Here is a 71756-nt window from a genome sequence, read left to right on the forward strand (position 1 = left end):
GGGGTACTTTTGTTGGGAAGGGATATATGTATGAAGGGATGTTCAAACTTAATATCAATAAAGTGAATGTCTTTGCTTATGTTTTGGATTCTTCTTTATCTTTATGGCATAATCGTTTAGGACATGTAAATACTAGGAAAATGAATGATATGGTTAAGTTAACCTTAATTCCTAAATATGAAAATGACTTAGTAGATAGATGTAAAACATGCATGCAAACCAAGATAATTACTAAGTCATTTCCTAAAGTAGATAGAACTTCTAACTTGTTAGATTTAATTCATAGTGATGTATGTGACATTCATAGTGTTCCCACAAAGGGAGGTAAAAAGTACTTTGTTACATTTATTGATGATTATTCTAAGTACTGTTATGTTTATCTACTTAGTCATAAAGATGATGTTTTAGAAAAAATTTAAGATTTATAAAACTGAAGTAGAAAACCAATGTATAACAAGCATTAAATGTCTCAGATCAGATAGAGGTGGTGAATATCACTTTCCTCATTTCTGTGAATCAGTAGGCATAGTCCATGAAACTTCTGCCCCTTATACACCACAACAAAATGGTGTAGCAGAAAGGAAGAATAGGACACTTACTGAAATGATTAATGCTATGCTTGTTAATTCTGGTTTAAATAAAAGTTTTTGGGGTGAAGCCTTACTTACAGCTTGTCACATTTTGAATAGGGTACCAAGTAAGAAATCTGATATAACCCCTTATGAATTGTGGAAGAAAAGGAAACCAAACTTAAGTTACCTTAAAGTTTGGGGTTGTAGATCTATAGTTAAAGTCCCTAAACCTAAGTTAAGGAAATTAGGTGAAAAGGGTATTGAGTGTATCTTTTTGGGATATGCTAGTCACAGTAAGGCCTATAGGTTCTTAGTTATAGAACCCAATGATTTTATAGATGTCAATACCATAATTGAATCTAGAGATGCCTTTTTCTATGAAAATAGGTTCACTTCAATTCCTAAAGAAATTGAACCTACAACTTCTGTAGATCATCATTTAGAATCACAAACAGAAGTTGGTGAACCTAGTGTACAACCTAGTAAAATAAGAAGAAGCTCAAGAGATAGAAGGGATAGGAGTTTTGGCCCTGACTTTGTAACCTACCTGGTAGAAGGGACAAGGGAAAAACTCCAAGGTTCTATCTTGTTAAACTTTAGCATAGAAAGTGACCCTCAAACCTATGGAGAAGCCATAAAGTCACAAGATGCTGCTTTTTGGAAAGAAGCAATTAATGACGAAATGGATTCTATCATGGGTAATAAAACTTGGATTTTGGTTGATCTACCACCTGGGTCTAAACCTATAGGATGTAAATGGATCTTCAAGAAGAAGATCAAAGTAGATGGGACCATAGAAAAGTTTAAGGCAAGGTTAGTTGCCAAAGGGTTTACTCAAAAACCCGGTATTGATTTCTTTGACACATATGCACCTGTTGCTAGGATTTCTACCATTAGAGTGTTGATTGCCCTTGCTTCCATATACAAACTTCACATTCACCAGATGGATGTTAAAACCGCATTCTTAAATGGTGAACTTGATGAAGAAGTGTATATGGAACAACCTGAGGGATTTATTCTGCCAGGCCAAGAGCATAAAGTATGTAAGCTTATCAAATCTTTGTATGGGCTTAAGCAAGCCCCTAAACAATGGCATGAAAGATTTGATAAAGTCTTAGTGTCAAATGGTTATAAGATACATGAGTCAGATAAATGTATATACAGTAAATTTAAGGGTGGCAAAGGTGTTGTTATTTGTTTATATGTTGATGACATGTTAATTTTTAGTACCGATATTGAAAGCATTCAAAGTACTAAATCATATCTTTCTCAAAACTTTGATATGAAAGATATGGGTGAAGCTGATGTGATTTTGGGTATTAGAATCATAAGACAGAATAATGGTCTTATTCTAACACAATCACATTATATTGAGAAAGTTCTCAAAAAGTTTAACCATTTTGAATGTTCACCCATTTCAACACCTTTTGACCCAAATATAAAGTTGTATCTTAATACTGGTAGGACTATCTCTCAACTAGGGTATGCTAGTGTAATTGGTAGTCTTATGTATGCTATGACTTGTACTAGGCCAGACATAGCATATGCTGTAGGTAAACTTAGTAGGTTTACCAGTAATCCTAGTTTTTCTCATTGGAATGCAGTCTATAGAGTTTTAAAATATTTAAAGAAAACTATAGACTATGGTTTATGTTATAGTGGGTATCCAACTGTAATAGAAGGATACTCTGATGCTAGTTGGATAACTGAGCGTATAGACCATTTATCAACCAGTGGGTGGATTTTCACCCTTGGTGGGGGAGCAGTCTCCTGGGCCTCTAAGAAACAGACATGCATAACAACTTCAACTATGGAAGCAGAGTTTATAGCTCTGGCAGCATGCTGTAAAGAGGCGGAATGGCTTCGGAATTTGTTAATGGAAATTCCGTTATGGTCTAAACCAATGCCATCGATTTATGTCCATTGTGATAGTCAGGCCACACTATCAAGGGCATATAATCATGTTTATAATGGTAAGTCCAGACATATAGGACTTAGACATAGTGCTATAAGAGAGTTACTTACTAATGGAGTAGTAACTATTGATTTTGTGAGATCGAGCCAAAACTTGGCCGATCCATTCACTAAAGCTCTTGCAAGAGATCTGGTGTGTAAAACATCATTAGGGATGGGGTTAAAGCCATTAACCAATAGTCACCAATGATGGAACATCAACTCAACACTTGAATAAACATCAAGTCTTGAGTTCAATGAGTCCAAGTACATCATATGGAGTGACTGCAAGCACTATAATCTGTATTATTTGCCATCCCAAGGTAAAGTGCTTGGTACCTGTAATGTTTAAAAGGAGAAGGCTGAGTATTTAAACTCTTAATAGGCTTATAACATAGTGTTGGAGTGTTTTAGTTACAGGGGCACTCTTGATAAGCCTACCTATGTGAGTGTGGAAGTGGTGCCGCTTCCTATGAGACCTGGCTAGTCTCTAGAGCGCTCATGAAACCAAGATATAGACACAAGGCCAGTACATGTGTCGGTTTTAGAAATTGCCCAAAGAGGTGAAATCTTGTGTGTGAGACGTATCCGGTTAACCAAATAGAATAGCTAGTTCAAAGATACGTCTACTATGCAATTCTGGTTAACTTTGATATGTCCTCACTAAGTGAAGGTTCAAATCGAGAGATACCTTCATCTATGCATAAGATTTCCAAGCCTGATGAGAAAATTTTCTTTGATTTTGAAAATGGTGGGGGATTGTTAATGATTTTGCATTTTCAAAATCATGTATATTACATGTTTTAGTGTTTTGGAAAATGTTTTATCAAAAGCGTTTGGGAAAAAGAAAAAGTTTTCTTGGAAATATTTGCTTTTACAAAAGGATGTAGAAGTGTAGTTGAAAAAGATAGTTCCACATCGGATGAGAGAAAAGAAAGAGAAGGGCTTATAAAGCACTACCTTTTCTAACTCTTGTTGATTGCACATTGGGTTGAACCCATGGTTGGACCCGCGGAACGGTGCAACGCACCGTTCGCACACGCGCACGCGCACGCGCGGCGTGGGCAATGGGCTATAGGGCGCATAGTGGCGCTTTTTTAGGCGCACTTTGCACTTCGCACGTACGCAACGTCGCGATGAGCGATTGGAGCCTTTAATTTTTCCAGATTTGATCTGCACCGTTGGATCAAGATGAAGATGGACCGGTCGGATGGGTGGGTCAATTGGTTCGCAGGCCCATCAAGCCGAATGGTTCAGTTGGGTTGGGCTTCGGTTCGGGCCTAACGGTGGGCCCGTTTCGGTTCGGGCCTAACGGTCGGCCCAACGGGCCCATGACTCCAACGGTCAAAGGGTGTGATCAAATGGGTTGTGTCCCTTTCCCCAACGGTCATGTGCCAAGGGGGTGCGATCCACACCATAGATGATTGATCTAACGATGACTGGGTTGGAAAGAGGATTTTACTCAAGCCAACAGTCACATCTAGGATCGATCAGGACCGTTCAATATCAATGGGTGCGATCTAACGGTCAGATTTCAAACATTCTGGAAAGGTGCCCTGTAGAGGTGTTTTTCACACTGAAAAGACACCAGATGGTCTATAAAAATGTGCAAACTTCAGTCATTTCAAATAGAAATCGAATTGGCAATTCTGACTGACTTTACACTCTCTTCTACACTCCTACTAAAATTCCCAAGTATTTCTACATACTGTTTTTCTTTTGTTTACTGTTCTAGATACTGTTTTTCTGCAGAAACAGAATCTAGAGATTTCTCTAAGGCTTGAAATTTCGGAAGGGCATTTCGGGTTTGATTCCGCTAGTGCTACGCGTCATCAAACATTAGTAGGGCTTCCCTACTAGGCTTCATTGTATCTTGGAGGCAATTCGCGGATCCCCTTTGCACACTACTAGTGGGGGCGAATCTTGTCTTAAGGAAAGTGATATCACGCCTTGAAGCAACAAGTTTCTGTTTTCTATCATCAACAGTACCCTCAACAAATTTTCCAACAATAACCAAGAATCAGCTCGAGCCTCCTCCAAAATCAAAGATTAATCTTTTTTCTCTGATGATGTCACCACCCAAAAACGGAAAAAAATAAAGCCAGGCTTTTCCTCTTGTTGCAAGAGTATCTCCTGTTTTGAAACCATGTGATTGCTTTGCTTTCCCAATACGGAAGCCAAAAAAACACACATTGTGCTTTACCACTGTACCACCTTGAACTCACTTCAACACGTGCTCTTTTTATACGTTCTCTTTTGAAATTACACGTAACCAGTAAAAGATAAGTTCAACACGTTTTTACGCTTGAGGAACACGGCACTGCATGTTAATCCGAAAAACCAAACGTGTACTGGAATTACGCACCGAACAATTTACGTGGGCAATCTACGCACCGAACAATTTACGTCGGCTCGGCAAAAATTTTCTTCTCGTGGTCTGGTCTGGACAGAGAATTTGAGAAATACAACGAAGCGTGTGGCCACGAAACCGTCGAAACGATCCGGCCAGGAATATCCGAATCAACTCTCATTCAGCAAACCCGGACCAAAAAATTATTAATCCGAGAATCTTACTCTTTTCAGCCGATAAACTTTGCTCTGATACCGATGTTAAATTATTTTTTTTTAAAAAGGGGGGATTTTGCTGATTAGTCACTACATTGCAAAATAATGGCTTATTAGCTTAACAGTCGTACTTTTAGAACATATTTGCTAAAAGGTCTTTAAAACTCACCAACTTCAATTTTCTCCGTTAAAATTTTTTAAGTGGCGAATTTAGACCCCCAACCCATTTAATCAGTTTTAGCGTTTTTTTTCCTTCCAATATTTTTAGAAAAAAAACTAGGAAATAAGCAACAATATTATCTCTTCTAATATTCTCGTCAAAAAGCCTTCAACAAAAAAATCATTTTAGGAATTAAAAATCTCTCTAAAATAAATTAAATAGGGTCGTTTGAGTTATTTTTTCTTCATAGAGATAAATAAAGTAAGAAATTTTAGGAATATTTTTCATGTCTAACTTTTCTAAGAAATTCTTTACAGATCGGAGGGTTGATCCTAACCCTCCGATCTTTAGAGGGTTAGGATCAACCCTCTAACATTTAGATCGGAGGGTTAGGATCAACCTATGGAAATATTTTTTGGGGCACAACCTATTTAGGAATTGGCACATCTAATGGACAGTTTGGATCATCCTATGGTGCAGGCCATACCGTGCTTTTAATAAAGTGAGGAGTGCCATCATCAAAATACATTAGTGCGGATAACATTTCCCTTCTATAAATTAAATACGATAGGGTTTTAGTTTTGTTTTAGGAATAAGAACTAGGGTTTGGCTTCTAATATTAGGAGAAGAAGGGAGAATGTCAAACGGAAAGTCAATATTGGAAGAGATAATATCGTTGCTTATTTTCATTTCCTAGATTTTTTCCAAAAAATATTGGAAGGGAAATCGAAAAACGCTAAAACGGAAAAAATGGGTTTTTTTTTTTTTTTTTTTTGGGGGGGGGGGGGGGGGGTAAATTTGCCATTTTAAGATTTTTAACGGAGAAAAATGAAGTTCGTGAGTTTTAGGGACTTTTTAGCAAATATTTTCTAAAACTAGTACTATTCAGCTAATATGCTTTTCTTAGGGACTAATAAGCAATTATTTTGCCAAGTAGGGACTAATCAGCAAAAATCCCTAAAAAAAATAATTATGAAACGGGCGAGAAAAAATACCTCGATTCGTGCATAGCGGATAATGTGATCGCGGATTTGGATGTTTCGTATCGTCAACCGAATCGATCCACTCCCTGGTGCTCTCTTTTCCAATTCCAAATTCTAGAATTGTATATATTAGTGAAAAGTGCCAGGAAGTGGGATCTTTCTGGCTTTTATATACGTTCTCTAAAACCCTTGGTCTAGGGTTAGGTCTGGCATTTCCCAATTTGTGAGGGGTAAATTGGTCTTCCCTTTAAACAAGTGCCACAATTACCGATTTAACCATCATCCATCTGTAATTTCCACAAAGCCATGTGTGCACACCCTCAGACAGTTTCCCAATCGATTATACTTATTAAACCCCCTACTTTGAATCGAGTAAAATCAAGGGACATTTCTGTTTTTCCAATTTTTAGTATATTTCTGGATTTCCTCAATTCAAAGTGTTCCTCGATTTTGATAAGCCAAATTGTTAATCGTTTTATAAATTCTCGCAACATAGTTATTTCAAAATAATTTTGGAAAAATTACGTCGCTAATTTTTCATCAAAGACATTCCAATAAAATCAAATTTGGCTTGACCAAAGAATCAAGTATCATAAGGGTAATTATATCTAATTTTCTTGTATCTGTTGAGCGCTCTAAACACACTCAAATAAAATATAATTTAATTAGGAAATTCCACACTTAATTCCTCAACTTCGATTGGCACGTTGCAATGAGTCCCAGCATGGGCATTCGTCACTCTTTACAATATAGTGCCCTATGTCCCATGCCAAAGATTTCACCATAACGGCTTCTCTAGTTAAGTGTCATGCGTACACTCCGTCATATCAGTGCACGTAATTCAATGTATTCCGAAAAAATGTACATTAGCCTAATTTTGTCGAATTACTTTCTGGTCCTTCGCAAATGCGTGTATTTCCACATGTTGTGAATGAGTACTTTCCAGTGTGAGACACACTAACACACGATCCACGTGTTTCCTCAAACACATAGGGCCACCAGTCTTTAGGAGCTGATCCCTTCAGACAGACCCTAGCGGAACATTCCAAGTACCACGTTCAAGGGTTATATTCCATCGGCAGGTCCCATGGTCTATCACTACTGCACGATGTATTCTGTGGTCTTGTCCCGGCACTAAATGGGTCAGTACACATTCCTGACACCCCACTCACCGTGGAAATATAGGTCCTAACCGGTTAAGGGGATTTTCCATATTCCATCATACACATGATGTACACAAGAGTATTAAAGGAGGATAAATTAGATTAATGACTAGATAGTCTTGAAAGGCCACAATAAAAGTCATAAAATCCTAACAGTGTAGGCACTGTAAACAGAATTTTTCTCGACAAAAAAGAAAGAAAGAAAGAGTAAAAACTGTTTTCGACCCAACTGAGGCCCTGCTTGTCTGTTTGTTTTGGATTTTGAGAACTGATTGTGTTTCCAAAATTTTGGATTTTGAGAGCTGATTGTAGTTCCAAAACTTATTATTGGACTCAAAATTAGGCTTCTCAAAATCCAAAATGAACGGGCCTCAATTTTGAGTCCTATAACCAGTTTTGGACTCACATTCGGTTCGGGGCCTCTATTTTGAGTCCAATAATCAGTTTAGGACTCACAATCGGCCTGTGGATTTGAGATCCGATTGTGAGACTAAAACTGATTATTGGATTTTCTACTTTCCATTGAAAGCAAATTACAATTCTCAAAATGCTCTCAATATATCCAACCCATTGCATGCGTGTTGACAACATCCTCACGCACTAAGCATCCTCTAAAATCCTCCATGAATCATGCCCTTATCTCACGTTGATCTCTCCATTACCTCATATATATTTGTCTTTCTTTAAAATATCCCTCATACTACACATGCCATCACTCATTCTTCTCCACCTACATGATGATTTTAAAAAAAGCAGGAAAAAGATATCCGCACTCCCTGTTTTGATAGCGTAAGGTCCACTCCACACTTTATTAACCACTTGATCTGCTATTTAGAGCTTTTTGAGAATTGCAACAGCCTTTAAGGGCAAATTAAAAGTGTAAAGTAAGGATTGGAATGCCATTATTGAAACGAGGGAGTGCAGATTATCAATTCAGTAAAAAATTATGTTGATCCCAATGTTACCCCTTTCTGCCAATCATAGTTAGCAAAACGTGATTTGGCAAAAAAACGGGGCGGCAAAAATTCGTGTTTAATGCGATATTGGTTTGAAAAAAATGTAGTCAAAAAAACTGAAACACAAAAAAATGAGTTGAGAATTTTTTCATTTGCAAAATATGGTGGGGGTAAAATACGAAAGTCGGCCAAAAATATGTTTAAAACGTTTGCCTAAAAAAACGGAGTTTTATTCCTTGGAAAAGTTTTAAACGGCCCAACGAAAAAAACACCGTTTAAAATGGAGTTTTGCTAAGTATGCTGCCAATGCAATCCTTAACGCCTTACTTCTGCTGAAATATCCTTATCTAGTTCTAAGGCTTAATAAAATCATGTTAATGACAAGTTCTAGTTGAAGCTAATGTCCCATAAAGAGTAATGACCTCCTTCGTTGCATTAACTACCTTATCCAATGCTCCAAAACGATTGTCAACGATTATGCCCACCAATCTTGTCTCAGTAGTCAACCACTGAGAGATCCTAGCCAGCTCCAACTCGCTCACCACTAAGGCTTAATTTGGTTGCCTTCTATGGAGGGAGAAATGAAAAAGATGAGCAGAATTGTTCAAAATTTTCCAATAGACCATGAATGATACCTTCTTCCCCCATGATCCGTCCTGTCAATTTGATAAGGACAGACAATTGTGCCCAATCCCTTCTCACCTCGCTTTCCACCCAGCTAAAGAAAACGTATAGGATGGGTCATGGGGTTGATTTCATGTTTGCGTCTCTTTCGCAATTTTTTATCTAATGTGGGGCCCTTTCCTAACACTCCTTTAAATACCAACACATCCCTCCTTGCACACTAACTTTAGTTTTTTCATCACAATCTTAAGCACTTATAGCAATATTTAGACAACATGGGGAATTGTTTAGGTCTGCAAGAGAATGTTATCAAGATCATGAAGATAGATGGGAAGATCCTTGAATACAAAGCACCCATGCAAGTTGATCAGGTGTTGTCCGAATTTTCCGGCCACATGATCTCTGACAGGCTCCCGGTCTCTCAGTACCTTCGTCCGGAGACCAAAATGCTAACCGGGTGCCTGTATTATCTTCTCCCACCTGCGTTGCCACCAATTGGGGACAACGGCAAGGCGTCAGATGTGACAAATCCGGTGACGGATGCCGGAAAAGGAAGGGATGTTGTTAGAATGAGGGTGGTGGTCACTAAGCAGGAGTTGAAGGATATGTTAACAAAGGGAGAAGTCTCAGTTGATGATGTGATTTCTTACCTTCAAAAGAAAGGAACATTAAATGATGCTAGTGATGATGGGAATGGCAGTAGTGAAGGATATAGAGGGTGGAGGCCTATGTTACAAAGCATACCTGAAGGGACTGATTTCAACTGAAAATCCTTTTTCATTTTTTTTTGTTTCCTTAAGTCTTTAAGCACACTAGATTTCCAAATTGAATACATAAATAAAATAATAGGCTTATAGAAATCTTCTTTATAATTGTTATCCTTCTGTCTTTAATCTCTTCCTGAAATATACATCGATGGGCCTTGGTACAAATGGATGAAACAAATTGGAATTATTATCAGCCTCAAATGGCAATATGCTAGAGAAATTTTTAAGTATTGTTACATTCTTTGGGAAATCATAATCATTTATATGGCTATGGTAGTACCAGTGGCGGTGGTGAACAGGGGCGGAGGCACATATAGCATGAGGGGGCCATGGCCCCCATTGACTTGCAAAATCCCTTCAAAGGTGCATGGTTGTACATGCATGCTTAGGTAGTTTCGTGGCCATGGCCCCAATAACTAATGCACGCAAGTGTAAATTAGCCCCCCTCCCCCCGGGAGGAAAAGAAAGCAAAAGCGATTCCCGTAGTAGCGGCGAGCGAAATGGGAGCAGCCTAAACCGTGAAAACAGGGTTGTGGGAGAGCAATACAAGCGTCGTGGTTCTTCTACTTATTTATTATTTATTTACTTATTTATCTTCTTTGATTCTTTATTTCGATTTTCTTTCCCTCTCTTTTCTTTTTATTCCCTTCCATCATTCCTTAAGTCCCATAAGGTTGATCCTTTATCTTCTGGGTGGAATTGCCACAACATGAGCATTCTTCTTAGCAAGAATAATTCCAGTAGGATAATGGCTAGGAGGATTTGAAAGGCATTATGGCATTAAGAAGAAGAAGAACATGAAGCTCAGAATTATGGGTGTATTCAATACTTCCAAATAAAGGGGGAATTGATCCATAGTCGATTCCTTAACATATAAATAGGAATTGCTAGCTGTACCTCGTGAAAAAAAAAACCAATACTTTTGATGTTATTTGACGTACAATAATCTCTGTATGCCTATTATGGATTTGCACCCCCTGGGATCAATAAACCCTTTGGATCTTATTAACCAAAGAGATATGACTTTGCGCTAGTGATAGGTCCTATTCCTGGTCAGAAATATAGTGAAATCGTCTTTCCCATTCTTTCTCCTGACCCTGCTACTAAGAAAGACGTTAACTTCTTACATCACACCTCTCCAATTGATATTCTATTTATATCAATCAATTACGATTACGGTATTACGATTCATAATTTGAAAAAGAAAGAATTGTTATGTTATCTGTTTCTGACAATAAAAGAATTGGATTTGAAAAGAATTTCCATTTTGACCATTTATTTCTTTTCTTTTTCAATTTATCAATTCCTATTATCCTTTTAGGTTTCACAGTGGATAAAATACGATAAACGACAATATTATGAAGACAATAAACCCATAGTTACGTTTCCACATCAAAGTGAGATAGAGTACTTAATTTTTCTTTCATTTTATGCCTATTGGTGTTCCAAAAGTCGGAACATAAGATTGAGTTAAGTTGCGCAAGAGTCCACAGCTGCATTTTTTTTTCAACTTCTTCCTAAAGTCTTTCAAGCAAAGAAACAATTTTCTCAAAAAAAAAAAAAAGAAAAAAAAAAAGAAAAAAAGAAAAAAAAAGGAGAGTTTGAATTTGAGTCTTATCTTTTTCCGAAGCTATTCCTTTCTTCCCTATTCATTCACCTGCCCGATCTTCTGAATTGGGGTCAAAAGAATTGTAATGGGAATTCTTGATTGGTGCTGAGCTAACCATAGCGCAAAGTCGTGTCTCTTTGGTTAATAAGATCCAAAGGGTTTATCGATCCCACAGGGTGCAAATCCATAATAGGCATATAGAGATTATTGTACGTCAAATAACATCAAAAGTGTTGGTTTCAGAAGATGGAATGTCTAATGTTTTTTCACCCGGAGAACTAATAGGATTGTTGCGAGTGGAACGAACAGGGAGAGTCCGTTTTGAAGTCGTCCGCCCTGCACCCACCCCCCGAGTCTATGCTTCAACATGAATCACACAAGGGTAGATTGATACAATAGAAACCTCTGGTAAAATGCCCGCCATCACCCAGTAGATAAAGTATATTACATAGTCCGTTAACTTCTATTCAAGCAATTTATGTACCTGCTGACGATTTGACCGACCCTGCCCTGCTACGACATTTGCACATTTAGATGCTACTACTGTACTATCAAGAGGATTAGCTGCCAAAGGTATCTATCCAACAGTAGATCCTTTAGATTCCTGATTGGATCAGGAATCCCATTGAATTTATCCTATTTTTCCACTCTTTCTTTTCTATAATCTACCGTCTTCCTTGTACAATCATCTGATGAGGTATCACCCCATCGGTAGAAACAACTTCTGAAAGGAAGGGGACTAAACAGGAACAAGAGGGATCCACCGAAGAAGACCCTTCCTTTTGTTCGGAAGAAAAGGAGGATCCGGACAAACTACCATCATTTTCTAGATCCGATTATTTCATCTATTCACTTGAGATTTTTTTTTCTATCTGTCTCATATCAATAAAAAAAGATTTTTTCCGTTATCGTTATTTGATATGGGATTATAGAGGAGCAATAGTGAGACCAACATATTTCCCTGGAGAACCAGTAAATACTTCTGCTACGAAGAAGGGTTGTGATAAGAAACGCTCAATTTTTCGCGCTCTTGCTACGGTTAAACGATCTTCTTCGGATAATTCGTCCAACCCAAGAAGGTTCAAACGATTAGGTGACTTTTTAAACATTTCTTCCATGGGGATACAATTCGAGGTTCAAAATTTCAAGAGACTTATTTTCTTCAAAAGAGTAGATTCGGAATTAAGGAATGACAAATATGAAAATAAGGGCTTTTTTCCTCTTCCTCTACGCCTATCCCATAGGTACAATGTTTGAATCAATAGAGAACCTTTTCTTCTGTATGAATCAATATTATTACATTCCAATTCCTTCCCGATACCTCCCAAGGAAAATCCATGACTCCTTAGTCATAAGATCAGCTAAGCCTCATTTGGCCACCCCAGGGGCAACCGTTCATGGTCATTATGGAGAAATCCTTTACAAAGGGGATACATTAGTTACATTTATATATGAAAAATCGACCCATTTTTTGGAATCTTTATTTTCAATTTACAACGCTGATCGACTCTAGTTCGCCATTTTTTCGATACTAATCTAGACCATCTATTCTGAGATAAATTGTATTGATAATGACGCTTTAACCAGTTTACCAATGAGTCACGAATTGCTATGGTTCTACATGTGATTTCTTAATTTGTTCAGAAGTAATTCGTTGAGATCGTGCACCTTTCTTTCCTAGTAGTCGCGGTAAGACAGAGGATGCAAGCATTATCCGGAATGATTGGGCGTAAAGCGTCTGTAGGTGGCTTTTCAAGTCCGCTGTCAAATCCCAAGGCTCAACCCTGGACAATACTCGACGCAGTTACCACAAAATATACAGATTCCGAAATCAATACTATAATTAAGCAATCATTTCTTTCTAATATCTGTTTCCAATCTCCAATCAACTACGAAGAAGTTCCGGGAGTTACGAAGGAAGCTTTGGGCTCATATTGGTCATGGGTTGAGAACGGGAGTTGAACTCTATGAGATCTAATCTCCTGTTGTTTCTCAGTAGCTCAGTGGTAGAGCGGTTGGCTGTTAATTGACTGGTCGTCCTTTCTGGAGTTTTGATGGAAGGATTCCTCTAGCAATGTAGTCAACCCCATTCGTTAGAACAGCTTCCATTGAGTCTTTGCACCTATCCTTCTTTTGATTCTCGCTTTCTGAACCCTTTGCGGGCCTCCCACGGGGAGGCCCACTATGCCAAAAGCGAGAGAAAGCCCATCTACATAATTGGTTCTCATCCTTCAGAGACTACGAGTGTAATAGGAGCATCCGTCGACAAAAGGATAACCCTAAGATGATCATCTCATGGCTATTGAGAACGAATCAAATCAGATGGTTCTATTTCTCAATCTTTCTGACTTGCTCCTACGGAACCAAGGTCGAAACCTGTGATAATTTCTAAATGAAGGAAAAGAAGTGTTTTGTAAAACACTTCTTTTCTCATTCAAGTATTGGATCTCACCAAAGGAAAATGTCCCAATTAATAAATGATTGATCCCCATCTCGTAAATTATAAAAATCTAGTAGAATACCATTCTAGAATACTATAAGGAATGAAAATTGAAACCTTTATCTTCTATCTAATAACTTCTTTTTTCTTTTCTTTTTCAAACACAAAAGAATAGAAAAAGCTTTTATTGTGTCACTTAAGTTATAGAGGAATTCCTGAACCCAAGAATTCAAAATGAGAAGTTCTTCATTACCCAGAATAGAATAACCGCTTAGAATAGCGAAACAAATTATATTTGCCGAGAAATCCAAGGAAGAACAAAAAAAAATAACTCAACTTATAGTCTAATTGATGACTTTATGGATACATTTGTCACTATATGATATGCTTAGCATAAATTCAAACTCGAATCAGTACCTATCAGCTAAAGAGGAATCCTTCCAGTAGTATCGGCTATTTACCCCGCTTCCCCCCACATTTCATCAAGTGATCATGCTAGAGACATAAACAGTCATGGATAATTATGAGGATGATAATGAACCTCGTAATCGTAAGGAAGTCGGTTTTTTAACAATGGGCCTAGCAAAAGAAAATTTGGGATAGGTTCCTATAGGATCCCCCCCTTAAAAACTGGAATTGGAGTTCGATATATATGTACATATAAATAGATACATACGGTAAGATTGATCTATATCAAGCCCATATCTTTATACAATGTGGACCAGGAGATTGGATCTAAGCATAAGAAGAATGTTTGGTATAAATAACTCACTTCTTGGTCTTCGACCCCCTCAGTCACTACGAACGCCCCCGATCAGTGCAATGGGATGTGTCTATTTATCTAAGCTACTCACTTCTCTTTTTGTCCAAGTCACTTCTCTTTTTGTCTAAGTTACTTCATTTTTTCTTTGCGAGTACCGAGAATATCCCCATTCATAGGTCCGAGGGAACAAAGAGAAGATGTGTACGAACGAGATATCCAGCAACAAGAAGAAGAAAAAGGATTGAATAGAGGAACTCCCGAGCATTTGGTGATCTCAGATGTGTCCATATCAATGGAACGGGTGACTCATTATTTCGATGAATCATTTCTCAGAAATTTCACCTCTCCCATCAATAGGTTTAGCCAGAATATTTATAACAAGACCCAAATAAGCCTCGCTCACTGGTATCTGAGTAATTCTTCCTGTTGCTTTTACAGAACTTCCCTCTGATTCTTTATCGGATCGTAAAAACCCACTTTACGAATATTTCTTACTTCTCTTTGGGATCGAACATCATTCGCAATTATTCGATAGATGACTCATTGGGATCACAGACGAGATAAATATATAAAGCAACGGAACCATCATAGTATTTTTTGACTCCTCAGAAAGGAAAGATGGTAAATGGATCATTCAACGATCTTCCTAGCTCCGCCCCTGGTGGTGAAACAAGTCATGGAATGCTAGAAGTCAGCTTATGATACTCTCAACAAAGTGAGTCACTGAGTCGTCTTGGTGAAGTAACCAAACAAGAAATGAAATGGAAAAACAAAAATAGAAAAATAATTTTTAAGTTAATCTGGTTTCTAAATGAGATATTAAGGCCACTTTAGAAGCAACTAATTAAGATAGATATGAAACTCTTATAACAATTATTTGCATATATAGATTATATACAAATAATTTCTTTATGTATCTGAAGAGGCCCCAAGACTCTGCATAGTATTATTGGCCTACATTGAAATTCAGCCTAGAGATTTCATTTGATTCAGAAATTCTTCGATAACAATGTTTAATGGAGGTTTTATATTGATATCTGGCAATGAGAAACATAAAAACATCTTAGGTACCTAACTAATACGCCCAAAAGCTTCATAGCTGATGGAACGCGTCAGGGTAGCCCCTCTAAACTTGTCCCATGGCAGGCCGGGTCCCAGCTAGTCTCATACCCAGGCAAGTGATGAACACATTTATGTGTGAATTGTAGTGGTAGGAATCATGCATTTTTCATAATTAAAGCGGTGCTACTAAGGTATTTTGTGTTGTTTCTGTACTTCAGGGTTAGAATTGGGAATTCCGAGGAAAATATGCTAAGAAGATGAAAAATCAAGAAAAAACAATGCATTTCCAAGAAAATCCGAATTTTCAAGATACCTTGGTGGGCCGAATTCAAGAATGCTTGTTGTGATGAAATTGATAATGCCACTCCCTACTTTGCTTTGAAAGAAGAGAGCAATTCAAGCCTTAGATGAAGACAAAAGAAGAGGGATTGAGTTTTGCGGTTGAGATTGAATTTTCGACTAAGATTTGCCGTTCCCTATTTTTTAGTACCCATTCCTATTTTGTAGGATCTGAATCGTAACTGTGTGGTGGGGATTTCATCTTAATTTCTTGATCTTCTTTACTTAGGTGTTTTCAAGGGCTAAGATCACATCAAGGATTCCCAAAAGCAAAACCCAATTTGGCCCACCCTTCGGACGGTTCGGATTGCTCTATTGAAATGAATTAAGGGGAGGCACGGCCCATTTATTTTGCATCAATTAAATGGACAACTTGGATTACGCATAGAGGATTTACATCGTGGCTAGTCGATTCGACAGTTCAAATCATCCTATAGGGGTGCAATCAATGGACGGTTTAGATTTTCATATGCATTCGATTTCTATATCTCTTTCATGTTCATTAGAAGGGGTGGCAGTAAGAAAAAGAAATGACCGAATATATTATTCCTTATTAAGATGCATGGGTCCCACTTGGTGTTAATTTATGTTTGGCCCATCCATAATTTTTCGAGTATAGGGGGAAAATGTGCACCTACTTCGGCCACTATGGTGTGGGACCCACCAAGATCGTTTTCATTAGCATGTATAATCGGTGAATTTTGCATAAAAAGAATGCCATCTCTCTCAACCGACCTATTTTTAGATCCTCGGGCGGCGTTTCTGGCGTGAGAACTTTCTTCTTCATAAGAAGTTATAAAAAGCAATTTGGAAAAAGGAAAGTGTATCCGTATGGGAACTTTCTATTTCTTTGTCACAACAGGAACCGACGGCTATTTCCACTCTTCAAAATCGTTAATCAAGTGGGACCCATTTGGGATTTGTGTTATCTTAAAGAATAAGAATAAAGTTGCAATTTTGGGAACATAGTGGAAACGCCTATGCTTAATAAGGAAGTAGAAATAATAAAGAATAGAAAGAGATTGGATGAGATAAAAAGAAGAGTAGCATTGCCAACTTGGGGTTTTTTAATATAAGGAAAGGGTGTTGTTATCAAGTTGAGGAAGTGTTGCTCTTTTAGAAGGAAAATAATACTTTCTTCCTTTGCAAAAACGTTGAAATCAAGTGGGTCCCACTTGAAGTCAAAACAGCAGCCCACGTTTTTGGTTGGCATTTCCTAAGGGCGCTGATAGTGCCCCCCACGCTTGTAGGCTATCCTCCCCCCGCCCCGCCTACGGCTGGCTAACGTTTTCCCACCATTTGACCGCGCTCTCTCTCTCCACTAGACCTGGCAAACGGGTGGGTCGGGCCAGGTCAACCCGCAGGTGATGCGGGTGCGGGTCACACGGGTCGAGCCAGGAAATGACCCCCATTTAGGCCCCACCCATTCATTTGATGATCCAAACCATTCATTTGATGGGCCAACCCTTCTGGGGGCACAACCCATTTACGTTATGGCCCATCAAATGGACAGCTCGGATCATCCTATGGTCTGGACGGTACGCTTCATTTTCAAAAATATGGGTGTGGCCTAAATTGGGCCTTAATGTTACTGTACGAACCACACCATAGGATTATCCAAACCATGGACGGCTTGGATCATCCTATGTTGTGGACGGTACCCTTCAATTTGAAAAAATATCAGTGGGGCCTACGATTGGGCCTTAATGTTACTCTACGACCAACTCCATAGGATTATCCAAACCATGGACGGCTTGGATCGTCCTATGTTGTGGACGGGCCTTAATGTTACTTTACGACCAACTCCATAGAATGATCCAAACCATTCATTTGATGGGCTATAATGTAAATAGGTTGTGCCCCAAAAATCATTTCCATAGGATGATCACAACCCTACAATCTATAGAGGTTGCATAAGTTGTAGTTTCTATTTAGATCGGAGGGCTAGGATCAGCCTATGGAAATGATATTTTGGGACGCAACCCATTTACATTAATGGCCCATCAAATGGACGGTTTAGATCATCTTATGGTGTGGTATAAGTGGGGCCTATGTTGTTCAAAGATGGGCCCACCAACCGTTCGTGTTGTGTTTGTGGAGAGAGAGAGAGGTCAAATGGTGGGAAAGTGACATATACGTTGAATCCTAACGTTTAACGTCAGGGGGGGGGAGATCAGCGCCCTTTTCTAAAGCACATGTATTGCACATACTATACATATGTGGGACCCACTTGCACTTGTTACAAGTCATTCCTTATATATCTATGGTTTTCCAATATATGCATGCTCATATTTTTTTCGTCTTGTAGCAAAAAGCAGCTCATTCCCACGTTAGAAAAAATTAAAAAAGAAGATACCAAAGATAGGTACAAAGTTGTTGAAATTGAGAGAAAAGTGAATGTAAATTGAGAAAGTTACCAACAAATGGTAAAAGTTGCAAAATTGCCAACTACAGGCGGTATTACAAAAAATACAAGAGAATTTTCAAGTTTATGTCTTTTTTTGGATTTTGAAAATAGAAAGTGAAGAAGGCTATATATTGAATTGAAGGCTCTTTTCTCTACTCTCTACTCTCCCTACAATTTTCTCTTTTTCTCTACCACTCTCAAGCTCTATCTTTCTCTCTTGTTCCATCTTGTTTTCTTTTTCAAGTTCTTCTTGCTCTCTCTCTCAACTCTCAAATTCTCTTCTCTCACATCAAATTTTCAAGGCCATTCCAACTCCAATCAAGGGTGACACAAGAAAGGAGAAAGGCTTGTCTAAGGCTTAGAAGCCAAAAGAATAAGTTTTTGTTTTTGTTTTATTTAATTTTCAGATTTTATTTATGTAATTTGTCTTAAGTTTAATTAGTGAAAGCATCTCTCTTTACTTTTCTTTTTAATTTGTGATTGATGGTACTTCTTCCTCTCTCCTCCCTCTCTTCTATTTTATCTTTTTCTTCTTTTTCCATGAACAATTAAATCCTAGTTACTTAGGATTTAGTTGTAGCCATGGGGGAGGTGAAAAATATTCAATTAATTCCATTCAAACTTTTTGTAAGAATTATGTAGGGTTTTGTTTTTGTACAAATCACAATCATCCATGCCATTGGCTTTCCCATTTCGTATGGATGACTGTTGATTAACAAAGATTAAATTCTATATAATTAATATAAATTATCGTATGGATAATTCTTGATTAACAAAGATTAAATTCTATATAATTAATATAAATTATCGTATGGATGATTGTTGATTAACAAAGATTAAATTCTATATAATTAATATAAATTAGAGGATTAATTCAATTAAGATACTCATAAATAATGACATCTTTTAGATCTTATTATGTATTGACTGTTTAGTTGGATTTTCAACCTAATTCAAATGGTTGTTTTAATTGATCAATTTTATTCAAACCTACGGTGGATCCTAATCCTAAGTACTCTTTTATATTGAATTAAGGTTTTTACATTATTCCAAATTACTTTTGCAATTTTCCAATTTACTTAAGCCCTTAGAATTTGGTTTTCTAATTAGATTAGATAAGTAGTTAATAGAGATCATTAGAATTTTGGTACACTTTGCCTAAATTAAGATTTTCGAAAATCTCAATCTTATTTGTATTCGATTCTTAGATTGTTTAGAATACAAACTTATAGATATTGTTGGCTCCGAGGTACGTCCATGGAAATCCTGAGTAAATGCCAGGCAACATATATCAGAGTTTATATTCTAAGTGATACAAGAATAGGATTCACAAACAAGATTTCTCTTTCCTGAGTTTGACCCGTATTTACACGGTCCATGCACTTGCGGTTATTTAATATCACAACCAGCAAACCTCCATTCATGACCATACAAAGCCCATAAGGATGTTGACATGGACATCTATTTATTGTTTTATTTAGTAATCATCAATTAAATTGTATTATATTAGAAGTAATCCGTCCACTTGAGCTTTACATGGTAGTAGTCGACTGGTGCGCCAAAGCTCATCAAAGTCTTGGATTTGAATCTCATGGGTCACGCACTAATGATTGCTTTATCAAGTAATCATCCATAAAATCAAATTATATTAGAAGTAATCCGTCCACTTAAGCTTTAAATGATAGTGGTTGACTGGCACGCCAAAACTCATCAAAGTCTTGGATTCGAATCTCATGGGTCATCCATCCACTCATCTCTCTCTCTCTCTCTCTCTCTCTCTCTCTCTCTAACACACACACACACAAACAGCAATTGGCTCAGCAAAGCCATAAAAGATGGTTGATTTTACAATCTTGTTGTGAAGTACTTTGATAAGAATTTTAACCTGGTATCAACACAAGTTGTCTCTATTCATACCAGAGGTTTAGGATCCTATGGAGATTATTTTCTGGGCAACGCTTGGTTGAGTTGGGCCCAACAAACAGATGGTTTGGATCTTTGAACAAGGCGAGCCCAATGTATATTAAAAAAAAATTAAAAAAATACGCGCACCTATACGCGGACACCAAATAAAAATCATTTACTTCTGTTACTCATAAGAAATTTAAAAAACTAAGGAATGTGCTAAAAACAAAGGCAGTGTTATGCTCCTTCCTCAGAGACTACTTCTACCTCATGTAAATGATCAAATCCTTTGATCCAAAGGGCAACCATAAATCCGGCTAAGTTTCGTTGAGAATACCTTGATCGGGTGATCCTAGGCCGTTGATCTATCACACCACATTTAGGGTTCCTCCAATAGAAGCAAATCCATTAACTTTTCTAGTCCTCCACCTTACTCATGCGTTGTTCATTAAGGATGGGACCAAGACTAAGACTGCGTGGATCAGTGATCCTTCCGTAAGACCCAAAATTTGCCTCTTTACAATTGACGGTCAGATCGTTGTCAAAACAATATAGAAAATCTTCGCCATCCAAATATCATGTTAATGAAATGATATTTCGTGGGGCCCGAATAAGCATGACAAGCCCCATGACTGTTGTGAAGTTTTCAAGGTCCCACCACCTGATTTTAAAGGTGGAACGGTGGGCCCCATGTTAATTAGAAACCTCAAGATGACATTCATCAAACTCTGATCGTTCCTCTTTCAATATTTTTTTACTATGTTATTCTGATATAGAGAAATAATAGCAACATCTATCAGATCACAGACAACCATTGATTTGTCCAGCCATGGCCCATAATAATGAGAGTTTGTCAACAGTGAAATATGAAGGAACACAGATCATATTGCTATGACACAAACATACTTACATATCATATTTGAAGCCACATTTACAGTTCTACATAAGTTTGCATATCTGATTGAAACTGTAACCAGAAATCAAAGTTGGTTGATTTTACAAAATTACAATCTGCTTATATTCAGCATTTATTTCAATGTATTGTGAACACATTTGAGTAAGCATTTGGATATATGATCTCTAGGCATTATTTGGTCTTCCATTCGACTTCCAATGCTATTTCATTCCGACGGGTAAAGGGAAGTGTAAATGGGGGATTGTACTGCAATCACGTACCAAAGTAGATTTAAGTTTCAGAATGTTTTTTTCCTCTTGTATTATACTACCTGATAATCAAGTTATTTGAATCTTACCTGTGCAACTTCCACCAATGCGCTCTCTTTGACTTGAAATTGCATGTCGCTCTTTAGAGCATCACGTAATTTTGATTCCCTGTGCCTAACTTCCTCATCTGTCACAAAACCTGAATTGAAGTCGTAAAAGAAAATGTCATGTGTGATGTAAATGGACAGAAGTCACAACAATTGGATTGCATAGTTAACTGTTAAACAGAAAGGCGTCAAAAGCTGGCCGAGTAAGAATCAGACACGGTTTGTCACTTAAACCTCTCAAGAAGACCGTGACTCGGCTTAGTGTCAAAAGTTTCAATTGAAGGAGTACAGAGGCACCTTGACTTGGACTCAGTTAAAACTTGATTGGGTCAAAGTGATTTGATCCAAGATTTGAGAAAAAATCGAGTCGGGGGCAGACTAATCTCAACTTTCAATTGAATTGAGTCTAGCTCACCAAGACAAACCAAGTGGAGTCAAGTTTCCAAACCTTTTTCTTTCAAAAACAAAAAAAACAAAAAAGTTTCCAAACCTTTCCATAGGCATCTATTTGTTTTTAATTGTATTTCTAAATACCATAAGGCCACGTTTGGATACCCACAAGATTAAGATTTGGATTTAGTTCATACTTTGAACTGGATCTGATCCTTTAGATTTCCAAATCAGCTACGACAGTGCAAAACATTCCGATTTTGAAATCTGTTCTGCGAGACATTATTTGTGGCAACTTCCTTCACCGTCGCTGCTCCTCGACGATGCTCCGGCAGCAACGAGACATCCTCTCTCTCTCTCTCTCTCTCTCTCTCTCTCTCTCTCTCTCTCTCTCAAAACATGATCATGAAGATGATTGATGTAGTTTGTACCTAAAACTCAAATCCAAATTAAAATACAAATGCATGAGGTATCCAAACGGGCCCTAATATTAAAATAAATCTCCTATAATATTTACACACTTGTGGCATTTTAGTAAAAGTTTTTATTTAGTTATTGTGATCATAATTGCATTGCATAGTTGAAAATACAAAGAATAAATAATATAATTAGTCACAAAATTAAGGAGTAATGTATCATATAACTGATCGAGTTTGAGCTCAAATTGAAATCAGTCTAAACTCTAAAAGGGGCTGTTTGGAGATGCGAATTTTAGAATCTTGGATTTCCTCAAAATCATGGAGGGGAGACAAGAGTAAAAGGAGACCATCTTGAGATTTCTAAAACTTGGAAACATGGGATGATCTCGTACTCTCTTGCTAACGGAAAGAAGGGAAAGAAATCAGAAAACGACAGATTGTCTCCTCCTTCTCTCATCTCCCATCCAAGATTTTGAGGAAATCCAAGATTCTAAAATCCGTGTATCCAAACGGCCCCTAAAGAATTGTGCAAGAGAACTCCCTCGGGTCACCACCTTGCTTAGCCAAACATTTCACCAAGATAAACAAGGAAAATCGTATAGCTACCAGTTTTTAGAAAGACATAAGGCTAAAATAAGACACATCATGGTCTGCATATATACGTAGGTGTAGAAAGTATTTCATGTTAATGAAAATGTGGGAAATATAACCTCAATAATGATTACCTATTGCAGTACTGAAATACTATTTAAATTATGGAAGATAACAACTTCATCCGTGTCATAAATAAGCAATTGTCATGGTCTTTAAGTTAAGATTTGCGTTCTGAAATTGAGAGAAATAAGTATTTTCCTAAACTGCCTAGTCTCATGGGAAAGACAAACCTGAAAATACAGCAACTGCAACAATTTTTCGAGGAACTTCCTTTATTCTTACAGAAGGATCTTTCGGCAATGGCAGCTCAGAGCCATACTTGGAGGGCATGACAAATGACATCTGCCAGTTATCTTGATCTCTCGACTGAATAACAAAATAACGGAGTATGAAGTTAATAAGGACAATCTCATCATCGAGCAAGAGATAGGTGTGTATAATATTAATATATATGCACACACACATGAATGCACATACATAAGAAAGTTCTCAAATCATGTTCTAGAAATTGAATCAGATCGTAAAATCATATTATTTTTAAATATTATTATAGAATTAATACAAATAAACACCAAATCAATGATACACCAATATTCCCCATCAAATGGAAGCCAGTGTATAACATCCTATGACACTTCTTGTCAAATCCATGGAGATTTAAGGTATTACCTGCTTTGTAATCACAGGCGTTGTCATCTCCATCTTCTCTCCTTCTGATTGGACTTTTCGAGTAAGAACAGGAGTAGTCATGTCCATTTTCTCATTTGAAATATTCTGAAAACAACGCGAGAAGAATCAGCACTAAATGTGTCAAAAGAGTTCATGTGAATTATATTTCTCATTCTCTAAAAAGCATTTAATGTACCTTACCAAACAGGTATTCAGCCAAGACATTAAATCCTTGAGATGCGCCATTGAAATCAAACCCGTTCTTTCCGGGCATTGTTGTCTCTGCTATAAAGTAAGGCTGTTTTGCAATGATGCCTTCTTGTTAGATAGCATGCATAAAGGGTAGAACATAACATGAAACTCAATGAGCAGCTGCTGAAAATGGTTTTATTATTCAACACAATGCTTGAGCTCTTACAGAAATGAATAGACATATCTAATGATATTTTAACTGTTTACTCACAGTAGAAAAGCGGATAGCACAAAAAGAAAAGAAAAGAAAAGTGATCACATCATAAGAAAAAATAACACACATTAAAGAGATTATTCGAAAATTTTAAACAAAGAGGCCCCACTACAGATCTTGCAATAAGAAAAAAACAATATGGGTGCCATTCAAAAAACAAAAACAAAATACAAAAGAAGAAAACAATATGGGCAAGACTAAAAAGGTATGCATAGGTTTATCATCCCCATGCAGAATGTAGAAAATTTCCCAGTGGCTTGAGCTACTGCAGAAAAATGAGTAAATAGAATCGAACACCATGATAGGGCTAACTCCCTCAATGACGTTGAGGCAATAGTTTTTATGTTTGGGATTAACCTGGTCTGTCTTTTCACATTTTAAAGGCATCAAGTTTTTCAGTCTTCTGAACATCAGGGAGATAAACATGGTTTTCTTCGCTCCACATTGATAGAAAAGGATGCAGAAAATGTTTCATCAAATGTGAATTTTCTTTTCTTTCTTTCTTTTCTTTTTTTTTTTTGATAAAATCACATTTGAAAATTCTCTCTGCAGCAAATGTTTCTTTGGTCCAGAACAAGGTTAAATACCAATCAATTTATTCACAGTATATACGTTCACAGTGTATGTATGTGAGAAGATCAAAGCCACTGTTTATGAACCCGGACTTGTCGAGAACTCGACCAAGGCAATGCGGTCAATTTTTTCATTAACGCAGGTGAGTGAAAGGCGTTTTTGCTGATTAGGTAGGGCAAAACTCAGACTCCACAAGAACTTGAACTCGGCCAATGTACAACCAGTCCACTCGGGCAAGTTGATTACAAACTTGAGGTGTTTCTAAACCATAGTTACTAGGTCGGGAAACGGATACGTGAAACGGAAACATGAAACGCATGAAAAAGTTCAAGGGGAAACGAGAAACGGAAAATGATAGAGAAATGTCTTAGGAAACGCATTGTGAAACGTCATGGGAAATGTTTGTGAAACGCGAGGGAAATGCGAGTGAAAGATTCATGCATTTGATTGTAGCGAGGAAGGTGGAAAAACACAGGGGAAACAAGAGTGAAACATTTCCCGTGCGTTTCCCACGCATTTCACGAACGTTTTCGGTGCATTTCCCATGTGTTTCAGAAAAGTTTCCCGCGCGTTTCCCACACGTTTCCCGCGCGTTTCCCAAACGTTTCCCCTGTTTTTAATAGGCGTTTCGTTTCCGTTTCGGAAATGCGTTCACGGAAACGTGTTTCCCACCTTCCTAGACGTTTCCGGCTTCTATATTCTAAATAGTGATAAAAAATCAAAACCACCAGAGCAGACTCCTTATCCTTTACATGTATAAGATTGCAAGAGTGAATGAAGTTCCTTATCAAAGGGAAGACTCTTCCCATCAAAGGAGAATATTCTGAATGCTATGAAACAGGGAATCGAGAAAACAGCATAAATAAAATGTGTAGTATGTTATAATCTAGGCCTCATGAGAGTAAATTGACAAGAAATATTTAAAGAAGAAGAGGAAGAATATAGAGAAATGATACCAGCACAACCATATCTTGATATTTTCACTAACCCATCTTGTCTTTTAGTTTTTAAAAAAGGTGTCAAAAGGTTATTACATTTCCATCTCAGGAGCCAATTAAAGAAGAAAAGACAGCTGAATTTATTAGGGGTGTCCATGGATCCAGACGGTCCGATGGATCGTCTGAATCCGGACGTTAATGAATGGGATCTAAACATATGAATAGGATCCATGGGCATATTTCGGATCATCATATCTGGGATCCGAAAAATTTTGGATTGTGTGTGAACACGCCACAGATGCCCATTGGATAGTCACGATCCGAAATGGTTTACAAAAATACCCTCCAAATTTTGTTAATGCTAACCGTTCTATTAAGGGTATCTTGGTCAAAACCTCTCTTATCACTTAATGAATTAGATGGGAATGCGATTTCACTCATTTCAGACGTTTCATTTCGTACTTTCACGAGGGAAAAGAGAGAGGGGTTTTGTTCTTTATGCATCATATTCTTTGATAATAGTTATAGATTATATTTGTGCATGTAATTTTGATTAGTTTTATTGTTTACAAGCATTATTATACACATAGATTAAACATTGATAAATTTTTAATTTAGTTGAAGAAAGTGGACTGCCATTCTATCTCTTTTTTTAAAAATTAATTGTTTACTTAGCTTAGTGGGACATAATAGGACACTCCGATGGACGGTCCGAATTAAAATGGATCGTGATCATGACGTGGAAAGTAGGATCCGAAGAACAATCCGACTCCGACCCGACCGATAAGGAATTTGAATGGATCGTGACTGTGACATAGGTGGATCCGACCCGAAGTGGATCCGTTGACACCCCTAGAATTTATGCCAATATCAAAAGAAAAGAACAATTCTTAGAAACATAAGAAAAAAAAAACAAAATCACATTACCTCTACTTCTCTGATCTCGTATTGTTCCTTCCCTCTCAATACCTTAAATTTCACAGTTTCAAGATCCGGAACTTCAAGGATCAAAAGAAAAATAAAAAAACGAATAAAATCAACAGATTACTTTAAAAAAAAAAAAAAAAAATGGAAAACTCGAAATTTCAAAAGTCTAACAACAGTCACCTAACATCAAAGCTTCTTCCAAATTCTTGCTTTCGAATCTCCGAGGTAACACGTATTTTGCAGTTTCTGAGGCCAAATCCATGAAAGCTGCAAGGGGGCAAAAAAAAACATGGAAATCAATCAGGACATAGTTCTACGCCTACTTAGCTGGAAATTAAATGCGAATTTTTCCGTTTTGAATGGGGAATTTTCTCACATCGTTGGGAAACGGAAGAGGATTGAGAAGCTAGGGCTAAAACGAGAGAGAGTCGAGTCTCCAAAGCTGATCTTTGGATCCTCTTAGGAAAAGAGGTTCTCTCCGTGGATGTTGCCCTAGACATAGATAGGGTTTTTCTAGGGTTTTGGAAAACAGAAAAGGGGGTTTTGCAGAGAGATTGGGAGATTGGAGAAGGTTTACAGAGAAACATTTTTTTTTTTTTTTAAATAATTATTTTCAGCTTTAGTTTATTTATTTATGGTTTTTATTTGCTTCCTTCAGCCGAGACTCTTCACAGTCTTTTGCAGCTACATTGTTTTGATAAAATAATTTTGTGGTCCTCATTTGACATAATAATAGCGTAAAGCATAGTGTGAGAATAAAAGCATGCGAAATAATATAGTCACCCCTTTTTTACTTTGGACACCCCGCTCCTCAAGTGCAAGTTAGAGAAGAGCGCTCTCACTCTCTAGAGTTACAGAGAATGAGAATGTCCTGGAGAAATAAACTCCCCAAACCCAACATCACCACAAAACCTCTCCCTCTCACCAAAAACCCTAACCCCTCGGAAAAAACCCTAAGCCCTCTCAGGCAAAACCCCAATTCCATCCAAAAACCCTCCTCTAAAACCCTAATCCCTCTCCCCACAATTTCTCTCTCCCTCACTTCCCAACAACACCTCTTCCAATTCCTCAAATCCCATCTCAATCCCTCCTCATTCTCCCCGCAAGATCTCCTCCATTTCCTCAAGAACAAGCTCCACCACAACCCTAGATTCACCCAATTCGATCTCCAAATCTTCAAATGGGCTTCAGAAGTCGATTCGTTCCGCCACGATCACTCCACCTATGAATGGATGATCAGAACCCTAGCAATCACAGATCGCTTTGACGATCTCCAATTCGTGATCGAAGGTATGATTTCAAACCCTTGCCCTTGTTCCAATGATGGAATATTTTCGTGCCCTAGGATTGAAAATATCTTTAGATTCGCCATCAATTCTTACTCTAGAGTGGGTCGATTGGATGATGCCCTAATCGCTTTTGATAAAATGCGTAAGTCAATCGATGGGAAACCTAATGTAATTCTGTACAATATTTTGATTAGCGGTTTTGTTAGGTTTCGAAAGCACGGAAAAGCCCTAGAATTGTACAATCAGATGGCGAAGGATCGGGTTAAACCGGATGTTTTCACTTTCAATATTTTGATTAGTAGTTACTGTCGGAATTCGATGTTCGAATCGGCTTTGGGTATGTTTCGAGAGATGAGGAGGGTTAAGGGTTGTAGTCCAAATGTTGTCACTTTTAATACGCTCATGAGAGGGTTGATGAGGGAGAGGAAATTTGAGGAGGGAATTGGAATTGCATATGAAATGCTTGAATTAGGTTGTGGGTTTTCAGTTGCTACGTGTGAAATTCTGCTGGATGGGCTTATTAGAGAAGGTCGGGTTGTCGAAGCTTGCAATCTGTTTATTGAATTTTCAAGGAAAGGAGTGGTTCCGAATGGATTTGATTGTATACATCTTGTAGAAGCACTTTGTGGGCAAGGGAAGGTAGAGGCAGCATTGGAGGTTGTAAATGAATTGTGGGGGAGGGAGAATTTTCCGAGCGTCGTTGCTTGTACAACACTGATAGAAGGTCTGAAGAATTCGGGGAAGATTGATGATGCTTTCGAATTGATGAAGAGAATGTTGAAGGAGGGGATTGTTCCGGATAGTGTTACTTATAATTGTCTTATACAAGCATTGTGTGATGTTGGAAGATCGACAGATGCGGATAGATTGAGGGTGTTGGCATCTAGCAAGGGTCTGGATCCGGACAGTGCAACGTATAACATATTGGTTTCTGGGTTTTCGATTGAAGGGAAAAGGAAAGAGGGGGAAATTCTTGTCGATGAGATGCTGGATAAGGGATTTATACCTGATATTGCTACGTATAACAGGTTGATGGAGGGGCTGTCTAATGGAAAAAAGTTTCTTTTGCACAAAAGAAATGTTATAGGAGGGTGAATGAATTGTATTTAGCTGTGTGCTGACCGTTTTGATGTGGGAAGCTTCTTTACTGTCATGGACGTGGGATTGCCACTGTGTTATCATGGAGGAGCTCTTATTCTTGTCTCGATCGTGAAGTTTGAGGTGGGTTGTTGTTCAAGATTGCTGTCTCCACCTTTGTTATCATGAAGGAGGCCTCATTCTTCTCTCATTCATGAAGTTTGAAGTGGGTTGTTGTTGGAGATTGACGACGTGGTCTGTTATCGCCATGCTGATATTGAAAAGAGGTGTTATAAGGAAGAAAGACTCGTGAAAATCAGAGCCTGTAGTCCTTGGATCTCATCTCTGCACGTTTATCTGGATCAACGCTAAGCTGGTAAAGAGAGAAAGCTTGAAGTGCAGACAGTTCAATATGGGATGAGGTACCATACATTTTAATATGCTTGGCACATAAATGCAAAAAAAAAAAAAAATGTTTTCGATTGTATTCATTCATATTAGGGAGAAGCAAGTGGACAGGTGACCATTTTATATGGTGCAATCCTGGATCATTAGCTAACAAACAAGAACACCAACTCCATCTCTGTTGTTGAGGAATACATGAGATTGCAAGGGGAATGAAAGGGCAAACGATGAATTACAGGCAATGAAAAATGATTTAAACTTTATCAAGTGACAATAATTGTTGCAACTTCCTCTAATGGAATGCCACCGGTTGTGATGATGGTTGGGGTCCTTTTTTATACCACCAAAATTGGCCCATATTTGCAAATAGGATTATTTTAATTAATCCTATTTGTAAATGTGATATTAAGGCTCTTTGGAAGCCATTAACTATATCATTTCTAGAGTTATTATAGCCATTATTTGGATATAAGATTATATAAACCAAAGAGGCCCCCAGACACCAGAAATATAATTATCTATCTTAACTGATGGAATGCATAATGTGATAGTCTACCTTAGCGAATTTATCGGCCTTCTTTTGCTTAGTTGTATTTCCTGTTTTGGTGACTTGACTATCTTTCCTTTTTATGTAATGCAAATCTATTACAATTGATTAGGAGGATATTTTCCTTCTGTTTTTGTATTTGTATGGTAGATCCTAGTCATAGGTAGCAAAATACAGGAAAAAATGGAATTCAAAAACAGTAGTAGGCAGGCAACAGATGACAGAAAGTTGAAAATTTAAAAGTGGAAAGTAGGGAAGTATTGATGGATTTGATGGTGAAACTTGTAGAGCCTCTTTGGATGCAACCAAAATTAGTTCTTATTTGCTAACAAGGCTTTTAATTTAGGGAAATGATAAATCGACCCTCTTCTAGGGGTCACCAAGAAGCAGCATGTGCATAAGATGAGCGTAGCGGAGATGCGAATGCTTAGCTGGATTGTCTGGATTGTCAGCTGCAATTCCATTCGTTTTTCCAACAGGTCAGTGTACATTGCAACATAGAAAAGGGAAGGGAGGAAAGGGTAATCTTATGTTCCTTTTCAGATTTGAGTGGTTTTTTATTTATTTATGGAAGGCTTGAGTTTGTCAGCGGATTTAAACATTGCTGGCATTTTTTTTTTGCCAGTAATGAGAAGAGAATAAACTCTGAAATGACATTGATCTCGACACCTGTTTTACTATTGGGTGGTCCTCAATTCATACAGCCGTCTGTCTGATCAAAGATGCAATGCTATGAAAATGTAGGTATTTTTTCTTAATCCTAGAAACAACACACCATGGCCACCATTATGGACCGACGATTTAGATTTCGAAATAGAAATTTAAATCTTGCATTTGGCAGTTGGTACCACTTTTAGCTGATTTAGGGCCCGTTTGGATACCCCTTCCCAATGACAGATGAAATGTATAGAAATAGTTAAGACTTGCAACAAAGGTATTGTTGCTAGTTTCTCTCTTAATAAGGTATGATTTCCTCTATTCTTCAGGCTTTAGGTGTCTTTCTTCAAATTGTTTTCCTTAGATCTTGAGTTTGTGATCAACATTTCCATATTTGATGGTTTATTGACTGTGTCATTTATTCCTATCAAGGCATATAGGCTTCCGATGTTGACAAACCCCATGTTGATCTTCGATCTGGCATACATTAGTAGAAACCCTTCATCTCTCTCAAGGTATAGCACAACATCTCTAGACATTTCTGACTGGGAATCGTTCAAGCAAAAGCAGTAGCTAGGTGGAAATCCCTAACTAGGAATGTCTTCTAACTCGATGTTGACAGTTGCTCCCTTGAGAACTCGGGTAAGGTAGGGATTGGAGGCATTTTTAGGAACTCTGTGGGCGACATCGTCTGTTCCTTTGCCTGCCCAATTGGTTATCCTGATTCATCTGAAGCCGAGGTTCATGCTCTTCATTGCGGTTTGTGCATTTTCGTTAGTCAGATGGAATCTGGAAGAAAACCTAGAAGTCCGCTTTGACTCTTTCAATTGTTTACGATGGGAAAAGGGAGCAGCCACGGTCCATGGAGATTCACCAAGTTTGTTGATGAGATCAGAGATATGAGTTTGCATAGACTTTATCTTTTTCACTTATCCCTAGAAGCGCCAACGATCTGGCCAACCGTTCAGCCAAATCTGGGGCTCCTAGTGTTCTCTTTTATGAGGGGGCTCTGTTACCTCCATATGTGCACATGTAATCTTTATCATTATTAATAATAATTGTTATCTTTCTCTAAACTAGCTTCTCTGTTTTTCTTATTTATTTCCTTTTTTCCCTGGTTAAAAACATTTCCCCTGATTTTCTTTTTAGGTCATTAGGTGTACCACATGTGTTCCCTTATCACTAATGCCCTCTTTCTTTGGGCTTTTTGTTTTTCAGCTGGTCAGGTTCCTGCTTTGAGCATGGAGGTGAGTTCCTCTTCTCTTATTTGAACAGTGACTCAATTTTCTTCCCGGAAATTTGATCGGTCATCATTGTTGATTTATTTATTTATTTATCATTTGTTGGTAGTGTTGTTGTTCCTGTTATTTCTACTAATACTAATTTTGAGTTCCCTTCCAGCTCTTTTTAACTGATGATAAACCACTACAAAAGCTGCATATTTAGAAGAAGGCATTGTTGATTGGCTGCTCAATCTCAGGGATAGCTGGGGTTAAGTTGGTTTCTACACTATCTGGCACTGCTGCATTGGCTGTCATAGGGGTGTTGACTGTGAGCATGGACTTAAATTTATGGTACCAAGTTGGTCGTGGTGACTCGCCTGTTCAAATGGCTAAATATATGGATTGGGCAATATCTGATAACAAACACCAAGTTGCAATGTTTCCAGCATGTACAAATACAATTGCTATCGTAGTAGATATTGTTTCACCTCTGTTGTGACCATGGTTTCGGTCAGTCCTGAAACCGAAATAACTAATAGCCTAAACATTACTTTTTTTAGCTGAAACTAAGGTCGAAATTTCATTTTTCCAAAATTTCAGCCGAAATTTACCAAATGCATAGAGCCCTGAAATTTACCAAATTAAAAGATGAGGAGGAAACAGAATTTACACACTTGCTTTATTTCGTAATAACATCCTAACAGAAGTTTCAGCAGTATCCAAAGCAAACCCCTCTGCCCTCCCAAGACCTCTTATATGTACCTTACTTTTCTTCTTTATTTTCAAAAAGTGCAAGGGAGAAATTTCAAACTCAGGGTTAAAGTTAGTATTGTGATTCCAACCAGTATCCCTAATCCTCTTTTATTAAGTTGGTCACTGCTTATGAATTTTTAAACTCTTGAGGGGGGGCGCTTTGAAGATGACTGCGCTTGGTAGATTCTCGCACACGCGCTTAGAGGAGGATCTCTGTCTGTGCTATTGCTATCAGGAATGATGCTTTATACGGGTATTGCAATGGGTGGTGGCCTGCATCAAGTAAAAAAGCTAACAAAAATCAATCAAACAGACAAAAAACAATAGCTAAAAGTATAAAGTTTTAGACAAGCGACATATAATGATGTCCACCACCCTTGATTGAACATTTGAAGTAGAGCATACATAGCCCTTTTCCATCAATTGATTTAGAAAACAGAGGCCCCACCATGGTTGATTCTCTACTTCAATGATCTAATGAAACCCAACCTAAGTTGCTATATTATGGGTGCAACTCTCTTTCATTGTACACATGGACTAGTAGTGGGCTACAACTTGGATTGCCTCTGGCTTAAGGATTGGCTTAAGGATTACTATGCTCTCCCGAAAGTGATGGGAATCTAGAGCTTTCCATGACAAAAGTGAATATAATTTTGGACGCATGAACTTTGTGCAATTTGCAGATAGAAAAGGCCAAGACTACCGAAAGATGGCAATGGAACTTTTGTCTCATTGCAGATAAGAAAGAATATTGTCGACGATAATATGCTTTGCATGACTGTATGTAGATACGATAAGAGAGATAATATTATTTAGATTGTGAAAGTTGGAGAATCTCTCACCTGAGAAATTTCGTAGGGGAATCAAACAGCAGAGCTTGAATTCTTGTATGATTTCTGGCTTCAAGAAGACTGCCTTTTCCTTTCTTGGTCCACTTCTGGCCCCATCCACCATCACAGAATGTAGATTCTGTTCTGGAGTTCATATTAGAAGAACCCCCACTAAGGTTAAAAAACCCAGACCTTGTGTCACCTGCAAAACAAATGGCTGATTCTGAGAAGGTTGAAGAGATTTCTGTCCAATAAATCATAGTAAATTACACAATTACAAATGAAATTCTGAATTGAAAACCTTGTATTCGGTCCAACAACTCCAAATCAGACAACAAAGCAACAATTGGTTTTTCTAGAGATGGTATGATTTGTGGTTAATCAAATCGGAAAGATTGAAACAGATTTGAATTTCTTTATGTATGAGCAAGTGACTGAAATTTATCATCAAGGATGGACATAAAAAGAATAATAAGAAAACAAGGAGCATTTCTAGAGATAGTCATCTTTCTCACCGCATTCCTATGAGCTGATGAAGCAAGCATTGGAAGATTTCCTCGCAATCCAATATCATAAACTGGAGTACCATTAGGATAAAAGAGCCCATAATTCCTCTCTGAAGCTGGTCCGGGCTTCAAATCCTCGTTAAATAGTGCAAAAACATAAATATCGATTGGCACGGATGGCTTCATTGGAGTCCCTTGATTCTCTGCCATCCTTCGCAACAAATTTCTGTGATAAATCCCTGCATTTTCCGGGGTAGCCCCAGCCTCATCAGAATCCCCTTTAGATGGCCACCCTGTCTCTGAAATCCTAACCTCAATATCTGAATGCCCCATTGCGTTGATTGCAGAATAAACGGCATCTACTTGAGCATACAGCATGTTATCATAATTCAGATTTGTATTTGGGTCGGTCATCCCAGAGTTGGGCTCAAAAAGAACATACTGCAGTGAAATCTGACCAGGGTTTGCCTTGTAGGCGAAGTATGGGTAAGCATTTATGAGGAAAGGGGAGTTGACCTGAGAATGGAAATCGAGTAGGGGTTGGATGAATTGTGCAAGATCTTGCCTGAAAGTCCCAGATGAAGGAGGGTACGAGTTTGCTATAACGGTAAGAGAATGTGCGGTGGAGACGTTCACTTGGTTGTCCAATCCGAGGGCCACGAGAGCTTCGTGGATTGTTTGCATTGCAGGCAGGAGATTGGACATCAGTGTAGTGTCATTACTAGAGAAGACCTCATTTCCGACTGTGATGCAGGTGACTCTGGTTTGGGGGAGGTTAGGCTGGACATGTTCTTTGAGCCAGGCCAGTGCTCGAGTTGAGTCCGTCATGTTTAAAATGTTTTCATTGCCGATTCCAATGATGAATTCAACATTTGAATAGGAGAAAGCTTTCAGTACATTTGGGTCAGCATCATATAGTTTTACCCTGCTTATGCTCACGGATTGAAGGAGGCCTGCAACTCGAGAGGGAGAGGGGAGATTGTTTGCAATCTGGCCATAGTTGATACCAACTCCGAGGCTGAGGGTTCTGTGAACTGCTCCTGTAAAAAAGTAATTTACATGTCTTCAGTAAGGCTCAGATATTTCGGAGGTTTAAGAAGAGAAGATATATTTTTTGGTTTAGAAATACTGTGATCCGGCAAAACTCTATAGCTGGACTCAATGGTGTGGAAAAGGGAAATTTCTAGGGCTAGGGTAGGGAGAGAAACATCCTGTTATAGAAGTATAGGTTTCTAACTGAAAGCATTAGGTGCCGTTTAAGTGGAGAGAAAATGGTTTACCACTCATCAAATGTTTCTTGAAAAGCAAGGCTATCCTTATCTCTGGTGAAGAACAATATGCACCAAGAAAATAAAAGAATGATGGAGAAAATTGGAAGAAAAAGTTTTAGATATTCTTCCCTCTAGGAAAGGAAAACATTTAAGAAATAGAGAGAAATCCCTGCAATTTGGAATAAGATTTTGAAAGATCTTTCAGTAGAAAGGTTGAAAAATCCCTGCAACTTGGAATAAGATTTTGAAGGATATTTCAGTCGGAAAGGTTGAGAAATCCCTGCAATTTGGAATAAGATTTTGACGGATCTTTCAGTGGGAAAGGTTATTCTGAAAAAATTCAGTAGAAAGCAAGCAGATGATTTCTAAAAACCTTAACGAAAGTAACAGGATACCAAAAAGAAAGGTCACTTTTACAAGTTCAAAACCTGTCTGAAATTTTATTTTTCAGGGCGTGTCAGAGCAGAATATTTTTTGAATTTAGAATAAATCAAGTCAACCATATTCAATTCCCAAACCAGAAATTGTGTGGAATAAGTCCAATTCTCACCTATTCAAGGTTGAGAAGATCGGAGCCAATGTAATCCACTTTACCATTAATTCCAACAACAACAAAAAAAAAAAACTGTAGTGCACTTCACTACAAAAAAAAGTGTCATTGAGTGTGTCTGGCTTTCAACTGAAGGTTCAAGAAATTCCAAGAGAGCATATGAAAATAAATTCCAAGAGAGCAACTGAAGGTTCCAGAAGCTCCAACAGGAACTCCAACAGAAAATAAATTCCAATGGAGCAGAGCAAAATCTCGGAAGAAAAAAGAAAAAAGAAAATGTAAAATCTCTGTTTCCAATATGTCTAGATCTTTCGGAAATAAGAATATATTGATGGAAAAGAATAATATCCTGAATTATACTCTCTGCAACACTTTACTCTCCAATTTGTCATGCAAAAGACAATTTAAAACCTCGATTTTCATTCCACCAAGATTTCTAACAAATTAATGGAGTTTGATGATGATGATGAAGATCTTAAATCCCACACTTTTCATAAATCTCTTAATATAACTTTAACAGAGGATCTTACACCTTTTTCAGATTCAAAAGTAGAAAGATAACAAGATAATCGAACATAAACGCTAATCTAACATAAACAGAGGAAAAAATTTACCGCACAGAGACATGCAAAGCATTAAAGATTCTATCAAGTTCAAGATCACAGGAAAACTCAAGTAGTTAATGATGAAGAAGAAAATATCGAATTCTACATCGTTTTTATCTATCAAATAACTAAAAATTTCAAGCAATTCTAACATAACAGAACAAAATCTCTCTGATTCTGTAGCAAGAAAGACAACATTAAACCTCCAATTCAGATCTAACAAATACATAGAAAATGATACTGTATTTAAGATAAAGAAGAAGAAGAAGAAGAAGAAAATCTCGAATACCACACGGTATCATTCTCAAAAAAAAAATGTGATGTCAAGAACTTGTAATGTGACAGAGGAAAAACTCAAACTCTCTGGTTCATTACAAGAAAGACAATGTAAAATCTCTATGAATACCTATAGAAAACAAAAATGCCTTGAAGAAGAAGAAGAAGATCTCACCTGAGAGAAGAAAGAAGAGCACAAGAAAACGGAAAAAAGAAGCCATTTCGAATCGATCACACCTTCTCTTTAAATCAACCCTTCTTTCAGTAATGCATTGGTTCTACTTATATACACTCTCGGGAGGCGACGAGCCCATGTCTTTTACCGACACGCGTCCATATTGTCTTTCTTCGTACTCGGCTTTACCGGCTACTACCGTGCCTTTATAGACACAGTAATCAATGCTTAATTACTTAAATACCCTCCGTTTTGCGAATCTTTCTCCCACTTGTTGCACATGTGCTAGTGTGTGTGTGTGTTGCACTTTTGAATAACTAAAATTCCCTTATGATAGAATCGTTTCTTTTTTGTTTATTTCATACGGTGTAAGCCCTTATAGTCCTTTATTTTTCGAAAAACTACTCTAAGGAGCACATCATAGGATGATCCAAACCGTCCATGTGATGGAACACAGCATAAATACGCAGTTCCTCTATAGATCGGAGCGTTGGGATCCATCCTATATAAATGATTTTTTGGGCACAACTTATTTACTGTGTGACCCATCACGTGGACGGTTTGGATCATCATATATAGGGGTGGCAATGGTTCGGTTTCAGTTCGGTTTGGGCTGAATCGGTTTGGTTTTACCGAACCAAAACTGAATTTTCGGTTCGGTTCCGCCAATTTTGCCACCCTTTACTCATAATAATTGCAAATATTCGGTTTTGGTTCGGTTTGATACCCAAACCGAACCAAACCGAAATTTGAATCGGTTTGGTTTAACCAAACCGAAACCGAATTTTCGGTTCGGTTTCGGCTCGGTTCCGGTTCGGTTCGGCCAATTTTGCCACCCCTAATCATATAGTGTGGTCCGTACAGTACTTTTGAAAGAATACGGGATTAGGGCTTACACCGTATAGAATCTCTGTTTTTTGAAACATTTCTTCAACGGAAAAAGGAGGGTAGGACCTCTAGCTGAAAAAAGATAAGAGGGTATTCTTGAATTGACACACGGCATAATTGCTAGGTTGTTAGGGACATCCATGACAAGATTATGTCTGCCTAGCTTTCATAATAAGGTGCGATGAGAGCTTAACGTTCACCTTTCTTTCGGTGGAAAATGATTGATTTTGAATCTCTTAATACTTTTTTCCAACTTCCAATATACAAAATAAATAAGTTTGCATTCGATGACACTTGATGATAGGAATTTTGTGAATTTTTTGGTGCGGATAATGAAAAAAGAGCAATGATAATTACAAGGGCGCTCCCTTGCATAAACAGCCGCAAAAGGGATCTTCATTGGATCCACGTCATTTTCAGTTACATTTTAAAATCGGTTGAAAAAGTAAAATCAGTTACATTTGATGACGTGGATCCAATCAAGAGCCCTTTTTTTGGCTGGGCTCCCTTGTATCTATCATTCCATCAGCAATGTTCGTTTCTAAAAATCTAGCATAAAAGGCTGTGAAGAACTAGACTTGTTGAAGCGGGCTTAGCGGGCCAGTTAGCCGAACGAGATTTTTTGAGATAAATGGTCACTGAACACGCCCTTATTGGACTCCAAATTGTATTAAATTTTGAGTCCAATAATCAAGTCCTTGTAGTTTTGGATTTTGAGTACAAAACTGATAATTGGACTAAAAATTACATTTAATTTTGAGTCCAATAATTCTTTAATTAGCAAAGCAAATGTGTCGCTGGATGGCATGAATTTTCGCATTGTGAAGGTTGGCAAAATCATACCAGAGCAATCCTACCTGCCTCTTAAAAATCTCTCTTTTGAAAATGACCTCAGATGACTTGCTACATTTTTCATAACTTATTCACTTTTGCCAATAAAATTATTTTTTTAGTCCAATTTAAAACTCAAAACTATAATTGGACTCAAGATTGATTATACAACTCAACTCAACTCAATTCAACTAAGCCTTTGTCCCAAACTAGTTGGGTTCGGCTGATGAATCCTTTAGAAAATTTTCATGAAGAAGGTGAAAGAATCTACCCGGCTCAAATTGACTAAGTTTAATCCTGACACTAGTTGGGTTCGTCTACATGGATCATTTTCTTTCATTTTCTCCTATCGAAGGTCATGTTCTCTGTTACGTTCCTAGCCATCAAGTCTTTTCTCACTGTTTCTACCCAAGTTGTTTTTCAGTCTGCCTCTACCTCTTTTTACTCCATCAACTTGGTATGAGTCACTTCTTCTCATTGGAGCATCGAAAGGCCTACGTTGGATATGCCCAAACCATCTTAAGTGGTGCTCTCTCATCTTCTCCTCAATTGATGCCATCCCTATCTTTTTACGGTTGTCTTCATTTTTAATTCTATCTAACCTTGTGTAGCTGCACATCCATCTAAGCATTCACATCTCTCTACACTCATCAAGATTGATTAACAAAGTCCAAAGTGAAAGTTGCCTCAATTTTAAACTCAAAAAATCAAGATCGATTTTCAAAATACAAAGCAAACAGAGCATAAGGCTGTTTTGGATTTTAAGAAACATTTGTGAGTCCAAAACTGATTATTGGACTCGAAAGCAAATCTAATTCTTAGTATGATCAGTTTTGGACTGAGAATCAGTTCTCAAAATTCAAAACAAATAGGGCTAAGAATTGCAATAATAAAACCGTATTTTGATAATTTCACTAACTCATCTCGTCTTATATCATTTAAACACATGCCAAAGGTTATTATACTTCCCAAAAAAAGGCTCTTAAAAGCCATATAAAATCTCAAAAAGAGAAAAGCCAAACTTTGTTTGTGCAATTATTAAAACACCATAGAATGACCTCCAAAAAACTAATGGTGGATATTTTGGTAATTTTCCCTTTAAATCTTTGAGTCTGTCGTTTTCAATCTAGTTGTTGTCAACGAGAAAGTGCGACACGTGTCCTCCATGATGACAGGTGTCGGTGAAGGAATCCCGATGTTCTGGCTTATAGGTCATAGTAGCAAAATGACGTAATTTGCAAAAAGCGTGTTACAGCAAGACTGAGCTGTTGTTGCTGACACAGCTCTTACTAGACCGCACGTGTCCAACTCCATCAGAAAAGCTCGACTATGACAGCTCAGCATTGCCACGTCAGGATTGCTTCATTTCCCACTCGCTTCTTAAGTGGGATCCGTCCGAGTAGGGGTGTAAACGAGCCGAGTTGAGCTTGGCCAGGCTCGGCTCGACTCGTTAAGCTCAAAAGCTTGGCTCGGCTCGGCTCAGTCAGGCTCGGTCAGGCTCGCAAGCCTTATCGAGCTCGAATTATATTAATTTCACACCCCTCATCTTCCCTGGACAGCCCTATCTAGTGTTTTTTTACTACTCTTTTTACACTAGGGGGTGGTCCAAGTAACAAATGGGGTTCCAAAAAAGAAGTGACATATTTTGCCTCCCCTTTTCACTCCCTGGACAACCCCTTTAATGTATATATTAATATATAATATATATATTTAAATATATTAAATTCTTAACGAGCCGAGCCTAACCTAACTCGGGCTCGGCTCGTTAAGCTTAACGAGCTGGCCAGCCGGCTCGGCTCGGCTCGTTAAGGATTCGAGCCGAGCTCGAGCGAGCTTCCGAGCCCGAGCCAAAATTGACACCCTTGCTAAAAAGTGAGCATGCAGCTGTTGTCTCCTGCAAAAGGTAGCCGTGAAATGGCTTTATGTGAAATTGCCTAGCAAATCTCTAGTAATATAAAATGTTGTTGATTCATCGTTACTCATTGCAGATCCATTATCATAGGGTTGAAGGAGGTATGTTTAACGTAAACACTAAGCAAATAAATTCTAATACGCAATAATTACAGGGTTTTCTTTTGCCGGTTATCTACAATTGACCAAATGAGTGGATCAAAACCATACGAGTCCTTCATGTAGGCCCAAATTTATTCTTTTGGTTTACAATATAAAAGTTAGAGCAGGAAATTAAATGCATTTAAAGTACAATCATTCTCATTCTTATTCTTAGAAGAAGAAACATGCAGAAATGGAACAATCAAAATCTCCTCAGCGACTCCAATAGCTGTGGAAAATCCTACTCTTCATCGTCTTTTTGTTCGTTTTTTAAAATGGAAATCATATGTTTCCCTCCTTTCTCCCCCGTTAAAGTATAAAAGATTAAATAATGCCCTTAAGCTTTTGGAAAATAATTGGTCGTTTTCACATGGTACCGGAGCAAAGGTTGCCAAACGAGATGAATTGATTTCTTTTGATTTTTATTTTTTTTCATTTCTCGGAGCGAACCCACGGTGAGACAGAAATGGGACATGGGCTCAACTGCTTTTATTTGTTTAGCAAGGGAAATGATATCCCCCCTACGGATAAAATCTCTCCGACGTTATCCGTTAAGTTTTAAAGGCAAAGAAAAATGTTAAAGGGGGTGAATTTATCCTCAAGCAGTGAACCATTCTCACAGAATCCGTTAGGGCTGGGGAATATCATTCTCCCCTTTAGCAATTGATGATGTGGTGTGCCCTACTCTTCGGCCCTGTTCATTTGAGATTGTGACAAACCGTTTGTCAGTCCCAAACCTATTATCGGACTCAAATTTAAATGTAATTTTGAGTCCGGTAATAGGTTTTGGGCTCAGAATCGGTTGTCACAATCTCAAACGAATAGGCCCTTAGTGGGACGATGGTTGTATCATACCAAGGTTTTAAATTTCGATTTCGGGCGAAATTTCGGCTAAAATTTGGTAAAAGCTCTCACAATGTTGTTTTTTTAAGCCGAAATTTCGGTTGAAATTAAAGGATTAAAATAATATTATTTGAATTTCCGAAATTTCAACCAAAAAATTGTACATTTCGGGAATTTCGGTTTCAATGCCATTTCGTTTCGGTCCCGACTGATTTTGGATTTCGGTCAAAATTTAAAACCATGCATCATACAGAACCAACTTTGGTTCGTAAAAATGGCTTTTTATATATGTTAAACTTGAGGATCACCAACTTCCTGTGGCCCTGTTTATTTTTGGATTTCGAGAACCGATTGTGAGTGCAAAAACTGAATGGTGATCTATTAAGGGAAATAAGGAATACAGGCCTATATACGGCGGTTATTTGAGTTGCTGTATTCAATTATGGTCTGTTAGGACTCACAATCGGTTCCACAAAGCCAAAACGACGCATCTAGTCGGAGAACAGATGGACGATCAGGATTATCAAGGTAAAGTTGGTGGGGCCTGGTCTAAGAGCATGTCTCACTTTCATAATATCATTTCCCTTTCCAATACATTAATTATCACAAAACCAGTGCTCACTAAACCAATACAATAACTTAAACAAGATCTTAAGTTAAGAGAAATATTTACTTAACATATAGATCTATCATAGTCACAGATATTATTCTATTTAGGAGGAGGAATTATGTTTGTTTGAAATAAATTATCTTACTCTTCGCCAAAGCTACTTTATTCTTCCGTCTTTCGGCAAAGATCAGATCATCAGATAAATGGATTTCATAATTATCTTCAATGCAAGAATTTTCTAAAACAGATCTCTCATTGGATTGCAAGAATTTTCTAGGAAAGATTGGAAAGGAAAATATTTCTAAGATGTCTTACTTTTAGGAGTGCTTTACAAGTGTCTAGGAAAAGGGTGATGATGCATGCAGCCCTTGTAAAAATTTAGGCTTCTCTCATTTCTTATTATAATTCTCCAAAAGCAATCAGTGGCCGGCCATTAAGAGATCTTTATTAAATGATTAAATGATAGAATGAAGGGCGCCTTTGTAAAAATCAGCTCCAAGGACGCCCATTTATGCAAAGTGCAGCGTCTAAAAAGTGAAATGCGCCTAAAAAAGTGGAAAGCGTGTTGACTTCGGATAAATCAACCAATAGGGGCTCTCCCTTGAAGCTGATTTTTGCAAGGACGCCCTTTATTCTATCATTCCTCTTATTAAATAAACAGCCTAAGCCAATTTTAATATAAGAGGGTGCCACTATTATTTTTATTTTTCAAATACTTTTATATAAAAATATTGCTACCCACGTGTTCCATAGTTACACCCTCGTTTGTTCATCTTTTTCTAAAAATGATTTGCATTTCCTCTTTTTTGTTTTTCTCCCTGAAAATAAAGTACGAGGAAAGAAAAAACAAAAGGTGGATTGAACGCACCCTCGCTGAGTCCCTTCTCCATATCTGGGTTATATTCAACTCTCTCCTCGTAGTTAATATTATCAAATGGTGTAACACGATTACGGTCTCAAGTGGGGCCTTGCCTGGGTATGGGACTAGAAAGAACCCAGCCTTTTGTGTGGCTATATGGGGCATGTTTAAAGGGCTTAATCTAAGGCATGTTTCATAGGTCAGGAGGCTTTTGCCCTATTGGTTAGGTATTTAATATCTGGTACCAGAGCAGCTACCACATCACGTGTTCAGGTGTTCAGATCAAGGATAGGGGAACTAATTTAATTGGAAAGGAAATCCCCCACAGCCCCCCTCTCCTTATGTTAAATTTGGCACTCTGAATCAAACAAAAAGTTTACTGATTTAATTCATTCCATTTCATTTGGGAGAGAGGGAGGTAGTGAATAAATTATTGGTTGGCTGATTCTCATGAGAAAATAGGTGCCAAACTATCTTCTAAAAAGCCAGAGTGAAAGCTATCAGAGTGAAAATTACCACAGAGTGAGCTGCCCTAAAGGGGTGATATGTGGAAAGGGCACGCTGAACAAAAAACAAAGGCCAGAATGTCATCCAATAGAGTTCAGGATTTGTCTAATCAGTATATTTTCTTCTCCTTCCTCTCTCTCCTCAACTGTTCGTGGACAAACCCCCAAAAGGGCATTCTAGTTATATAGAAAAAAATAATGTTTAAAGTGTGAATAGGAACGATGAGACATGAGCGAATGACAAGAAATGAGGGTAGAAATATTACTTCACATAATATAAAGCAAAAATTATTAAAGTGCAGAATAAAAATAAAAGATAAAGCACTGTATAATTTGGGAAGGAGCCAAAGTATTGGCCTACGCCACATTCAAGAGGGTCTCTACTAATATTTTATAGCATTATTTAGGCCCTGTTCGTTTAAGATTATGAGAATGGATTGTGATTGCCAAACCGATATTGGACTCAAATTCAGACCTAATCTTGAGTCCAATAATCTGTTTGGTGCTTTCAATATGTTGTCATAATCTAAAACGAATAGGGCCTCAGACGATTTCAAGTGATTAAAGAACTTTTTTTTATATAATTTCGACAGGGTTCCAAAAGATAATAATAAGAGATTTGCTAGGCAATTTCGCAGAAACCATTTCGCGGCTGACTTTTACATGAGACAACAGCCACACAGGTACACTTTTTGGCAGATCTTGTCATGCTCATTTAATTCATCTGAGGTGGCTCTTCTCTCGTTCAAAAGTCAGCCCCGAAATGGCTTTCTGCAAAATTGCCTAGAAATCCCTAATAATAATTATCTCACAAATTTTTGGTAGAGGTTTGCTTGATCGAACACCAGTAAAAATTATAAAGTAACCATGTAGATGCATGAACTTTGCTAAAGTCTAGAGTGTTAAAGCCTGTACTTACGCCATCAACATAATTAAAAACAGCAATGGGTGTAGGATGTAGGTAATTGAGGTGATTAAGGCGAATATTTTTTAGGGAATTCTCAGGACAAAGAGACTTTTTCCAAGACGAGGCGCGTGGATATTTATAGGTGCCTCGAGATGTTTGAGGGTTAACCTCTAGTTTCAACCAAACCATGAAAATACCACACAAAATGGCTCAAAAATCTAGTATCTACCAAACCAATTTTAGGGAAGAATCCACTTTTCCACAGTTCAAAAACACTACAACAGCATTTAGACGACAACAGAACATGATCTATAAAAAGCAAGGAATGAAAGGTCCAAACCTATTCTTTGCCACGCACACTTCTCTATAGCAACATCTATGCGAAGCAAAGAAATCCATCCATCAGAAACACCACATCATTCTCAGTAGAGATCAGCTTCCTTGTGTGTGTGGATGACACAGTCTGAAGTGGGATAGGAGACACAAGTGAGCACATATCCATTCTCCATCATCTTGTCATCAAGGAAAGATCCATCCGATTGGTCGACCGACCCTGACTTAATTTGCCCTGCGCAAGTGGAGCACGCACCTGCGCGGCAAGAGTAGGGCAGCTCCAAGCCCGATTGCTCCGCAGAATCCAGAATGTAAACATCATCTGGAGCGTCGAATTCATTTTCTTCACCATCTGGTCCGATCAGCTTCACCTTGTACACCGCCATTGCAGATACCCGGAAGTTGGAAGACGATGCCTTTAGACCGAATGCCTTTGAGACGCTCTTTACAGAACCCAAAGTAGTTGGGCTCTTGATAATGGCACTGGTGGTTCTGTTGTAGGCAGTGCTTTTGAAAGTGCAGGCAGTGGGGAGACTTACAGTCGCCATTACAAACCCTGGAATCTGTGAAGGTGCACAGCCCTGATTGATAATGAGTATTTAAAAACTTGAACGGAGTGATCTGTACACTTGAATCGAGTTTTTGGTACAATTAAACATTTCTAAAACCCCAAAAGCTTGATTGAATACTTGAAAACTCATCTTTGTTCACTCAGTAGGTTTTTCTTGAGTTTTCACATTTTTTTTTTCAAAAGAACTCTAGCAGAATCTGAAAAAAAAAAAAGATTTGACTTCATGCTAGGTTTTTCTGAACCATCCAGAAATAGATTACATTCTAGTTTAACACCATTACAAAGTCCAAAGGCTTACTCTACCAATTTACTCTTTCAAGCTTAGATCAAGAAAATTCCATTCGATTTTATATTCTTTGTAAAAAAAAGCCATCTCTTGTAGCATTCCCATCACATCATGCGATCCATTCCCTGATTGTTGTGATTTATGGATATTGAATATGAATTTTCCATTATAGTATTACTATATGGATGATTTAAAGTTATATTTTTCACTCATGGTATTTTAAATATTAATTGTTATATAAATTCAACTATTTTTAAGAAACAGGCATGATTGAGTCAATAGGTTACTCAATTAAGTCTGTGGTCATCTAGAATAGGAACGTCATCTGAGTTTTCTAGTTATCAAACTTTGAACAAGAGCTAACAATTGCAACGATGTGGACAATCATGAATATGCGACGATTTATCATAAGAGTGGCAACCTTGATATCTCTACCTCCATTATGAACAGTTTTTCTGGATGATATTTATAATCTTTAGGAAAGAAACATAGTTATACTAGCAAATTGGCTTCTTGATAACATCTATGCTATCTGATTCAGATTTTGATCAACTGATAACACATTGGTTTCTTATCTATGTTATTTGATCTATGCATGGCATAATGACATGGTTGAACCATAGTCGCAGGATCATGTCCCTTCTTTGGATTCAAAAAAAAAAATGAGAAAAAGAATACAAAATATATGCTGCATTACGATTAGCAAGAGAAAAGAATTGGATACATCCATTTCTCTTCCAAAGGCAAGATTGATGTTCGGAGCTCTATGAGAAGAGGCAAGCGAGTGGCTCTCTGCCCTTCACTCGAGGCTCCATCATTTAACTACGAAAACAAGATTATAAGATGCTTAAGTATGATGCATAGTTCCCAGGAAGCGAGTGTGAGAAGCAATGCAGAAAGTGAAAGCGGGAAGCAAGGGGTCCAAAAGGAGAAAAAAAGGGAAGCGAAAAGCAAAAAGTAACGTGGAAACATGTTGGAAGTGTCCTTGAAAGTCACCATAAAACATTAAATAAGCCTCATTGGAAACAGACAAGAAGTGTATATAAAGAGTAAAGTTCTAGTAGGTTGGGAAGGAAGTGTAAATGTGGTAAAGGTAGCAAGCAGTGGTGAGGACTCTGCGACCAATTAGAATTAGAAGCTTTAGAGATTTATTAGTTTCTCGTGTTTTATTCGTGTATAGAAAGAGTAGAGTTCTAGAAGGTAAGGGAGGAAGCATTGACGTAGAAAAGGGTTACAAGTAGTAATGAGGACTTTGCGACTGATTAGAATTAAAACTTCTAGAGATTTATCAGTTTCTCATGTTTTATTCATGCAGATTTAATGTTACTTTTTTTTCGGAAAATTTTCCTATAAATTTTGTTTAAAACTTAAGAATGAGCTTTGAAGTTTTTAAAAAAAAAACTCTCCTTCGGCATTATCAAAAGGACAAAACTCACTTTTAGGATAATTGCTGAACCATTTAGGAAGTACGCTTCCCCTAAATTTGGGAACCGAGAAGATCATAGGTTCTGAACTGAGCTTCTCATTCAACAAGGAAGCTTCCAGTAACTATGCTATGATGATCGTGGTGTCATATAAGAGCAGACATGGATTCTAGGTCAAAAAACAAGTAGCAAGATCACCCCACTTGCATGAGCAATGACTTTCAAATGATATCATTATATTACCTATCAGTAAGCATAGAATTTGGATTCAGACTGCCAACACTAAAAGAAACTCCTAACAGAGTGATTAACAAATGAAAAAATACTGCCCAAAACAGGTAGATATTCTGTACATGAAAATGATATGGAAAATAACATGAAACAAACAGGTTTGCAAGAGATCAGGAGGATTCCAAATCCAAGGCTCTTTAAAGACTGGCATTCCCAAGTATCAGAAATGAAATCAAATTTCCCTACCAAAGAGCAATTGTTAGAAATCCTAAAAATCCATAATTCAAGAAATCAGTTAAGCCCCAATAACAAAACTACGCTGATTCTGGAAATCAAATCCTAGAGACTTAATACCAGCTCAGATCAAGGACAGAACTGTAAATAAATAAAAGAATCTAACAACAGACAGAAAAGAACCAAAGAAAAATCAGAGCTTCAGAGGACTATAAAGGTGTAAGAAACAAGCGTCATATCACACCCTGAATTCGGGTTTTGTCCTAGAGATATTGCCTTCTGAATTTATGATTAGCCTAACAATACGGGGTTAGGGTTTTTTACAATCCTGAAAGCGTACAACCTAGGTTTTACCTCATAAAATCCAGGTTTTAGCTTATAAAATCTAGGTTTTAGCATGAAAAATCCAAGATTTTACAATCCTAGATTATAAAATCTTTGTATCCATACAGCACCTAAAACTCTTAAAAATCAGAAGAAATCAAGAAAAAAATCCTTTAAAGAAAAGAGAAACAAAACCATTCAAGAAAAAAAAAAGGTGAAGAAAAAAGGAATCAAATGGAGAGCATCAAAGGAAAATAACATGAGATGAAACGAGATCTTACCAAAGAGAATATCGACCGGAAAGAGAGATTTTCCTACGGAGAATCCAAGAGAGAGAAATACTAGAGAGGGAGGCGAGCCCTAAATCGTCCAATAGGAGTACTTATAGATAGAGAGAGAGGGTATTTAGACGAAGGGGCAAGAGAGAGAGAGAGGAGCGAGAGAGTAAAAGATGCCTTGCCACTTAAGCCAACCTACCAAACCAAAAATAAACAAACGTGGAAAGGGCGGTTTCTTTTTTTCGGGCTACGATATTGTCACCCCCTGCGTTACGCTTTCGCCCTACTTGTAACATGGTTTGACGTCAAAAAGCGTTAAAGTTGCCCATTGTTCACGTTATAGAGGGGCGAATGCGTACTGCAGAGAGGGGGTGAAAATATCATCTCCCTTTTTTTTTCATTTTTCCATTTCTTTTAGAGACAGTTACGTAGATACCCCTGTAGTTTAGTTAAATTACTGTTTTTTTTCTACATTTTCGCAAAATCTCGTTGAGACAAACGACAATGTTTTCACGAGTTTTTTATATCTGGTATAAGCCCTTTATAGTCCGGTATTCTTTTCAAAAAAGTGCTGTACGGTGATGGGCCACAATGTAAATACTAAACTCAAGGATTAAAATGGAGAGGGTCTTACTGTCAATTAATCCAAGTACAATTTTGATCTCTTTAATTTAAAAGCGCCCTTTCAATGCCTGTCGGAGTCAAGAAGGTCCGACTTTTCCTTCTAATCACAACCCTTCTATTTGTCTTTATCTCAAAAAGCATGCTCTATATAAATAATGAATAGAAAATGAGTGCAGATCTAGTGTGACATCTACACTGGTCCCACACGGGGTATATGTATGCGCAATCCAGACCGTTGAACATATAGATCATCATGGGTGACTCATGTGATCTTACCATGCCATAGGGACATCCCATACGTAAGATTAAAAAAAAAAACCCATGAAAAACAACGGCTTAGATTTTGTCCAGTGCCACTATTTTACTATAAACAAATGTACAAGTGAAAATGATAAGTGCACACCCTTTATTTAATAATGGCAATACTTATTAAACACTTTTTTTTTTAAATCAGTGAGGTGTAAAATGAGAGGAATTCCATTAATTGAAACAAGTGTGATATTTTAAAAACAAGAAAACAGCACGCGCTGTATGGGAGCATGAATCATGGGAGAAGAAGGATTAGTTAGCCAATTGCACGGTAATTATTTATAAAGTAAGAAATAAAGACGTAAGAATCCAGAGCTTAAGGGAATCTATGGATGTTACCAAAACTGGGACTTATTTGCATATACTGCTATGACACTGTCCTCTTCCTCTTTATGAAGTGGTTTTGTATAAGTCCGCATTTTCTGCAGTAGGCCTTGAAAGTTGAAACCCATGGTTGCCCTTTACTCTTAAAAAATATATGCGATTTTATGAACTAGCACTAACTTACATATGGCATAGACATGTTTTTGAATGTGTGGACTACTTGCACCGGGACAGAAAGACCTTACCAAGCTTTACTGTTCCCTAGGATTGGCTTTGGGCGTTTCCATGGAATATTTGTTTATCAGTGGAGAGAGAGAGAGAGAGAGAGAAACTCTATTCAGAATAGATTCTTTGTTTTCCTTATTTTCCACCCAGTTGGTAGGACCATCTCCTCGCTCATGTACTCTCAATTCTCTCCCTCTCCAACTCTTCATATCCCGCTCTCAACAGTTGGTAAGCTAATATTCAATGAAAGAAAATTTCTTAGTTGCCAAACATGGCATTAGTAGCTTTCTACGAGTCACCCAACACGTGAATTGTTCCATCCATTTGCTACCATTGGTTACACGTGAATTATTGATATGAAGCACCCAATGTGTCTCTTATACAACGTGCAAAGAAACCTGAGCCATTACGCCGTGACCCATACAGCTCATCAAGTGGACCAGTGTACATCTTACCTTCTTTTTTTTGGTCAGTGCCGGTCTTACTGTTAGGGTTTTCTTCGAAGCTATTGTGATGGACCATTAGATGAACTATGTTTAGGCTATTGATGTTGGCACTACCATGTTTTGATAATTGCACAAACTCAGCTTGTCTTTTATTATTTAAACAGCTGTTAAAGGCTGTTACAGTTCCCAAAAAGCTTAAAAGCCAGTTAAAAAGAAAGTGACAAGCTGAATTTGTGCAATTATCAAAACGTGTAGTGCCAATATCAGTACCTTTTTTTAACAATCGGCAGACCTCCTTGACTGTCATTTGTTTGAAAAATCAACCCTCACTTATTGAAATTAAGCATAAAAAAGCTACCTTATTAGCTGCCTATAAATTCATTTAGGCTGTGTTCACTTGTTTTCCCGGGAAAGGAAAGGAAAGGAATCTGACGTGGCAAAATGGAAAGGAAAGGAAAAGAAATTGTGATTTTTCCATGCTTTCTCGTTGTTCACTTGCCCAGAAAGGGAGGGAAAATATGCAGGAAAGTTATTTTCTCGCTGTTCACTTGCCCAGAAAGCAAGGGAAAATATGCAGAAACCCATATTAAACATATTTTGCACAAGATTTTTTTTTGGCATTAAATGCTACCGCATAAATAACACGTACATAGATCCCTAATCCATCCAAATGAACCTAGCAAGCTTCTATATAGGATCCTTCCATTTCAATCTGCATAAAATGAAATGTCGATATCGGCTGTTGAAATTTCTCAACGCAATCTACATTCCAATGCAACTAATTACTCTACAAATTGAAAATTAAAAAAAGGTCTTTCTCAAAGTAACCAAACCTGTAAGAGGTCTTTCTCACATTCTTTGCCCATTCTGAGTGTCTGACCTGGGCAGCTTTAGAAAATTAAATTTATAATTTTTTCTTGGTGTGGGTCAGGGGGTAAATGGAACACCAACAAAGGGCCTTTTCAGCACAACCTCTGGAATTCATGTTTTTATTGCATCAACAGGTATAAAAAAAATTCAAGGAATTCCATCTTCTTCACATTCTTTGCCCATTCTGTTCTTGTGCACTTCTTGCCCGGTTCTCTGCTTTTTAATTTGCTAGCAATTTGGCAGAAAAAACCTCATTTTCCATCATCTGGGATTGCTTTTCTTTCCCCATATATACATATATTAGCAACTTCAGGTTTTTAAGCAAATGGGTTTTCTTCCAATTATGAAATGGTGATGTGATGATTCAAGCCCACTTACCTTGACAATGAGACCTGAGATTTGCTTCACCTCTAGATCTTTTACAGATCTTGTAGATCAAGAGGGGAAAGGAGGGCGTGGATTGAAGAAATCCTATTCCCGGAAAAAAGTTGCAGATAAGAGAAACGAGGTTGAGGATTTGAAAGAAAAGAAAAATGAAACCCACTTACCTTGACAATGAGACCTGAGATTTGCTTCGCCGGAGTGGTCGAGGTTGACGAAGGAGGAGCACCTAGGGTTTTTGCTCGAGGGAGAGTTGTGAAAAAAAAACACGATGATAGCTTTCTCGCGAGAAAGGAAATTGATTTTCCTATCGATTTAGGCAGAAAATGGGTAGCGCCTTTCGGGAGAATCCATATTTTCCACGTATTTTTTTATGTTTCCACATCATTAACTTTATTTGCCGGAGAAAACAAGCGAACAACAGAATTTGCGATTTCCAGGAAAATTTGGGGTGTTTTGCTTTCCTTTCGTTTCCTGAGAAGGCAAGTGAACAGTGCCTTAGGGCATGTTTGGCAACAATGAAAAAAAAATTGAGAATAATTGTTTATCTGGTGTGAGAAGCAGGGGCAGAGGCACATATAGCTTGAGGGGGGCCATGGCCCCCCCATGACTTGCAAAATTCCTTTTATGGGTGCATGGCTATACATGCATGCCTAACTAGTTTAGTGGCCATGCCCCCCCCCCCCCCCCCCCCAATGACCAATGCAGAACAGTGTAAATTAATCCGGCCCCCCCAACTGTTAATTCCTGGCTCCGCCCCTGGTGAGAAAGGGTGTAAAAAGTTGGGGAGAAAAGTGAGATTTGATGGATTGATGACTGAGTAGAGCATGGGATGGGGCTGAAAACAAGGAAAACAAAAAAAAAAAAACCATTATAAACAAGGACTATTATTTCTCTGTGTTTTCCAGCCCAATTAAATGCTATCTTCAGTCACGGCTAAACACATTCCCTTAAAAAAAAATTCATGGTTGCTAAACATTCCCTTATTGTTCAGCATGATCATGTTCTCACATAGACATACAATGCATTAGATTAAAAAGGAGAATAATCCCAAAGAAGAGATGAGAGATTTTAATTGAAGCTCAAAAAGAGCAAAAGAGCTTTTCTAAGAAGAGAAAAAAAAAAAACTAAAATACATGTCATGAAGGATAACCATCTGTAAATACATACAAATAAAGAACCGTGGAAGATGCTGAAGAATAAATTACACAATGACTTTCATATAGCTCAGTCATGGGCAATAAAATAACAGGTTACTGCTTTCTTTGAATTTGCTTCCTTTTCTTTTACAGATGATCTGTTTCTTTCCCTGTAAAATGGAGAGATGGGTGTAAAATCTCATAGTGGAAAAATGCGAGTAAAATTTGTTTTTTGCCCATTTTAGGATGAAATAAATGGAGCATCTGTAAAGAAATCTGCCAAACACCAAGAACACTTCTAAGGCATGCAATTCCTGCAAGCTAATGTTACATAAAGATTAGCCATGGATTGATGCCTTATGCCATAAAAAGCCGAAAACAAACAGGAGAGGACGAAGAAGCACGTGCAAAGACTGTCAATTAATGGAAAGACAGATGCAAGTAGCTCTTCTTTCAAGCAACATGAAAAACCAAGAGACCTGCATAGAGAACGGAATTGCAAGATCAGTTGGTTGCTAAAGTTTGTACCCTGGAACAGGAATAGGGGAATATAATTATATGTATGTATGTATGTATCGAAGATATGTCCTGCAGGTATTATAAACATAGAAGAGGAGATAACCGTTCATGAAAACCAGATATGTGGAATTTAAATTGGAATAATTTGATTGATTTTTTTTTTTTAATGGCAATAATTTGATTGATATTAGTTAGAACCTTCAAGAAAAATTAACATAAGTTTTCTTTCTTTTGAAAATAGCACGGTGCTAGTTTGGATGATGCATATTAATTGGATTGTGGGCACAATTGGTGTGTAACACATACTGCATGTTCATTTTCAATCTGTATTAGTCCAGGACATAATAAGCTAATAACTACAACTAGTCAATAAAATAGTGGAAATTAGTGGCTTTCCTGAGACATGGCTCCTTTTGAGAAACATGTGGAAAATAGTCAATAAAAACATAACCCCAAAACACGTCCAACAAACATGATCGACATAAAATAAAAATGTCTACAGCCAAGTTCAAATATAAAAACATTTCTACTAACACATGTTTAAACTTTGTTCACAAAAAATAAATCACGTCCAGAAGTCAACAAAAACATGGGTATCATAGTCTCTGGACCTTGTTATTTTCATGCAAGGAATTATGAACATATTTTTTTCAGAATTTTCTGAATCTATTATGAAGGATTTTGAGAAGCCCCCACCAAGGATGACCCATTCACAGTAAGGGCAGGTTAATGGACAGTTCAGATTGGGGTTTCCACAAACATGTACAACATGAATCATTCTTTTTCTTTTTTTTTGATAATATTAACGATTTTATTTCATATGGCAAAAGTCATACATCGATTGGGGGACAAGCTGTCCCCAGAGATCAATACAGACTAGAGCTACATGGGTAACCCATCCTCAATGTTAGTCGTCATGGCGACGTTTATATCAAACTGGATTAGTCGTACAGTCTGCAAGGGTTATCGACGATCCCGCCCATGATGCCCCACTACATGCCAGTTCATCCGCCATAGAATTAGCTGATCTTCTCCTATGCTGTAGCATGGGCCTGATTGATCGAACCAGATCGCGGATTTCACTTAGCGTAAAGGATAGCCTCCATGGGCCCAGACATCTTCCTGATGCCCATGCAAGGGCATTTGTGAATCCCCCTCCACTATTAAAGGCCCTAAGTTATTCGCCACAAACCATTTCAGCCCAAACAGCAAAGCTTTGGCCTCTGTTTCATTTGCGTCACCTGCAATAGAACCTGAGTACGTCATTAGTGTTGTACCCTTATCATCCCTTATCACTCCTCCGCCCCTGGATTGCCCCATCAAAATTTAGCTTGAAACAACCATCTGGTGGCACTTCCCATTTAGGAGTCGTGATGTCCCGCTGTTTCCGTTCAGTGATCACCGTGGCCCAATTTCGCAGAATATGCTCTGTCGGGTAATTAATGGCGGATCTTGCCTTCCACCAGGCAATAATTGAAAGTTTGACATCTAAAGCAATGTACTGCCATGTTTTGGCCTTGCCGTTAAAAATTCGATTGTTCCTCTCTGACCATAGAAGCCAAATCACCGCGTAAGGGACCATCTGCCACATATCAGTTCTGACACAACTGTTGAAAGCACCACTCCAATAAATAAGAACACTGGCAATCCGCTGTTGTAATACTGTTGTAATTCCGAAATGTCTAAAAATGCTCATCCATACAGCATGCACGAAAGGGCAGAGAAAAAGCATATGATCTAGTGTCTCCTTCGTATTGAGGCATAGCACGCACCGGCTGTCCATCTGGAAACTTCGCCGCTTCAGCCTATCGCATGTGTTATGCACCGATGTGATACGGTCCATGCAAAAGCCAATATGCGTGGCGGTATGATCGGGTTCCATATGCGTGCTCGACAGGTGGTACGTGTCAGTGCTTCGTCCAGACAGCAATAGAATGATTTCACCGTGAAACCTCCTTCTGGATCCAGGATCCAAATCCACCTATCCGGCTCGTGAGGAGAGCAGTATGTATTGGATAAAATTTGCAACAGAGGTGAATCTAGAAATCTCCTCATCTTTAAGTTGTGATGTAGCCGTAAGTCCCAAAAAGGGTTGCCATCTCCAGCGTTTCGGCATAAATACTCAGCCACAGTAGATGTCTGCTTTGTGGCCAGTTTGAACATATCCGGAAATCAGTTACAAAGTGGTGTCTCTCCCACCCACAGATCCAACCAGAATCGGGTCTCATTGCCCCTTCCTATGCTGAAACGTACATGTGGGCGAAAATCTTCTTTAGTTATAGCAACCGATTTCCAAGCTCCAGAGCTTTTCCCTCTTGTAGGACCATGGCATTCCCATCCGCCGCCCTATTTTTCCTGAATTATTTCGTGCCAGAGTGTGCCTCCTTCTCCGTCCCGAAGCGCCATAACCATTTTCCCCAGTAATGATTTGTTCCTGGTTCTGATTCTGCGGATCCCGATTCCACCCCTCCACTTCGACCAACAAACCTTTGACCATCGCAATAAACGTTTCACTTGCTTATTGCCTGATTCCATTCCGTCCCACAAAAAGTCCCTCTGTAATTTTTCAATCCGAGTTGCCACCTTCTCCGGGATCTTGTATAAGGACATGAAGTATACCACCGGGTTGTTTGATAGCACACTGCCTTGATTAGAGTTATCCTACCCCTGAAGGAGAGATATTTCTTCTTCCAAGTAGCTAGGCGACGTTCAATTTTCTCCACCACAGCGTCCCATTGTGATTTTCTTGGTACCCCTTGTCCTAACGGGAGACCGAGGTATTTGATGGGCAACGTAGTCTCGCCACATCCCAGTTTATCACATGAGTATGAACATCGTGCTGTGATAGGCCAATCCCCGCTATTTCACTTTTGGAGAAATTAATTTTCAATCCAGAGGCCATCTCGAACCAATAGAATACGTTCTTGATGTTGTTGATTACTTGATTTGTGTAATGCCCGCTTTAGGAGTAGAAGTGTATCATCCACAAACTGTATATGCGTTACCGCGGAGGACATCCAACATGGTTTTAGTCCTATGTAGCCCTTCTCTTCCGCTTTCAACAACAGTAGGCTCAGTGCTTCAGCTACAATTTGAAAAGGTATGGAGATAAGGGATCTCCCGTCGAAGTCCCCTGGAGCTTCCAAAATATCCTTCGGAGCTCCCATTTATTAATATGGAGAAGGATGCTGTGGAAATGCATGCTCTTATCCAGGCGCGCCATTGGTTGCCAAAACCCATTCTTGCCAGTCCACTTCTCTCTTTTGCGGAGGAAAGGTGCAAATCCAAAGAGTAACTACACTTTTCAAGACTTATCAGTCTCACAACATAGGTATAGATGTTACTTCATTTGGAATCCTATCTTTTAAGCAATGCCTTACACCACTCATCATTTACGGTGTTATTGCCTCAAATTTGAAATCATTTAATGATTCTCCCAATTAAGCTGACTGTGCAGTCCAAATAATTCAGAAACCAGTGCATCATAGCAGGCCTAACCAAAATAGGGACCTTCACTCACCCCGTTCCTTTAAGTCGCAGATTTACACAAATGGACTGAAAGTTTCTCATGAGTGGTCTGATTCACAAGCCTTACTTGAACATTTATGCTAGTATTTTGCTGGCTCTGCAACCACCTAAGAACTCAAACATGAGCAAGAAATACTACCATCAAGGAGTACAAGATGGTGGGTGAAGGTGACGTCGAGCTTTGGTTATAAAGTTAACTGGACTCACAAATACACCCCAATTAAAAGGTAAAAGCATGTTCCTGTAAGTCTGTAACACTACCAAGTGGCCCTTTGACGCAGCCAAGTTGACTTGCACAGGTCACAGTGCTAGTCCATGTAATGTTTTCTAGTTCTAAATAATATGTTAATGTTTTCTACTTCTAAATATTGTGTGGCCAAGCTTGATATGCTACCAGTGTTGACTCAATCATTATTTTAAATTTCAGCCGAAATCCGAAATCTGAAATTTTTGGATTTCGGTTTCGATTTCGACTTCGGCTGAAATTTGAAAAAATTTCGGCCAAATTGACCAAAATTTGAAAAAAAAAATCGGTTTCGGCACCGAAACCGAAATTTAAATCCATGGACTCAATTTAGTCATGATTTCGTACTAAGTATCCAAGAATCATGCATTTGTCTCCACCGTTTATTTAATGTTTGTATTCCTTCAGCTCTATTGCCAAACACAAGATGAATATACAACCACAAACATTCCTCTCATTCACAACCGATGGACTTGTGCCCCTGTGAATGTGTATATAGGTATGCATGATCATTACATAAAACATAGTCACACATAAGTGTAAGACAGTAATCATTTATAACAAAACAATAAAAGTACATCGAAAACTAGAGCTTATATATATATATATATATATATATATATATATATATATATATATATATATATATTTAAGAATAGTAATGATTTTATTAAAAAAAAGCATAAATAAAAACAAATAAAAGTTAAGGGCAAGAGATTGCCCCTTCACTTAAAGAATCTTCACAAGCCATCTCCCCCCCCCCCCCCCCCCCCCCCGCGCGCGCGCGCGCGCTTTGGCCAGACGGTTGGCCCTCTCATTAGCCTCTCTAAATGTGTGGCTGAAAGTGAAACCCCACCCTCATGAGTAATTTATGATCTCCTTAATAAAGCATTCCAATCACCAAGGTCCTCTGCAATTCCAGATACCCAACTAATCGCATTCTTTGAATCTCCAATCATTCTAGAAGAGACATGGCATTAGCTTCCTTGGAATCTAGAGAGTTCCCAATGGTTTCAACACCGCTGTTTTTTAAATCCTCCCCTAATCTGACAGACCAACCTCCATGCTCCCAAACCTTTATCCCAAATGGTTTCACCGCAATGCTTCTGAAATCCTTCCCTAAATTGACATACCGACCTCCATGCTCTCGAACCTTTATTCCTACCTAAATGCTCCCGAACCTTAATAATGCATTCCAATAGCCAATGTCCTTTGCATTTCCAGAACCCCAACGGATCGCGTTCTTTGAATCTCCAATCAGTAAAGACCCCATGAACTTGTGACACAAACAAATGCAACCCAATTAGAAGAGACACTGCATCAGCCTCTTTGGAATCCGCATGACTAATAGGTCCAGAGACTTCCCAAATGGTTTCACGGCCGCTGTTTCTGAAATTCTCCCATAACTTGATAGATCAACCTCCATGCTCCTGAAACTTTATTCCTACCTAGATTACTACATTTCAACCCCTCCTCACACTCTCACAAGCAATAATGTTTCTCCACAATGCTTCCTTCTATCCAAATCTCCACAGCCACTTTCCTAGTAAAGCCTAGTTTTCAAGAATTGTATTACCTAATTCTAAGTACAGCCCTTTGGCTTGCACACGGTCTTCCAGTTACTCAACTATTAGGCCTTCCTCATTTACAATCCCATGGGAAGTTCCTCTAAGCTTCTCAAATTTCCTAGCCACCTGCCCAAATCCTTAAGAATTCGGAAAAGAGACATGAAATGAGTCGCAAGCTGGACAGAGAAGCCTTAATCAAAGTAATTATCCTGCTAGTGGTAGGTAGTTTTTCTTCCACCCTGCAAGTTTCTCCATCCTTTCCAGCACCACCGTCCACAAAGATTTTGATGGGATTCCAATGACAAGGGTGAGGCCAAGATAAGATAGCAACAGAGAAACAGCTTTGCATCAGAGAATGCCTGCAAGGATCACAACCTGCTCCATGGGTAAATTAAACCATGGTAGCAAATTATTCCTAATGTTTATCCTTAAGCTTGATTTCACCTCAAATCATCCTAGAATGTGCTTCAAATTGAGAATCTGGTTCCTTTTTTTTGAAGACGGTCACCCATCCTAGTACTACTCTCGCCCATAGTTGCCAGGTCGGGAAACGGAAGCGTGAAACGGAAACGTGAAACGCTTGAAAAAAATTAAAGGAGAAACGTGAAACGCGTTTTCTTGAAAACTTTTCCCTCTTTTTATCAAAATCATGTGATATATAAAGGGAAATAATTCGCCCCTTTTGTTTACCGGGGACAGCCCCATCTAGTGTAGGTAAGTAATATATTGACCCATTTTTTATTTGGAACAGCCCTCTTTAGAGTATTTACGGCTCCTCGTTTACACTGGATGGGGTTGTCCCCAGTAAACAAAAGGGGTGAATACTTTATGTAGGAAGTAATATATTCAACCCATTTTCTTACTTGGAACAGCCCCCTTTAGTGTATTTATGACTCACCTTTTACACTAGATGGGGGCTGTCCCCAGTATTTTGAGATCTGCACAAACCATCTTGTCCTTTTTAGTATTTAAAGAGCTGTCAAAAGTTTATTACATTTCCCAAAAAAGCTCACAAATCGATTAAAGAAGAAAAGACAGGCGACAGCTATGCAAATATTAAAATATGGTTGTGATGAAATCGATTAAAGAGAAAAGACAGCTGTGCAAATATTAAAATATGGTTGGGATGTGTAGCCCTGTTGTTTACTGGGGACAGCCCCATCCAGTGTAAAAGAGGAGAGATAAATACACTAAAGGGTGCTGTTCCAAGTAAAAAAAGGGGTGAACATATCACTTATCTACATAAAGCATTCACCCTTTTGTTTATTGGGGACATCCCCATCAAGTGTAAAAAAAGAGTCATAAATACACAAAAGAGGGCTGTTCCAAATAAAAGAATGAGGCGAATATATAGCTTATGTATATAATGTCTTTTTATGCAGAAATCATGCCATCTCTCCCAAACGCCTCTCTCTCTCTCTCTCTCTCTCTCTCTCTCTCTCTCTCTCTCTCTCTCATGTGTTTCACCTCCGTTTCACGGGCGTTTCCGCAACGTTTCCCATCCGTTTCACTATTTTTTTTTCACGTATCGTTTCCATTTCGGAAACGCGTTTCCCACTTTGCCCCAGCATTTCCTGCAACTATGCTCTCGCCCAAGCACGCTTAACTTCGGAGTTCTGATGGGATCCAATGCATTTGTGCTTAGGGGTGTAAACGAGCCGAGCCGAGCCGAGCTTGGCCAGGCTCGGCTCGGCTCGTTAAGCTCACAAGTGAGGCTCGGCTCGAGCTCGGGCTCGGGCTCGGCTCGGTCAGGCTCGTGAGCCTTACCGAGCTCGGGTTATATTATGTTCACACCCCTCATCTTCCCTAGACAGCCCTACTAGTGTAATTTGACTACTTTTTTTACACTATGGGGGGTGGTCCTAGTAACAAATGGGGTTCCAAAAATGAAGTGACATATTTTGCCCCCCCCCCCTTTTCACTCCATGGACAACCCTTTTAATGTATATATTAATATATAATATATATTTAAATATATTAAATTCTTAACGAGCCGAGCCGAGCTTGGCCTAACTCGGGCTCGGCTCGTTAAGGATTCGAGCCGAGCTCGAGCGAGCTTCCGAGCCCGAGCCAAAATTGACACCCTTATTTGTGCTGGTATGATCGCACCCCTGGTTCCTAGATGCCTTGAAAATATAAAAGCATCATTGGCGAGGTAAGAGATGGAGACCCCCTGATGTCCTTTTCCTAAGTTCACTCCCTCAATCAAACCCTTCTCTTCCACCACTCCCACGAACGTACTGAATGCTTTGCTGGGCTTTGCCACCATGGAGAATAGAAAGGGGGAGAGAAAATCCCCGTCTTTCCACTCGAAGATGAGAAAGAAAACAACCAGCTTCCCACTGACCAAAAGTAGAAAAACAACTCCCATATGCACCCAAGTGACCCATGCCGAACTGAGCCCTTCGAGAGAGCGGGGGCAGAAGTAGAAGCAGGAGACCCTCCATTATAGATGCCAACGAGCTGCATTTGGCTGTCTTTCTAGCCTACCACCGAAGAGGGTACATAGATCCAATAATATATATATATATATATATATATATATATATATATATATATATGAGGAAAGTGAAGCTACACCGCCGGCTTAAAATACAATGGGCCCACATTGTTTTGGTGATCCAAACCATTCATTTGATTAGCCCTCACATAGATAGGGTGTCCACCAAAAATCAGCTCCATAGGATCATCCCAACCCTTCAAACTGTGGAGGCAAAAATGGACAAATTTGTGAAGGTTTTTACACGTTCATTTTTGCCTCCACAAATCGTAGGGTTGGGATGATCCTATGGAGCTGATTTTTGGTGGACACCCTATCTATGTGAGGGCCAATCAAATGAATTCTTTGGATCACCAAAACAATGTGGGCCCATTGTATTTTAAGCCGGCGGTGTAGCTAAGTTAGGTGTAGCTTCACTTTCCTCTATATATATAAATTAAATGAAAACAATAAAATCTTTAACACGAATACCTAGGACCAGCAATGGTTACAGAATTATTTTCACATCCCAACAACAAATGCATTTGCTACACGAACACTTTTTTTTTTGGTACATGAACACTTCGAAGATAGGCCTATCCATATTTCATCCATACATATATTCAAACAGCAAGTCATAATATGAATTGCTTCAATAAATTCCATAGCGTTTCTTGCATCCATTTCTATCCAACAGAGTGTTGACAATGACTATGACAGGAGCCCAGTAAAGGAGACTAGAAGAAAAACAAGCATGTAATGTTGGAATAGACTAAAATAAAATCATATTAAAGGACGTGTGCTCACCCAGAAGTATTAATGCAACGAATATGACCAATATTAACCGTATGGGAAATCGATTATATTGGATAAAATATTGAAAACGTTGAAATGCCCTCCGGGAAGCTCCCAGCCAGCTATACAATTGCACGGTGTTTGCCAATCCATCAACAGACAATCTTTCACGAATGCTGAAAGTGGATAGCAACCCCATCCAAGTTTGTTTACCCTGTATAAAATAAGCACACAAATAAGCATTAAACTAACCCAAGTGGGCCCAAAGGCCAAACCACTAAAGTAAACGTTATATCTATGGAAACAAATTAGCGATACAAGGTGTTGTACACAACAACCCCTAAAATTCCAAGAACAGGACCATGTCTATAAAAATAAATATATGTGGATATGTGTGTATATGTGTGTATATACACACATATCCATATGTAAAATGTCTGTGTATATAATATTAAAATTACAATAGAAACTAACCACTTCAACTTACTGATCATTAATGGAAACAAGATACATGGGGTATACATTTAACTAACTAAGAAATCTTAGGACTAAGCAGTTTGTTGTTTCTTTTTTTTCTAGAGAATTGCATGTCGATATGGTTGACACGATACACATCTGACAGCACATCCATACGTGTCAAAAGGCATGTCAACAAATGTTGACACAAACATCCATGTTGACATGTGTGTAGACACCCGTATCGGATAAATCAGAGCTTTAAAGTAACACTTAATGTATTAACCATTAGATCTTCCCCAAGACAAAATTGAGTGTGTACCATGTATAATAGGCTTATCAGTTGTCATATGACAGCAATGAAAATAATGTCATTTCCGAATAGATTTTGATCAAATATCAAATTAGGGAGCCCCCTTCATTCAATTTATCCACTCAGAAAGCTAAACTTTATTGACCAATGAACCTTTCTTAGTATTGGATTTGTTTATTTTGTGTCATGACAGGCAGCTCTACTTGACCAGTTATCAAGACGAAAAACTGGCCCAGAAATGAAATTGTGAGTGAGTGGCGGGGAAAAATACAACTGAACAAGAGGGAAATGCCAACCCACTCCTAGCCCCAAGGCCCTAAAACTTTGAGCAGCAATGAATGACAATCGAATAAGACCTGTCTAATCCATCTGAGACTCACTCTAGCAACACATTCCATTATGAGTGGGTGGCGGGGAAAAATACAACTGAACAGGAGGGAAATGCCAACCCACTCCTAGCCCCAAGGCCCTAAAACTTTGAGCAGCAATGAATGACAATCGAATAAGACCTGTCTAATCCATCTGAGACTCACTCTAGCATCACATTCCATTATGGAAAAAAAACATGTTTTTGTATTTAATCTACCATATGAATATATATATATATATATATATATATATATATATATATATATATAGAGAGAGAGAGAGAGAGAGAGAGAGAGATGGTTGAGTGCATGTTTTTTCAGGCTTGGATGTAAGTTCAGATTTCTTTTCTTTTTTTGAATGATGAATTCAGTTTTCATTACAACATCTTCAATAATTCTGAATTTCACCTGAGATTTACAAATTACATATGAGAAATTGACAATTACTCGTCACATTCATGTTTAACTAGAAAAAATTACATTTAATTTGGAAAATATGACAAATTTGAATTATTTGGGACTTTTTAAAGTTTAAAATGAACAAAACTTTCACAATAATTTCACTAATTTCCAATTATTCGGAAAATTCCGTAACTGTGCTTGTCAATTATAATGTCCACAATGGGAATAATTCTTATTTACCTTCGGGAGATTTCAAAAGGCATCAAGAAGAAGAGATCAATGACTGAACATGCATGAACAACTGAAATTAGAGAGAGACAGAGAGAGAGAGAGAGAGAGAGAGAGAGAGAGAGAAGACAGAGAATACATAAGAGATTTGGATAATCTTATCGTGTAGGGAGATTCGCTTAACGTTATTAGATGGATGGACAGGAGTCGTCCTCACCCATAGAAATCCGTAGATATGAGGGTCACCCGGTCTGATTCCAGCATGTTCAAAGGTCGGCTAATGGAGAAGCGGACCATCTGGCCTGATCAAGTGTTGACAGACCATCGTTGGGGATTTTGACTATCTTCCTCCTTGATACTCGCTTGTTGTAGACCATTTGTTTCTTTTAGCTACGTTTTTGTTTCCTCAGCCACCTCAGTTGAGGGACCTTTTGTTGGAAATTTTAAAGAGTTTGAAAAGTCAAAATTGCCTTTTGCCTTGTCTTTAAAATTTGGAGGGAAAGATTCAAAATTTGGTTTCCTTCTTGTTTCAAAAGCTAATGACTTTTTGAGTGCTTTTTTGGGGACTTGAACTCTAGACCTTGGAGAGTGTGTGGAGTTGGTTCCCAACTACAAGCAAAAATAAATAGTCCCACATTGGAACTTTTGAGAAAGTTTCTCATTCATATAAGATGGAGAGTTGGAGAAACGGCTTGGGCCTTCAAAGGGCTTTAGAATTTGTTGGCTCCTTGGGTTTTATATGAACACAGGCCCATGTGCAAAAACACATGCGCGCGCGCAAGCGCCGGGCCGGGCAGTGGCCATGGCCCATGGTCCAAGGTCTGGGTCCGGGTTTAAATAAAAAAGAAAAGGATCTTTTTATTGCAAAAAGCCATTTTGTTTTTTATCCCCACGTTTTTTATATTGGCATCCCAAACGGTTGTGATTATAACACCCATTGAAGTTGCAAAACCATTTCATCTCCAACGGTCACAAATGTGGTGACTGTTGGAAGAGAAACATTCAAGGCTCTTAATGGTGGCTTTTCTCAACAGTCATACTCATAAATGGTGGCTCTTTCCAACAGACACTTTGGTGTCTATAAAAGGAAGAAGAGAACACGGTTTGGGTGTAATCTAGACAGACGTTTCGGGGTGACTTTTGCCAACAGAAAAAGACAGAGACTTAGACAGAAAAAGGGTTTTGTTTTTCTGGTTTTGCTTCATCTCCTTCCATCCATTCCTTCCGTGTCTGAGCATAGTTCTAAGGTGGTTCTAGGTGGAGCAGTCAGCGAGTGCACGTGGACTGGAGCCATATTTGGCTGTTTTATCTTGGAGCGTCGATTCGCAGATCCCGGCTGCACCAGTAGGGGGCGGATACGATTCTTAAGGAGAGTGACCATGTGGCACAACTCAGCCTTCTCTCTTCGAATCTGGTTTTTTTCCAAACGGTTTTCATCAAAAGAAATAAGGGCAATCTGTTTTTCAAGTTTTACTTCAATTATGGTTTGATTTACAGTACATGGATTTTTTACTTCGAGTTGCACTTATTTGTTTACAAGATCTGTAGAAATCTGATCCGTCCATTTTATCCAACAATCTTAAGAATCATAATATTTGGGCTTTTTAAGATAAGGATTTTTCCAACACCTTATCTTCCTATTAATGAATTATCATCATTAAAAAAAAAAGAGGCCAATCTGTAACATCAGGCCTGTGGCAAAAAAATTCCACATAATTTTTTTTTTTTTGAGTGTTTTAGTTACAGATAACTGATGGATATGGCTTTAAGTTCCAAATTGCAGCTCAAAAAGAAAAAAAGTTCCAAAGGGCTGTTGTATGTAGATGGTTAATGCTATAGATGTTTAATATGTACTTACGTGTTAATATTTTTAATTTTTAAGTTTCTCCTTACTATACGAAATTAAGAGTGATCTACTATACTTATAACATGGTGGCTTCAGTTTATCATGACACTAACATAATTACAAGAAAAATTATTACAATTAGTAGAAAGTACTCATTACTCATACCTTTTAAAGAAAAAATAAGTTCATGTGACTTTAATGAATACAAGACGTGATTTATAAAGTCTAAATGTCTACAATTTTCCACAAAAAAAATAAAAATAGAGACTAAATGTCTAATGCACAGCCAACTAGAAAGAACAGCAAGTATAACAGGGTATAAAAGGGTTCGCTACAATAACATTGTGATGTTATGAGGAAAAGGTTGACACTGAGTGTTGGTAGATAGCTTTAACTTTAACAACAGACATGCTTAGGGAGCTAAACTGATACAAGATTGGTTGGATGATTGAGGCTAATACGAGTTTCGACTACTAAGTTTCAATTGTAATCAAGAGAACTGCATTTTATTTGAGACGAACAGATCACTATGTTTGAATTGGGCATATTAAAGCAAGTTATTGGCCTTGTCATGTCTAACACTCCAATATTGTGTTAGGGTATAATAATAATAACAGATCGGTACTTTATCAAAACAAACAAACTGAAGGAAGGAAGACTCTAGAAGCAAGTTAAGATAGCCAGTGCAAAGATCTAGAACAATCATTGGGCGCCGTAAACCCAATCTGTGGCGTAATTATAGAACCTGGACATTCATAACCCAATCTGCAGTGTCCATAAAAAATCAGATCCATAGGATCATCCTAACCCATCTAACCGTGGAGGGAAAAATGAGAAAAAATGGACAGACACAGTTTGTCCACAAATCTGCCCATTTTTCCCTCCACTTTTGGATGGGTTAGGATCATCCTATGGGTCTGATTTTTTGTGGACACCCTATCTAGTTAAGGGACTTTCAAATGAATGGTTTGGATCACCCAAACAATGTGGGCCCCCAATGTATTTAACCCGACCGAGTAGATAAGCTTAGCTACAAGACCAAGTAGCAATACTTTTCCGTATATATATATATATATATATATATATATATATATATATATATATATATATATATATATATATGGTGCGCTCAAGTCATTATGACGCCTCCCATTGGTTTAAATGTTTGGGTCCCACATACAGGAACCAATGGGAGGCATCATAACGATTTGAGCGCACCATTTTTTTGGTGCACTCAAGCGCACCAACACTTTTCTCATATATATATATATATATAGAAAGAGAGAGAGAGAGAGAGAAGTGTTATAGCGCCTCCCATTGGTTCAAATGTTTGGGTCCCACATGGCAGAACCAATGAGAGGGTTTATAACGCCTCAAGCGCACCATTTTTTTGGTGCGCTTGAGTGCACAATCTTATATATATATATATATATATATATATATATATATATATATATATATATATATATATATATAGAGAGAGAGAGAGAGAGAGAGAGAGAGGAAACTGTTGGTGCGCTTAAGCTCACCAAGCTTATGGTGCGCTTAAGCGCCCAATCACATGGGTCCCACATTTTCTGTGGTGATCCAAACCATTCATTTGCAAGGTCCTATCGTAGATAGGGGGTGTACCAAAAATCAGCTCCATAGGATCATCCTAACCCCTCCATTTGTGGAGGACAAAACTGGGCAGATTTGTGGATGGGTTAGGATGATTCTCCAAAAATGGATGGGTTAGGATGACTCTATGGAGCTGATTTTTGGTACACCCCCCATCTATGTAAGGACCTTGCAAATGAATGGTTTGGATCACCATTCACCACAGAAAATGTGGGACCCATGTGATTGGGCGCTTAAGCGCACCATAAGATTGGTGAGCTTAAGCGCACCAACAGTTTTCTCATATATATATATATATATATATATATATATATATATATATATATATATATATATATATATATAAGATTTAAAATTTTGATTTCGGTACCGGTTTCGGACTTCCGGAAAACCGAAATTTCGTAATTTGGTTCCAAATTCCGGACTGAAATTCTGAAATTTTGGCCGAAATTTCGTAACACTGAAATTTCAGTCCGAAATTTCGGATTTCGGTTGAAATTTAAAACGATATATATTGATCATTGATAGATACTATACAAGTTCAAATGTGGTTTGGTGCCAATATCACATGCACATGACAGAAAACAAGAGCAAGCATAAGATCATGCAAATAACACTTTTAAGATTGCTACCCTGTTAAGCTTAGGAGATAAGTTTCTTAAAAGGAAAAACCATTGGCGTTGTCTATTTCAAACTCAAAACTCCATTGGACCATTTCCTTCATAGAAGGCGTTTGAAGCTACCATAAGCAACCAAGTGCAAGTTCAACCAGCTGATTTGATACGTGAAATAAGAAATTCATAAAAATGTCATTAAATGCAGAAAGGAAATTTACTGTAAGCAACCAAGTGCACATCACATCACATTAAATGCAGAAAGGAAATTTACCTGTTCGGCTTGTGGCATGTCAGGAGCTGAAGATAATGGCCGGCCTTCAATATCCAATATAAAGTCATCTGTCACCTCTCCATCTTTCCTTCTCTTTGTAAAATTCCTATTCATCCTACTCCCAGATGCTAACCAAAAATTACCGAAGAACCCAAAAATATCAACTCTGCTGTGAAATCCTTTTAACCTGTTCTTGGAGGCGCCAGATTCCAAATCGTGGGTCCCAGAGCCAGTGTATGAACCTTCACATTCTTTGTCTCCACTTGAACCTTGGAGTGGAACTGATGCTCCAAATCCCAACTGGGCCGAATAATGGGAACCAACTTTCCTTATCTTATTCTCCTTAAAAGAATCAAAACTGTGGTCTAAATGCTTGACGCCATTCATTTTCGAATGCTCAATTTCTTCCGTTTTGAGCTCAACAATTTCATCACTCTTGACGTCCACACCAGATGCAGAATCAAGGAACCTTCTCATAATGCTACTTTCGGAATCATAATGTGCATGATGGTCCACAGAATCAGCCCCAGAAAGAAATAAAGCTAACCCATCTCTGTCCTGTTCGTTTAAGTTTACCCATTGCATATCTATGTTGAAATCTCCATTGGCTGGATCCTCCAAGCTTTTCTCCACTAGAGCAATCTGCTCCCTTATTGCTCTGATAAACTGATTGTGCCTGGGTACTGCATCTTCCCTCATATGTGACTTATCTGATAGAGCCACCCCATTGATTGCCCTCTCAAAATCCTCCAACTGACAAGAGAAAACCGATATAAGAAAGTTAATGTTGATAAACACCACAAGAAAATCCCGCAAGGTTTATATAGTAAGTACCTGCCATTTGGTTGTTCCAAGAGCAGTTGCAAGATCACGCCTACGGTATTCTATTGAACTAATAAGCTTGGGGTCTGAAGGATTGCCCTGAATAAGACTCTGCTCGTGCAACAACATACGAAAAATCGAACCCATCCTAAAAATTCAAGAAAAAAGAACTTCATGTTCAACAGGTAGGATATATATGTCATTAAATAAATTTTAAACAGGTCCCATCCATGTTGTTGGAGCAGTGGAAACGTACAATTCAAGTGAAGAAATTGAGAGAACTGAAAACACAAAAGAAAGTGTTCGATCTCATTAACATGAAAAAGATAGTTTTTTTGGTTCTTATCTCTCATTTTAAAGCTCGGACATGTTGAATTTCAAAGAATGCACATGCATATCAATTTGATTGCATTAACCTCGAAAGGGCGGTCTTTAACTTTTCAAAAAAAAGAAAGGAAGGTCTTTAATCTTTTTTGTTCTTATCTCTCTTTTTAAAGGCAGCTCGGACATGTTGAAATTCAAATAAGGCATATGAATTTGATTGCATTAACCTAGAAAGGGATGTTTTTAATCTTCCTTTTCTCTTTCCTTTTTCTTTTTTGTCTTTCATTCTTAATTCTTAACGAGCATATCATCATAAAAATATTCCACATAAAAAAAATAATGATAATCCCAATAATAAGTAATAACAAGATACTCATCTTTATGTATTGATGACCTCGGTTCTCATATCTGATTGTTTGGTCAAACCCAATCCCTACTCATGTGGCAGCTTTTTTGTTAGACTGCTATTGCCAAAAGCATTAATACGTTTACCATGTTGAAGAAGAAATCAGATAGTCAATGGTTGAATGGGTGTTTCAGCGAAATGTGGGGGACCTCATTCTTGGTTGGTACTAGCCCCTATCTTGGTCAGAATGCGAATGCTCTTTGTAAAATCGCACGTTTGATGTTATTATGGGGCATTTGGACGGAACGGAATGATTGCATTTGAAAGCCAAATAATCACCACCTATTGCAGTGGCTGATAGAATTAAATCTTATATAATCCAATGGACGATTTCTTACATGGATAGTGTTGGTTTCTCTTTGGGCGACTTTTTTGAGGAAGCGGTTTGAGTCTTTGAGATAGCATGGTGAAAACCAAATAAGAATTAGTGGTTCCTAGTCGTACGTCACACAACTATTTGATCTTGAAATTTGAAAAACTGATTGAGAGGGCCCACCACTACTTGTTCCAGTCAGGTTCCGCCAATTAAATGTTGACACCTTGTTGTCTCCTACCTTACTACTATTGTTCATCGTATCCTTGTCATTCCTCCCATTTCCACTATAAGAACAATCGTGCACATATCCCTCACCTCATTGATGTTTCTATCGATATCAACCACATATTCTACACATTCTACTAACCTTATAGCCCTCTCCATGCTCCAGGATGTAATAGGAAGTTACAGAAGGATACCCATAGTTTTCCTTTATCTTTTCCACTAGACGCCCATTTTCTCATATCTGCAAAACCTTGCAATTCCCCTTTAGCATTCCTTTTCGTCGTCGTCTTTGCTTCATGAGGCAATGCGAAGACCATCAGGACCACATCATTATTTTTCTCAAATGTACCAATGGTCGGGCCTTCTTTTATCATCTCTAAGGTTTCTCTTTTGGCATCCTTTGCTCCGCTGACCTTATTGAACAAACATTCCCTCAAGAAATTTTCCTCTTTAACGCCACCCCTCATCAATCTCTAACTTCCAAGCTCCTGCTGAAACAGACTTTTAACGCTTTGCTCCCCAATAACCAGTTCAACCCACACTTAGCATCCCCCAAGTAATTATGAGGAGAAGAAGTCTCCCATTATTCCCTCTGTTAATGTTTTTCCCTTGGAAAGTATTTCAGACAAAAGCTAAGCCACCTAGAGTTCAAAAACCTGCACAAGTTGCAGTTTCAGTCCCTTTGTTAATTGGGACAGCCCTTCTATTGTAAATCTGTAATTTTCGATTTAATTCAAACCGGGTGCGCAACCAAGCGCACCCAATACATACCCAAATCCCCAAATTGGATTTTCATTTTGTTTGCTATTTGGGTGCGTACCTGGTACGCACCCAAAGAGTATCCAAGCGCACTCACACCCGATACGCACCCGATACGGGTGCGTGGACCTCCAGAGAGTACCCGTGCTTCTTAGCCTATAGACAAGCCACCATCAATGGGTGTGCCCCAATGAAGCTTTCAACATGATTTTATGGGTGCCAAAAAAGTGTCGGAATACATTGGTCCTATTGCTTATCGACTTGATATTCTAGCCGGGACCAAGATACATCTAGTTTGCCATGTATCATTCGTCAAGAAGAAACTAGGTGATCATGCATTCACCCAATGCCACTTACCAGACATCTCTACCAATGAAGAAATCAAATTCCAGCCATATGCGATTATGGACCGGCAATTCATGAAGTGTAATAATTGAGTAGTAACTGAGGTCCGTGATTAGTGGTTGAAGATGCTATATGGGAACCTTATTGGGTATTGCAGGAGAACTTCTCGAAGATTGTTGCTATTCAACCATGAAGACAAGCTTGGAACTAAGGGAGGGGGTATTGCGTGATACACCGTATATCACGCTCCCTAATCATGGTTGTTGTTTTGTTAGTTTATTTTTTTGCTTAGGAGACTAGGAGAGCACACATAAATAAGTGCAAGTGTTGTTTGGCTAGTGTATAACAATAATACAATTGGTTAGAGCTTGGAGGTCTGATCCCATTCAGGGGGGTTCTATCATGTAATTTGTTATTTCTGTCTGTTTCCATCTTTGGTGTTTTCCTTGTCAAGGGACCAGCATGACCCTCTTTTCTTTTCTTTTTTTGAATGACTAGATATCATTAATAGAAGAAAAAGAATATACAAAGCTGACCGAGAAGGTCAATGACAAACAACCCAAAGAAGAGAAGATACATAGGAAGAAAATATGTACTCAAGAGCACTAAAGGAGGGGAGATAAGCGAATTCAGTACCATAAGTAGAAAATAAATAGATCCCATCCACAGAAATCATGATTTCACCAGAACCCAGAAACCAACACCATAATAAACTAATCAACGCAGTTCAGAAATTTAAGAAAGCAGAAGACCAGGAACAAAACCAAACAAACCCAAATTTTCGTTCAACAAAAAGTGGAATAAGAAGGGAAAGCAATCACGATATTAACAATAAAATGAGCACATTAAGTGCAATGCAATGCAAATTTAAAGCAAATATCAACAGAAAGTATGAATTCTCTATTACCCAAAAACCAAAACAAATATAGAACTCAACAATATCTTTAAGAAATTTTTTTTAAAAAAAGAAATAAAGAAAGAAATAAAACCCAACAGCCAATTTCTTTGAAGACAAGCAAGAAGAAGAAAGAAAAACCAATCAAAAGAGGCATATTACACACAATGCAAAGA

General features: G+C 38.2%; 5 protein-coding genes across 15 annotated transcripts in view; 1 reads left to right on the forward strand and 4 right to left on the reverse strand.

Annotated features, from left to right (window-relative positions):
* Window positions 1-21135: 21135 nt before the first annotated feature.
* On the reverse strand, window positions 21136-27283 carry LOC143877541 (SOUL heme-binding family protein). The gene is made up of 8 exons (XM_077379657.1): window positions 26952-27283; window positions 26756-26842; window positions 26576-26646; window positions 23868-23969; window positions 23672-23776; window positions 23233-23368; window positions 21522-21631; window positions 21136-21430 (listed from the first exon to the last, which is right to left on the reverse strand). Exons 1-8 carry the CDS (start codon window positions 27160-27162, stop codon window positions 21356-21358), a joined length of 897 nt encoding a protein of 298 aa, XP_077235772.1. The 5' UTR covers window positions 27163-27283; the 3' UTR covers window positions 21136-21355.
* Window positions 27284-27365: 82 nt separating this feature from the next.
* On the forward strand, window positions 27366-32264 carry LOC143877538 (pentatricopeptide (PPR) repeat-containing protein). 10 transcript variants are annotated; one of them, XM_077379649.1, is made up of 4 exons: window positions 27366-29363; window positions 30240-30414; window positions 31769-31797; window positions 31952-32264. In XM_077379649.1, the coding sequence occupies exon 1, from the start codon at window positions 27436-27438 to the stop codon at window positions 28957-28959; it is 1524 nt and encodes a 507-aa protein (XP_077235764.1). In that variant the 5' UTR covers window positions 27366-27435; the 3' UTR covers window positions 28960-29363; window positions 30240-30414; window positions 31769-31797; window positions 31952-32264. The 10 variants fall into 10 exon arrangements, with proteins under 10 accessions (XP_077235764.1, XP_077235767.1, XP_077235766.1 ...); XM_077379652.1 differs by having other exon boundaries at window positions 32031-32264; XM_077379651.1 differs by having other exon boundaries at window positions 30240-30372; window positions 31700-31797.
* Window positions 32265-32678: 414 nt separating this feature from the next.
* Window positions 32679-36881, reverse strand: LOC143877540 (glucan endo-1,3-beta-glucosidase 14-like). The gene is made up of 4 exons (XM_077379656.1): window positions 36740-36881; window positions 33872-34902; window positions 33369-33558; window positions 32679-32799 (listed from the first exon to the last, which is right to left on the reverse strand). The coding sequence occupies exons 1-3, from the start codon at window positions 36783-36785 to the stop codon at window positions 33508-33510; spliced, it is 1128 nt and encodes a 375-aa protein (XP_077235771.1). The 5' UTR covers window positions 36786-36881; the 3' UTR covers window positions 32679-32799; window positions 33369-33507.
* A 7560-nt stretch (window positions 36882-44441) lies between these two features.
* On the reverse strand, window positions 44442-47944 carry FD3 (ferredoxin 3). Of its 2 annotated transcripts, none has more exons than XM_077379658.1 (2): window positions 47920-47944; window positions 44442-45131 (listed from the first exon to the last, which is right to left on the reverse strand). In XM_077379658.1, exon 2 carries the CDS (start codon window positions 45114-45116, stop codon window positions 44658-44660), a length of 459 nt encoding a protein of 152 aa, XP_077235773.1. In that variant the 5' UTR covers window positions 45117-45131; window positions 47920-47944; the 3' UTR covers window positions 44442-44657. The 2 variants fall into 2 exon arrangements, with proteins under 2 accessions (XP_077235773.1, XP_077235774.1); XM_077379659.1 differs by having other exon boundaries at window positions 44442-45149.
* A 4191-nt stretch (window positions 47945-52135) lies between these two features.
* The window catches only part of LOC143877543 (uncharacterized), a 20133-nt gene continuing 512 nt past the window's right edge, over window positions 52136-71756 (reverse strand). The window contains exons 2-5 of the mRNA XM_077379660.1: window positions 68323-68458; window positions 67489-68241; window positions 61380-61581; window positions 52136-52713 (exon numbers count right to left, since the gene is read on the reverse strand). Coding sequence (XP_077235775.1) covers window positions 52688-52713; window positions 61380-61581; window positions 67489-68241; window positions 68323-68458 — 1117 coding nt within the window. The 3' untranslated portion in view covers window positions 52136-52687. The remainder of the gene's footprint in view (window positions 52714-61379; window positions 61582-67488; window positions 68242-68322; window positions 68459-71756) is intronic.

This window comes from Tasmannia lanceolata, unplaced genomic scaffold, assembly GCF_043159265.1.
Source record: "Tasmannia lanceolata isolate RefF3 unplaced genomic scaffold, GAP_Taslan_0.1 ptg000005l, whole genome shotgun sequence".
Taxonomy (NCBI): Eukaryota; Viridiplantae; Streptophyta; class Magnoliopsida; order Canellales; family Winteraceae; genus Tasmannia; species Tasmannia lanceolata.

Bases quoted from the DNA above. Each gene is read 5' to 3' on its own strand.
- LOC143877541 (XM_077379657.1), bottom strand. From the start codon at position 27,162: ATGTTTCTCTGTAAACCTTCTCCAATCTCCCAATCTCTCTGCAAAACC. The intron at 23,970-26,575 runs GTAATGTGATTT...ATTGCAAAACAG, and splicing joins ACGAGATCAGAGAAGTAGAG to CCTTACTTTATAGCAGAGAC. The intron at 21,431-21,521 runs GTAAGATTCAAA...ACGTGATTGCAG, and splicing joins CATTGGTGGAAGTTGCACAG to TACAATCCCCCATTTACACT.
- LOC143877538 (XM_077379649.1), top strand. From the start codon at position 27,436: ATGAGAATGTCCTGGAGAAATAAACTCCCCAAACCCAACATCACCACA.
- LOC143877540 (XM_077379656.1), bottom strand. From the start codon at position 36,785: ATGGCTTCTTTTTTCCGTTTTCTTGTGCTCTTCTTTCTTCTCTCAG. The intron at 34,903-36,739 runs GTGAGATCTTCT...ACTTTTTTACAG, and splicing joins GCTCTTCTTTCTTCTCTCAG to GAGCAGTTCACAGAACCCTC. The intron at 33,559-33,871 runs GTGAGAAAGATG...TTTGTTTTGCAG, and splicing joins CATCAGCTCATAGGAATGCG to GTGACACAAGGTCTGGGTTT.
- FD3 (XM_077379658.1), bottom strand. From the start codon at position 45,116: ATGGCGACTGTAAGTCTCCCCACTGCCTGCACTTTCAAAAGCACTGCC.